Below are 71,665 nucleotides of genomic sequence, written 5' to 3'. Positions count from 1 at the left end.
CCTAGAGACTTCGACTCACACCTGCTGAGCAGCGACGGCGTGCTGCTGCGGTACATTACCCAGGTGGACGACGGGTCCAGCGGCCCGCCATTCCAGACGGTAATACCATGTAAACTGCGTAAGTCATTTATAAGATATATGCATGATCCTGCCTTGGCAGGCCACAGCAGTGAGAGCAAAAAGTTATCCCAAATTGCAACGTGACCAGGCTTGAGGCAGGATGTAATGAGGTACACGCGTAGCTGCGCGGTTTGTCAGAGGGTGTGGTTCTCCTTGGGGCCACTGCCTTTGGGAGTACCACGTTCGCGGCGAGACGCTCTACCGCGAAGCGGGTTCGTACTCGCGTGGCATGCTGCTCGTTGAGCGCAAACAGACACCAGTCACGTTGGTAACGGTGATAAACTGTTTATTTACAATGAAACAAAATAACAACAACACAGCGGCTATAAGCTGGTGAACGCCGTCGGTGTGGAGATCGCCCACGGCCGAACGGTCGTTCACAAAGGTACAAAGGACGGGATAAACGCTCACCGGTGCGCCGGAAGGGTCCCCGTTGTCGCCGCCGCCGAATCCCAGGAAGAAGAGAAGGCGGAGATACTGCTGCCCGCTGGTTTTAAGATAACGGCGGGGGCGAAGTGGCCAATCAAGGAGCGACACGTCGATCTCCTTTGTGCGGGGGTTCGTTACGGAAATCGCCCCAAGGGGGGAGAGGAGGAAGCCACTCACAGTGGTAAGCAGCGCCACCTCTCGCTACGCCAGCGCGGCCGCCACGGCGCGCCAAAACGCTGACACGACAGAATGTTGTGGGATCACAATCCCCACACTCCCCCCTCCTTAGCCAATAGTCACCCGCAAACGGGTGGACCAACACAAACACAAGACTAAAATAATAAAAAAAAAGAAAAAGGCCGCCAGCGGCTGCAACCACACGGGAAACAACAGCCCGGCTCATTGGTCCATGGTCCAAACGTTCGTACAGCGGTCCCTCACCAGCGGTACAGCTCCCAGCTGCAGTCGATCGGTTGCGTCATCCCGTGACCGCCGCGCACGTGGCGGGTCACCTCCTGAGCACCCAGGCCGGGGAAGGGCGTCGAGCCTAAAGTGACGAACGTCCCACAGCAGCATTCCGCCGAACGCTCAGACGTCTGACTTGAAGGGCGCCCTTGGACTTTTGGTGGTAGACGTCCGTCTCGGAGTCCATAGTGCTCCTGGAGAGGCCGAAGTCGGCGACCTTGTAGCAGCCGTGTTCATCGACGAGCACGTTCCGGGCGGCCGGGTCCCGGTGCATTATCCCTCGGCTGCCGATGTAGTGCATTGCCTGCGAGACCTGCTGGGCGAACTGTGCCAGGTCTCTGGGGCCCTTGGACTTGTCACGGGGCGAACGGGAACAGCTGGTCCCTGGTCGGCGAGCTTTCCGACCGCGGCGCGGGTCCCGAAGATGATGAGCGGGCAGTCCCTTGCCAAATGTCGAACTTGACGGCCCACGAAAACGACGGGTTGCTGGTTTGGCCCGCGGCCGGCTGGGGTAGCGGGGCCGCCTGACGAGTCACGCGCAGCTCTGGTCCCTGGACGCCGCTGAACTGCCGTAGCCAGGAGACAGCAGCTCCCGAACGACGCGAAGCAAAGGCTGGAGGTCCTCTTCGTAGGTGCGGAACGTACTGCGGTAGAATGACCACTTGGTCTCCGACCGCTTGTGACGACGCTCGCACCGCGCTCTTGCGTTGACATGTGGCCCACGTGAGCGTAGGTGGCAATAACTGACCAATGGCAGTTACGCGTACCCTTTCCCTCGGAAGCCGTGTTTGGGGGATTCCCCTACGGGTTCATCCGGGAGCGAACGCTGAGGTGACGTATCTAGGTCACTGCTTGCCAGTAAACAATGGTGTTTGGCGCGTTCGCGAAGGCAGCAGGTGCATTGTCTGTTGCACTCCCCTTAATGTGACATTTCGCCACTTACAGGGGCTGCCTCTACGAAAACTTCGGATAATAGTTCCTCCGTCTCCGCAGATTGTAGCGAGACGACTGTTGTTCGCTGCTGGCGTCGTCTCGCGCTGCGCGTGCATGTTTCTGCGGGGGCTGAGTTTGCTCGTTGGCCCCGTTTTCCCTCTCATGGTAGGGTTTCAGATCGCACACATGTACCGGCCCACCGACTTTTCTTGATTGCAAGTTTGTCAGCTTGTACACGAGTGGGGAGAGAAGTTCCTGCACTCGGTACGGGCCACACCACTTCGGAGCCAAAGCGGCCGAGAAGCCTTTGCTGGCATCACTCAGAACATGGTTGCGTCTGAGGACGAGATCGCCCACTTTGTAGCGGAGGTCTCGATGCGAGCGGTCGTACTGAGCTTTTTGTTTCGCTCGCGCTACCCCGAGATTGCGACGCGCCTCCGAGAAGGCTTCCGTCATCCGAGTTTGTAGCCGCCGCGCGTGGTCCGTTTGCGTCGGCTGCGCGTTGTCCACCCCGGCGCTCGTCCCTAGGACACGGTCCATGGGGTTCGGAAGCTCTCTCCCGAATGTGAGGAAAGCGGGGGTGAAGCCCGTCGAACGGTTGAGAGTGGTCCGAAGTGCGAACCCGATCTCGGGGATATATGCGTCCCAGTCACGGTGCCTTTCCGCGAAGGCGGCCAGCATTGGTTTGATGTTTCTGTTACATCGCTCCGTGATATTCGACTGCGGGTGGTACGGCGTGGTTGTTCTGTGCTTTATGCCAAGGGCCTTGCACGCGTCCACGAATACCTTCCCGACGAAGTAGCTCGCTCGATCAGTCAAAAGAGCTTCGGGGAATCCAAAACGGGTGAAAACCTCCATGAGCTTCTCCGTGATCGCTCGGGCTGTCAGCTTACGGAGTGGAAAAAGTTCCGTCCATTTGCTGAAGTGGTCAGTTACAACCAGCAAATACTGGTGTCCTTTAGGGCTCCTCGGTTGGGGGCCGACCACGTCGCAGGCTGCCAGAGACCATGATTGCTGGCTCGGAATCGGTTGCATTAGGCCCGGGGGTTTGCCGCCTCTTGGTTTGAAGCTTTGGCAAGAGTGGCAGGTGCGGGCATAACGGAAAACGTCCCGTTTCATGCCCGGCCAGGTGGCGATGCGACATAACTTTGAGTAAGTCTTGGAGCCGCTCGCGTGTCCGGCCAAGTGCGAGTCGTGATAGTAGCGCAAAACTGCGTTTCTCAGACTGCGGGGTACCACTACCTTGAACGCCTCGTCGGAGTCGTTCTCGGAGGGTATGTACCTCAGCAAGAGCCCGTCATTGCTCAGCAGATATGAATCCTCCGTGCCCGCACCAATACCAGATACGTCCCGGCACTCGGCGCCTACTACAATACCAGTAGTGTTGCGCCCGGCGGTTGCACCGCCCGCCTCCACGGCGTCCGACTCTTCCGCGAGTCCGTCGATCACCTTTCGACAAAACGGATCATTCTGCTGGGCTTTCAGAAGCTCTTCTTTGCTGAACACGATTCCCACGGCGCTCACTGCGTCTAGGTGGTTGATCGTCTCGTCCGGGGTGGTCAGATCTGCTGCCTCCCTTTGGGACTGAGTCACGGCTTCGCCTGACAATGTGGATGTCGTTGGCTCGGCCTGGGTCTTTGCGGAAATTTGTGTGCAGTCTGCGGGGGCTCGTGACAATGCGTCCGCCACCACGTTTGTGCTGCCTTTCCGGTACCGCACGACGTAGTCGTATTTTTGCAGCATCAAAGCCCATCTTGCCAAGCGACCAGCGGGTTCGCGAAGTCGGGAGAGCCATATTAGGCTTTGGTGATCTGTTTCGATCACGAAAGTGGTCCCGTCGACATAAATGTCGAAACGCCGGAGTGCAAAGACGATGGCCAAGCACTCTTGTTCGCATGTGCTGTAGTTCCTTTCAGCTGGCGTCAACGAGTGGCTGGCGAAGGCCACCGGTCGGAGTACACCTTCGTGCTGTTGGAGCAGGACCGCGCCCAAGCCAAGATTGCTGGCATCTGTTTGGATCAGAAAGGGCTTGTTCAAGTCGGGTAGCTTGAGTTCAGCTGTGTCCGCGAGCGCTCGGGAGGTGCGGCGAAAGGCCGCTTCCTGCTCGGGACCCCAGCTCCAACTCACGGACTTTCGCAATAGGCGTGTCAGTGGTGCTTGAAGCGTCGCGCAGTTTGGGATGAATTGGCGATAGAAGTTCACCATTCCCAGGTAGCGACGGAGGGAGCTCACGTCGGTTGGCGCGGGAAACTCCAGGATTGCCTGTAGTTTGTCGGGGTGTGGCGCAAGGCGCCCGCGATCCAGTTCGAACCCGAGCAAGGCGATGCGGGTTTCGGCTATTTGAGCCTTTTCGGGGTTCAGGGTCATTCCCGCGGCTTTTAGCCGGTCGAGTACGTCCTCGAGATGACGTAGGTGATCTTCTAAGGTGTTGGAGTAGACGACAATGTCGTCGAGATAGGCCATTGCGTGTTTCCATTTGGCTTCTCCCAGTACTCGGTCGATCAATCGCTGGAACGTCATAGGCGCTCCGCACAGACCGAAGGGCATTCGTGTGAATTCGAAAAGCCCGCGGTGACAACAGAAGGCTGTTTTTGCCTCGTCACCTGGCTCCATCCGAACCTGGAGGTAGCCTCGGCTAGCGTCCAGGGTGGTGAAGTACCGCGCACTGCCCAAGTTGGACAGAATCGAGTCGATGCTCGGTAGCGGGTAGGCGTCCTTTCGTGTGACGTCGTTCAGACGGCGGTAGTCCACGCAAAGACGTGAGCTGCCGTCTTTCTTCGGGACCAGCACCACGGGGAATGCCCAGGGGCTGTTAGATCGCCGGACAACTCCGGTGTCGATCATTTCGTCCAGGGCACGGTCGATGGCTTTTCGTTTAGCCAAGCTTACGGGTCGCGCGTTCTGCCTTCTTGGCAGTTCGTCGCCCGTGTCAATGCGATGTCGCACTTCGTTTGTGCAGCCCGGTCGGTCCGTGAACATTGCGTCATAGCGGCGCAACAACGACGACAGTCGGGCTTTTTCTCGCCCTGACACGCTGCATGATTGCGTGAGCAGTGGGTGCGTCATTTCCCCGATGGGGGCGGCGCTCGCTGCCATCGGCGCTGGACTCGGTGTCTTGGGGTCAATGACCCGGTTTAGGGAGTCCCTCGCTTCCTCTCGACGGCTCGTCGCGTGCGCCAATGGTGGCGTTGGCGGTACGGCCGGGGGTTCGCAGAAGGGTTTCAGGGGTGCAAACGTGCCCTCCCGATAGCCTGCGCTGCTGACGTCGATTACAATGCCTGTTTTGGCAAGGAAGTCTCTGCCCAAAATAATGGGCACCGATAGGCCAGGGAGATGAACGAAGCGTTGTCGTCTTACTCGATTCTCCCATCTCGCGACCAGCCGCGCGGTACCAGCCGAAAGGGCGGTTCCGCAGGCTAGGCGAAAGGCAGTGTTGCATTCTCGGAGTCGGACAGAATTCTGTCGGAGGTGAGTCAACGCTTCGTCGCCGAACATCGAAGCGCTTGCTCCGGTGTCGAGGAGTGCCTTGAATGGCTTGCCGGCGATCGTTACAGAAATGAACGGTGCCGGCGTGCCGGTCGGGAAGACTATTCTGTAGGCGGTCGGCAAAAGAGTGGCCATGGGACCCTCCGATTCTTTGTTAGCCACCGGTCCGTCCGTCCAAGGGCCGTTTACCGGTGGCTTTGCTCGTTTCCCGCACGGTGCGATTCCGTGTTCGGCCGCTCCGGGCACTGGCGAGCGAGATGACCGGGGCGATTGCACCGAAAACATCTTCTGTCGTCGCCTCGCTGGAGGTTCCGCCGTGCGTTTTGGTTTTCGCCGGCTCCGTCGTAGCGTGCATCGGATCGCTGACCTTGAGGGAGCCTCGTTTGCTCCTGCCTCGCTGCCTCGTTGGGGCGCGAGTCGGTGGTTCTGAACTGCGGCGTCGGCCGGCTTGTTCGTCTACCGTAGGAGTACGGGTCGAGCGCACGATCTGAGATTGCGTACGTGTCTCGGCCCCGATCTTCCGCATAGTTTGCGGAATCGTAGCGCCTCGGTGTTCGAGATGGCGTGTCCCCGCTCCACGCGCAGCGCGGTTCGAGGGCCGCTGACGCTGGAGGCGGAGGCCGGTACGCACGGGCAGCGAGAATGTCTCCCTGAAGGCGCCGGGCCTCGGAGGCGAGCTCGTTCAGGTCGCGGAAACGGCTGCCTCGAAGATACGCAGCGAAAGTCGGATGGCTTTGGCGTATGACGCGTTCCACTCGCTCTGCATTGGGAGCTGAGGGTTCCGCGAGCTCGAAGAGCTCTTGCATGGCTCGTACGAACTCCAGCAGGGACTCGTCCGGATGCTGGGTTCGTTGTTCGAGCTCCCGCCGCATCCTTCTCTCGTAGTCGGCGGGAAGGAATTCGCGGCGGAACGCCTCTCGGAACTGATCGAGCGTTCCGGGTTGGTCACCGACAAGTCGGAACCAGCGGGCGGCTTCGTCGACGAGCGCGATTGGCAGAATGCGCTCAAGTATTTCACGATCGGACATTCCCATCGCGCGTTGGTACTTCCGTAAATCGTCAAGGAAGTCCGTGGCGCTCGCTCTGTCTGCGTAACCCCGATAAGTCGGGACGGGAATTCGGACCGGAGGTCGTTGGGCCTGTGGTGCGAGTGTTGTCGTTCGCAACGCGCCTGTCAGACTCTCAATCACACGTGCCGCGTTTTCGAGCAAGGTGTGATGAGGCGCCGCAGCGGATTCTCCGTGGGGAGACCGGTAGGCTTCGCTTTGTGCCGGCGGCGGAACACGTGCGTTCAGGGAAGATCCGGGAGCGATGGCGCCCGTCCGCAATGGCGTCGGAACCACGCTCGGCTCCAGGGGTGCGCCGTAGGGCGCTTCTCGTTGGAGGGTTGGCATTTCGGCTTCCCGTTGAAGTGGGGGCCGCGCGAATGCGTCGGCCGCGGTCGCCAGCGTGAGCAAATCCGAGAAGTCGGTCTGCATTGCCACGGTAAGCGCTGTTTGCGCGAGGACTCGTCACTCGGCGGCAGTCGCCACACAGACGTACCAGGGTTCTGGTCGTCAGCCCTTTTGTTGGGCGCCAAATTGTGGTTCTCCTTGGGGCCACTGCCTTTGGGAGTACCACGTTCGCGGCGAGACGCTCTACCGCGAAGCGGGTTCGTACTCGCGTGGCATGCTGCTCGTTGAGCGCAAACAGACACCAGTCACGTTGGTAACGGTGATAAACTGTTTATTTACAATGAAACAAAATAACAACAACACAGCGGCTATAAGCTGGTGAACGCCGTCGGTGTGGAGATCGCCCACGGCCGAACGGTCGTTCACAAAGGTACAAAGGACGGGATAAACGCTCACCGGTGCGCCGGAAGGGTCCCCGTTGTCGCCGCCGCCGAATCCCAGGAAGAAGAGAGAAGCGAGACCGCTGTCCGCTGGTTTTAAGATAACGGCGGGGGCGAAGTGGCCAATCAAGGAGCGACACGTCGATCTCCTTTGTACGGGGGTTCGTTACGGAAATCGCCCCAAGGGGGGAGAGGAGGAAGCCACTCACAGTGGTAAGCAGCGCCGCCTCTCGCTACGCCAGCGCGGCCGCCACGGCGCGCCAAAACGCTGACGCGACAGAATGTTGAGGGATCACAATCCCCACAAGGGCGAAACCCCGAAGTGACCAACCACCAGGTTTAATGCAGTCGGTTGAAAGCAAGTACCCATGGGAGCACGTTGCCTGCGAAGTTGTCGGTCCCTTTCCCCGTAGTTCTCGTGCCAATCAATATTTGCTAGTAGTGACCGACCACTTCCCGAAGTGGGTCAAAATGTTCCCTTTGCTCAAACTGGACTCTAGGAAAATCTGGGACTGTCTTCTCGAGACGTTCGCGCACGTTGGCTTTGTCGCAACGCTTATTACAGAAAACGCTTCTTAATTTGTTAGCAAGGTGTTCGTGGATGCGTGTAAGGCGCTAGGGATACGGCACAAACGGACTTCGCCGTACCATCCACAGGCGAATATCACGGAGCGTGAACCGTAACCTGAGGTTGATGCTTGTAGCGCATATGGAGCGACATAAAGACAGGGATGCAAAATTGGCAAAAATTGTATTCGCTACCCGCACAACAATCAACCGGTCCACGGGTTTTACTCCGGCTCAACTTAACTTTGGGAAACAGATGGTGTTTCCCCTGGAAAACGGCCTTCTTTGCACAGATCCTTCAAGCATGTGGAGCACTACCACGCAGTTTGCTGAAGATCTCCGGAAGCGTTTCACAGAGAACCTGCGTGAAGCTCGAGAGAGCCTCGACGTCTCGAGACTGCTGCAGACAAACCAATACAACAAGGGGAGGAGAAATCGGCAGTTCAAGGTAGGAGATCTGGTACTGAGGCAAACCCATCCGCTGAGTGATGCTGCTAGAGGCTTCACAGCGTGAGCGCGGGTGCTTTCAGAATCGCGGCGCGGGCGATAACGGTCATTAAATGTTTACGTGTTGTTGAACCTGTGTGCTGTGTCATTCCGCCGAGACGGGTAGCAGCAAGAGAACTCTCACCATTAACACCCCTCACAACAAAGATGCGCTAAAGCCAAGTAGCAGTTGGGAGATTCACAGAAAGTACAATACAGAATCGCACACACAAATCTCCGCGCTCACCTGCAACGATATCGACACGACGTGTGTGGTAGTGCCAGGGCCGTAAATCCCGCAGTTGGTCTTGCAGTGCTTGGCTTTGCAGCTCCCGGGGAAGTTATCTGATCGCCTGGAACCCCAGCGCTGCGAGGGAAAAAGGAAAAGAAAGAGGGGGACACCCTAGCAACGATAGACACCCTAGCAACGGCGCTCACGCCGGGTAGGCTGCTCGGCAACGCGCGCGGGAACTTGAATTTCGGATCGGACGGCGCGTGCATCACGGGGGGCGTGTAGCCCCCGCCTTCGTTTACGCCTCTTCGCGGCGACAGTCTGCGGCTGCTCATTACAGATATATTAACCCACTTTGCACCCCGTACACGCCGCTTCGCAGCGTCCACCATGCTACTCAAGCCCCGCTGTCTGAAATGCACCTCCGGAAAGGCGGTCCCATACGATTTAGTTCAGCAAAACATTTTCAACAACATTCTTTTTTTTTAGTGTTAATTGTAAAAACGAAATGTCGTAAATATGTTCAAATGCCTCAACAAAATAAAATGTTAGAAAAAAAAAATAGCCCCACACTCGGTCAAATCGGGGTCCGCTGCTTATGAGGCGGACACCTTACCACTAAGCTACGCTACCGCTTCGGAAACTTGTTGTAACCGCTGCTTATGTTGACGGCGGAAGCGTCTATCTTTACGAGCCAGCCAATCCGGCGTGAGCTCCGTCGTTGCTAAGGTGCCCTCCCCTCTTCCTTTTTTTCCCTCACCTATATTCTTTCCCCTATAAGGGAAACCTCAAATGAGGTTTCCCTTATAATTGAACAGGTGCAGTGAAACCCCTCCAGAAAGTGGCGCCAGGCAGGCTTGCCCCTCTCTTTAACAAAGCAGTAATCTGTTCAAGAGTTCCAGATGGCATGTAAGCCAATAAGTATCAGTAGCTCAAAGCCTTGGCTACGTTCATACCTGCCTGCGTCAAGAAACTTCACGTTAAACCAAGTGGGGTACAGTTCAACTTTCAGCTCCGCCTGGAGCTCGGCCCAGAACAATTCGGCATTGGTACTGCACAGAAATTTTTACTGGAGAGTTTCCTCAAATAGGACAGAGGGCACAGTTGACGCCCCAAGGGAGAAAAAAAAACCTTCTGTCGCTCCCATGTTTTCACTGGGCTGGGAGTACCTCAGTGTGAAATCGCACAAAAAGGTCCTTCGTCCCCGGGCGAACTGGATGCATCATTAAACGCTTGAACACGTGAGAACTTTCAGACTTCGGAAACATTTGACGCTAAAGTGGTGGCTGTATTGTGAAGCCAAAGACGTCCCAATAGAGACGTTTTCGTTTCACCTTGTTTAAGTCTTCCCTCGAGTATCGTTGCTCGAAAAACTTCACTGTGCCCTTTATTTCCAAGTAGTACCGCAGCGTAGTTGTTCTTGTGGGAATCTCTTCAGCTTCCCCCAGCATGGGGAAAATTCCTGCCCACCTAGAGATTGCAATGTCGCCTCCATTGCAGGATGCTTTCCACAATCACAAAACACAAAAAAACATTGTACTTTGGGCTTTAACTCTAACTTGACTAACCCAAGCCCTCCTTTTTTTTAACAAATAAAAAGTTTTTTTTTATTCTTTCGAAACATGATTCCCATACATACGTTGCACAAAATTGGTGCATTTTCTGCACATCACTTGTTCTACAAGGCACTACTTGCGGAGAATACCAAACAGTAAAAAAAAAACACCGCGTTACAGATGTAGCTTCTACTTAGAAGAGGAACATTTCTTCCATGCCATTCAATAACCTTCGGTCTAAGAGTGTTCAGGTGAACTCCCCCCGCTCCTCTGCAGAGCTGCTCTGCTCTCATCCCTACTCCTAAATAATTTGCTATAAACTCAAACCATGCAATGTTCAGAAAAGATTCAGGCTTTAAGGACCATGGTCCCAGCCAAAACCCGGAAGATCTGTTTCGAATCATTTCGTCCCGGAGTCGACACAAAAGTTTTGGACGTGTTCCAGAGCAAGTATAATTTCTTTCCGTGCCGCACAAATCAGAGTGATGTCATCAGCGTATGCAAAAAGTTTTGTTGACGCTTTCCCCAGCTGTGCTCCACGAATATTTTTCGTCATTCAGGATGGCCTTTCACAGGGGTTCTAAATAAATAGCAAACAAAATAGGTGATAACGGAACCCCTGCCTTACCGAGGATCGCACGGGGATAGTTCTCAACTTGCTACCGTTGGTTAAAAGACGAGTAGCTATGTCCTTGTAACATATTTTCACAAAGTTTAACAAATAGTCCCTGTCCCACAATGTTCTGAAACTGAAAATAGAAAGGAATGGGAAACCTTATCATGACTTTTTTGAGGTCGATTTGTAGCACAGAGGACGTCTCAGTCCTTCCGCGGTTTTGGCAACAGTCCGCACCAGACGCAAATTCGTAGTTATCGATCTATGTTTGAAGCCATATACTTGGTGCTTGCCCAAAACTGTTCTAAAGGCAATTTCCAGACGCCTAGCTTATATTTTTGCGAGTATTTTATGGTCAGAGGTGAGTAGGCTGATAGGTCTGTTGTCTTTGTATCCTCGGTAAAATCTGTTGGTTTTCTTTTTTGGTATCAATACCGCAACGGCCTTCCTCATTCATGGAGGGAGTAGGTTTCTTCTATAAACGTCGCCGTAAACTTTAGTCAATATAGGCGCCAGTTGTCCGGCAAACTGCTTGTAGAACGCTCCCCAAGGTCGTCTATACACCGGGGGACTTACTAGGTGCTAACTCTATTACAGCTCTGCATACCTCGGCCTCAGTAATATTCTCGCTGATAACATCTCTTACATCTTCCGGCACCTTAGGCATTCCATTCAGAATTTTATCGGCGGGGCCATGGTTAGAGCTTGTAGGTTGATTAAACAGTTCATTGTAGAAAGAAGCAAACTTTTTCTCTATTTTATCAGCATCGGAAAGAATGCTACTGCCGCATTGCAGTTCATCGATATGGTTTCGACACGCTCGCTCCCGCTCTCGCGTTTTAAAAAGTTTAGTCGGGTCCTCTGCCCCGCCTATCGTGCATTGCTCCGTGATACTCTTCTTCTATAGATGTTCTAACAGCCGTGCCTTGCAGTCCCTTATGTCTGGTGCAAAACATCCCGGGCTCTTACTTTCCTCACGTACCAACGTAGCGGCTTGATCTGTTCCAGCTTTTTTGAGCGTCTCTTTAAACTTTCTTCTGACAAAACGAGATTACGCACATTTTCATATCTTCCTTCAATTAAGCTCCCAGTTAAAAGCGTTTGCTTCTCTACGACCCCTCATGTTTGCGATAAGGTCTTTCTCCGAACTTAGCAGATACTCTTCCTCGAGTACCTTATCATTCAGTTTCCACGCTTGCCATGATAACGAACTTTTTTTTTGTCTTTCTTATCTTGTTACTTATTACAACTGCGACGATTGCATGAGCCAAGAAGGCCACCGATTTCACATTGTAGCCCGTCGTTGTCATTGCTGCGCCACTAGACACGCATATCATGTCCAGTCGCGCATGACACTACCCTTGCCAGTGCGTGTATAAGTTTGGGCTGTCCGAAAAATCGGTGACATCCTGAAGATAAAAATCTCTTAGCGGCTTTTAAAGTTCGAACCGGTACGGCCCGGGGCGATCACCAAGGCCGTACCGTGGGGAAGGCGCAATTGGTGCGGCATCGTCTCCAGGCTGACGCCATCCTCGAGCTTTAGGCGCACTGACCGTGTGGTGGACTCTACGCCTTGGAAGTCGTGTTTATGCCAGCCTTCCCGGACGACGTCTTCTATTCTTCCGTACAGCTCAAGCGCCCTTCAGATAGCTTGGTCCTGCACGTCGCACAGCACCCAATGCGGCTTCTACCGCACCTCAGCCTTGTTGGGGTCGAGCACAAGACGGCGCTTGTCCTTGACCAGAAGTTCTGCTTCTAGAAGCTTCTGCTTGGACGCCAGCGAGTGGAAGGTGGACATCCATACGTGATTCATTTGGTACGAACCACAAGCTTTAAAGGTGTTTCAAGATCCCAGCGCTCTCCAGCCCTGTCTTAAAGGCACCAATCTTTTATGGCCGTCCAGTAACATCGCAGTACAAAAAGACGGTGGTGCAAACCACAGTACCCGTCGGCAGTTGAGGCAGAACAAGACGGTAGTCCTGGGGCACTTCGTTAGCAGAAAAACCGCCGCCCGATAGGGCCGTTAACATAGCTCCGGAGGAGCCAGCCATTCTTGCGTCTGCGCTCGGCGAGAGCCGGGAACATAATGGCGGTGTAACCACTCGGCCACGCATTTGCTCGCTCACCGACGCACGTGGCAATATAATGCTTTACATATATAAAATCTGCTGCTTTTATATATGTAAAGCATTGACGTCACCCGACTCGGGCGGAAGAAGGCCCATTGTTCTCGGACGTATCTCAATTATCAGACGTTTATATTCATTTCCATAGAATGGAGCGCTTTTACACGCAATTTCTGATTGTCTCTGCACACGTATGCCAAAAATGCATAGAACCCTAGCCAATACAGCTTCGGTGTAAAGACCAAAGCAGAGCGTGAATACGACCACCGCCCATCTGTTATCAGGTATTCTGAGCGGGTCGAACAACAAAATAAAATAATTTTACTACACACCACGACACCAAACATACCGCGAAAAACACACCACGACACCTTGGTGTGTTTACGCACAAGTACCGCTGCCGTCAAAGCGGTAGAATTGTAATTCACGTACGTGCGTCAGTAACCCATTGAAACCTTTGAGTAAAACGAGTGATCGTCGATCAACTCACATTCCGAGCCAACGATGTCGCCTTCTTTTTAATCACGTTTTCTTGTGATTTTAGCATGATTATTTTCCACATAGTACCGAGCCGCTACAAACACGTTTTTCTGTGTGACTTTATTTTGTTTGCTTGTCGTTTAGGCACAGGCGGTTTGGCCGCGCGAAGTGGCTTCCGTTCTGAACTGATCTTTACTCCGTGTGTGCTGTCGTTTATGGCCAATGAAGTGTCATGCCGAATTAGATGCCGAATCGACGACGACAACGCCACTGCATTGCTCCGGGGTGCCAGTCAGGCTATCAGCTGCAGAAACGTGAGCAGCCGTCGCTGTTCTCAGTGCCTAAGGAGGAAGAATAAAAAACGTTTGGGGAAAGAACTTCCATCGCAAGGATGAGCTACTGGACGAAATATGTTCGATATGATAGCTTCATTTTGAGCCATCGTTTGTAACGCGAGACTTCGTTCACATTATAAACGGAGAAGAGGTTCGTAGTTCCCCTATAGAAAGCCGGAGCTCTTTCCGGGCGCTGTGCCGGTCCTGGTTCCGAATGGTCCGAGCTACCTGTCAAGGAAAGCGTCGCAGCCAAGTCCCCCGAGCAAGCGAAAGAACGTTGATGCTTCCTCCGTTGACGCTAAAAGAAGGCCGAGCACTGCCTCTTCAACTCCCTGCAGCAGCACCACACCGGCTGCAGCCGATACCAAGACGTTTGATGGAACCTGTCTGCCCGAAGAATACTCCACGCTGTGTGTTACCTCCGAACACTGGAGCTGTCACAAAGTTCCGAGCCTCAGCGGAATGTTTCTCGAGACAGCATGCCTGCTGTTGTATACACTGTGCATATTTGTGGCAGCATGACTGAAGGAGGACGCGTCGGTAGCTGTGACAGCTTCGTCCTGTTTCTAGTGGCAGGCCCCTGGTAGGCACACCTGCCTTAAAATACTCCCGCAAAGTGCAAAAAAAAAAACTCGGGCATTGAGACGACGCCCAGGAAATTGGTCTAGCGGCCTTCGCCTTGCGCGTCGCGCATTTCTGATTCGTACCCCGCGGAAAGCGAACACAGCCAGACGAATTCCGTCGCTCGTCTCAGGCTCGCGTAATTCTTTTGTGGGGTTCGGAGGTTCGGACCTAGAACGGCAAACATTTCAAGCCAAAAAGGTTCAACAAAGAGCGTTCAGTCGCGCAGAAAGTGCAATGTGAGCCGCCCTGGCCGCCCGCTTTATCCAGCCTATCCAGCCCATGCTTTAGTGGCGCCCTCTCGAGCCGTCGACATGGAGTGCGGCAGCCGTGAGCGCTCGCTGAACTCACTATCCCTGCTCTTGGTCATGGCTACCCAAGCCAGGACCAAGCACATCATGAAGGATGCTATTTCTTGCTTGTTTTTGTATATTTAGGTTTGCCTATAACTTTTAAAATAAAGCTAAATTCAAGAAAAGAAAAGTTTCACTAATGTACTACGCTCAGGTTCGGTGCAAATTAAAAACCATTCAAAAAGTCGTTGCAGGGTCCTTTTAAGACACATTGCTATTATCTGTATGCTGTAATTTTCCTGCGCTTTGATTTGACGCTAGTCAGTGTTATTTGCTGTCACTCGTATAGAACCGATTCTGCAGCTTGTTCGACAAAGGTACAAGGAGGAGTTCACGTGCGAACTCCTCCAGATGATATTGCAACCACATGCATGTGGTTGCAATGTCATCTGGCTTTTCGTACAACCACAGGTCGTGGTCGCCTAAAACAAAACACGACAAATTTTCAATTCGTGCGGTAGAAAGGGCGACGCGTATTCCGCAGAATTCCCCGCAGGGGCACCTGTGAAAGCAGGTGTTTGGTGAGTGGCGTCACCACGGACCCCGAGCCATGCAGGTTCGCCCGCCCACCTTAGGTGTGTGTCGCCATCGCGAAAATTCGACCGGGAAGGTCGAGCGTGCGGGGGGGGGGGGGGGGGGGGGGTGAATGAACAGGCACTTTTGAAAAAAAGAAACTAGGGCAAAATGATAAAAGTGACGCCCCGAGTAAAAATAAATAAGGATCTCTTAGACTACCGTGACCGGGCGCTGCCTGCTAGGCCTGCGCGCGGCAATGTGAAAAAAGAAGAAAGCTCCTGGCCCCTCCGATACCGTGATAAAATGAAATCCTTTACGTAGGCGCACAAGTACGAATTTCAAAGAATTTTTTTTATTGCGTTCTTCATCAAGGTTTACAGGCATGAACAACATATACGTCGTGGTAGTAGTGTGGATTTCCGCCATCTTTCTCCGCCCAAAACGTACGCAGGACATTGGCGAGATCGTTCTTGAACTCTGTTCTCGATTCCTCCGGAAGCATCGGTAGAATCGGATTTATAGCTGTGCTCATTTCTGAAACAGAGACGCCCGTTCATTGTCCACATCGTTCGTGTCGAACGTTGCATGTCGAGAGCAACAGGCCGGCTCTATTGGTTGTAGTACGAGAACGGTCACTAGCCGTGGTGCCAATGTCCAACAGCGCGGAGAACCCGAGTTCGACAATTAACTTGAAGAGTTAACTGTTGGAATCAAAAACTTCGCCTACGTGGTACAAGTCGCCGCCAGATCAAAATGGTTCGACCGTATCCATCCAGCCATCCATTGGACATTGTTCTTGTGTTTTTTGGTACCACGTGGGGTCAAATAATTTCACACGTATCGGCATTTTATGAGCATGAGTTGTAACTTCCTTCGAATGCATAATTGGTGACAAGAAGCAACTTGCTAAAGTTTGAAACGTAATTTTCTTTTTGGTGTTACCATGACGCCACGTGACGTCATGATGTTACCTGTCCATGACGTCATGTGATGCTGTCACTTCGCGTGACACGTGGTTTGCACTCGACACCCATTCTGTGCTCACCGGTCTTTGTCACCGTGATCAAGATTGCGTTTTTATTCCTTATCCATAGAGCGAGCTGAATATCGCGATGGTCATATTCTGTACATCACACGTTTAGTTTCGGTTTCACCTCGGACGTCTGGCAACTAGAGCCTGCGGAGGTATGCCGCCGGAGGGCGCGGGCGTCTGAATAAATCGTTTCGTGTTACACTTTCGGAGCCGGAGGGACAGGCCCGCACCGGGGCTAACACGCTCATGCATTACTTTATCTTGTGTAGTCAAGTATAGTAAATAGATTTATGTAGCGGACATCTCCACAACAGTACCATATTGAAAATAAGTATAGATAGCCGCTCTGTCATAACCCGCCAGTACACTGCAATCGGTCCTAGGGAACTAAGAGTGATACTCACCAATGGTTTCGTCCATGTCCTCGGCTCTTATTTCTATTCTCAAAACTTCACACGTGTAGGGCACGAGATTGACCGTTTTGAGCACCTTCGTCATGTACGAAATCAGGCCAGAGTGGTCGGCGATGTTATGGCTCACTGGGGTGTAGAACTCGCAGATCTGAAACAAACAAATTAATTCCGTTAGTCGTTCTGTAACTACCTAAATACTGCGAAGAAGTTCCGGGGTCGTGTCTTAAACTCTCAGAGATAAACATATAAGCGGAAACAAACAGCTATTGCACGTACTGTTTAAACAAGAATATTAAGTTATTTTGGGGTTCTTTCTAACATATCTTGTAAAAGACTATGCAGAGAGTGCGGAGGTAAATAAAAAACAAATAATGGCCGACCTTCCGGTTGGCTATTGCTTTTGCTTGTTTTTAAGGATCCTCAGGGAATAGCATGAACTTTAGGAGCCTCACCGCCGAGTATTAGCTGCGGTACCTTTCGAAAAATATATGCACGAGATCGACATGGCCTTCCTGATCCCTTGAGTGAAAAGAAAGAGCACTTGTTTCTCGAAGTAATGACAAATCTGCCGAAGGTATCGCGGGCGCATCTTGACGACTACCTTTTCGACTAGCCTGGTCCATATACCCGAGAATAACTTCAAACCTTCAAGTCATTAAGCGTGTTCAACTGCTTCGTGAACGGCCAGGCATCGGCGGTAGGCACCTACCTCCCTTAGGCACCGAAGATAAGCGCCAAGCTTCCCTGCAGGGGTAGCCGAGCCGAGTCTCGGTTTTAGCAGACAATCTTCCGAAAGGTTTTATTCCGCCTGCTTCAGCGCAACGAGAGTCTGTATGAGGCACGAATTTCTAGTGTTTTGACTTTCCTGGTTTAGTATCCAAGGTTTCTTTCTCAGTGGACCGTGCACATTGATTGCATTTGTACGTGCCGTAATGGACCATCGTTGTACGAAGAGGGTCGGTCGAGGCGCAGCGTCGTCGGCGCCCGCATTTTTTGCGTTTGTCGCGTTGTGCCATCTGTCGCCAGCACATCGAAGTCTGCTAGCACCGTCTGCCAATGCCGTCGTCCTGCAATCACCCAGGCTAGGCGGCGTCGGTGGTGTCCCTCGTCTTGAGATGATCATAATAACGTCACTCGCGCCATTTTATTCGTGCCGGTAAGCATCCGCAACTTAAAAGCACTACACTGGGTCATTTCTAGAGCGTTCTTCTCACGGAATTGTTCGCTAGTGAACAAGAGTCGTAGCGAACTTACCCAAACACACGGTAAACGTTGGAGAAACCGGAAGAATACTGTCTCCCTGTCATGGCGGCCAGAAGTGACCAGAACACCCCGTCAATAACAAGGTGAAAATCACGGAGCATCTTTTTCCGAACGCCCTGCTTCCAGCACGTACTCGCTGCCTTCCGCCGTGCTTTGACTGCGCGTGCGTCTTCGAAGCTCGTAAGACGCGGAACCGCTATCGACGGTGGAAAGCCCGCGCTGGAGGCGGGACTACTGAACCTCGATCCTTCCTGCCGTTCCCCTCCTTTCCCTCAGCTTCTAATCGTGCAGCTCACAATAAAGGGCATACCTGTGCGTACGATTTCCATCGATCCATCCGAACGATTCTCCTCCATATTTCGAAGGTCGTCGAACGAGCCACGATGGTGAGTAGGCACTCGCCGCCAGAGGTCATCAAGTCGGATATATGTCCGAACGCCGTCACTTGGTCCTTGACCCATTGCAGAACGAAAAACGAGTAGACGCGGTCAAACTTTCCGTAATTCTTCACCAGACCCGAAGCGTCGTCCGCAATGTCGTACACCTCGTACTCGATCTGCGGATGCGGGTAATTCTCTCTGGCGTACCAGACCATGTCCTTGGCCACGTCTGTGGCGATGATCCTGCGGCAAGGCTGGCATCGTGGCAAGAGTTCCTGGAGCGTGAAGTCACCGGTCCCGCAGCCCAAGTCCATGAACTGCTGCTGGTCCGCGTTGGGTTTGTCCCTGAAGGAATACTGGAGGAGCTCGATTGCCCGGATGTTGACGGTTCGCTGCAGCGCGTTGGCCTTCACGTAGAGCTCGGGAAAGAGCCTCGGGAGTGGACGAGACTCCTCGGTCACCGCGGGATACGGGGGACCCGTTGTGTTCAGAACGTGACATCTAGGGCTACAATGCATGACCTCTGTTCCGGAGAAATCCTGAAAGTAAAAGTCCGAATGAAACGGTTGTGAACAGATTCTAGAGAAGAACCGAGTTCACATATAGCCGGTACTGCACAGCGGGTAAACTCACTGGGAGTATTAGAAACGAGGGCGTGGTTTATTGTATCTACGTTTTGAACTTCGCCATTCGTTCTTCAGGCTACGCGCCACGCGCTTCGTTTCAGAGATTGCTAGAAAACAATTCAAAAACAAATTAATATTTTTAAAAAAATTTTTATTCGCAAAATTAATTTGGGCATTGCCGTACGCTCCTTCTCAGCCCAAAACTCTGCCATCTGCTTCGGACCGCTGTCTCTGCATTTGGGCGGCGAATGAGCGTTCGGTGGTGCGCACTTTATTTTTACGGTGAGAGGAACACTTTGAAATTTGGGAAGGAGTTCATGGTGATGATTTTAAAATGCACAGAAAGATTTAAAAAATGTTTTGAACAGAATAATCGATTACCGTGAAATCTATTGCCTGTTTGTACACACTCGTAGATGTTCACCTAAACTAAAAGGATCCACATTGTTTGAAATTTAACACACAAAACAAAGTTAACAAAAAATTTGCAGCTATTTTTTTACCTTTCTCTTTTTTTACCTTTCCGTTTCCCTTCGTTCAGTTTTATTGCTATTTAACTCAATCATGTTGAGTCCACAATGCGCTCCGATTTTTACGCAAAACCTCGGCACAAATTGGATTTACTTTTTTTTTCGGTCGACGAGTGTTTTTCAGAAATGTGTTTCTTTTGTGTGATATAGTGCCACTAAATAAGCTACGCTTCAGAGTAACGACACTTGACCATATAGTGTTTAAAATCATGGTTGCCAGTTATCTGAAGCTTTATCTGAAATCGCAGGAAACGCTCTTCCGTCCTCCACAAATGTTTAAACAGTTCGCGGCAGGGCAAGGCAGTTTTGCATGAGCTTCCTAATATCGAATATGATGCTGAGGAAGTCGCACTTTTGAATCATGACCATCTGCAGTTGCGTCTGCTCTGCACAAGCCCCAAAATGGCGGCGCCTGCAACTATATCGGGGAACAAAGTGCCTCTAAGCGCAGGTCATTTAGTGGCTCTATAGTGTGATATATAAAGCAATGCCTCGCATCGAACATTGAGGTGTCTGCATGTTTTCTTGTTTTGCTTTTATTTCAGCACTACAGAGACATCGCCTGTTTTATGAACTCATTATGCGTAGCGATTTTTCTAAATCGCCCTGTCACATTGCTTTTTTGCTTGATTCACGACACAATTGCGTTTCAAGTTACGAAAACAGCAATATCGACACAAAGCAACAAGCCAAAGAGTTATTACAATAAACGCTAGAGGGTGAGGTGGCGCTAGTGTGCTGTTGCATCTTGAAGCAAACAGCAACCCGTCTGAACCTTACTTTCGGTAATGCATTACTATGGGAAAACGCAGACGCGTTTTCTCTTCGCACTTGATTATGACAGCATATATTGCTTAGTACAGGTTTGGAACGTTTTACAAGCGGATTTACAAAAATATGTCTGAGCGTTTTTCTTTAGAATTCATGGCGTCGAACACTGCGCTAAAATAGCCCAACACGCACGTATAATACGTGTTGACGTTGCAGACCACTATTATAGGGCACGCATTTACGCATATTCAATGCTATGAAGCACACAGATTGAGTCAGCTTGACAAAACACCAAAATGATGATAATAGATGCCAAATCAAACTATCAAAACAGACAAGAACGATCCATGGAGTTATGGAGCGAAGAACATGTACTGGATTAGTACGTGCTCTAGTACAGTTTGAATACTATTACAGCTTGAATAAACCATACGCACTTTGTGATTGTTCGTTTTGCTTGAATTGATAGCCTGTTTTTACATATCATGCTATACAACATAGACCTGCATGGGCCTCAATGTTTGCCAACCTAAACATAGCTGAGTAATGAAAAAAACATTAACTAAATAAATTACACCTTTATATAACGTGAATAAAGCTACATAGTACTCGTTACGAGTAAAAAAACTACGCTGATTTCTATTATTCCCTGACGAAGAGAAAAATGTTACGTACGTTTTCCCATAGGAATACACAGGAAGACTGGACAAGTAGACTGGTTGCTGTCTGCTTCAATTTGCAATCGGAAGTCCCGTAGACACTAGCGCCAGCTGTGCCTGTAGTGTTTATTGTAATAACTCTATGCAACGGGTTACACGAGCATCTCTTTTTGTGCACGTGTCGGTCACTGCCTTGTTTGTTTAATTTGTCTTTCTGCATGCACAGACCGTTAACAACAGTTGTTCCACGATAGATTATTCCGGAAATATGTTGCACCCCTCCCCCCCCCCCCCCCCCCCCATGCTTCAAGCTTCTTGACGTTTTAATCTATAGACGATTGCAAGCAAGGCAACTGGCCGTCGCCATGTCTCCGTTTGTGGGGAGAAGCCCGTGCAATTGCAAGCTTGCCAAAGCTATGTTCATGAGCAAGTTGCATGCGCTTGCCCGGAGCGGGCACCAGTCGGATCGACATGCTTGCAATTGTCTATATGGCACATGAGATCATCGGGGATTGGAAGACGAAGTTAACGCCGGTTTCACATCTGGTTTTAGAAGTAATGCAAAAAAAAGTGTGTGATGACATCCTTTTGTGTTCGCTTTATTTTTTGTGCGTTTGGGGCTTCTGATGATCAGACGGAATGAATCGTGCCGCTTCCAGAATACACTAAGCGTTTGAACCGGCACGGGCGTACATCGAAACAGCCCCAATGATGGACTTGATGGACTTTTGAAAAGGGTCTGTTAGACCCCTTTCAAAAGTCCACCGGGAAACGTTGACGGTCGCCATTGCGTGGACACCAACGTTACTAAAGCACTCAGTTGGGAAACTCGCCCTTGAAACACGGACCCGTCGCTTCCACCGAAAACGAACTAAATACGATAACACCACCACCCTTAACAACGAGCCAAAAGCATGAAAGTAAACAGAAAGCCAAAAGCATGAAAATGAAAGTCGCGTCGCACGGAGTGTATAACACTCCTTGCGACGCGACCGGCGCGCCGCCGCGCGCCCGTTACCGAAGGTAGGCAGGCAGTGAGAGTCCCAGCGAAACGAAACCACGCCGCGTACACTGGTACGCATTGAAGTCGGAGCGGTGCGGTTGCATTGGGTTGACAGCATGAACTGCTGTGTCGTTAAGTGCTCCAATAGTTATGCGTCGTATCTTGTGGGGACGCAATTTCACAGTTTTTCACCTCGCTGATGTTTTGTGGGACAGCGACAACGATGGACCGGCCGCGTAAGACGCGAGAAATTCGGTCTCCGGATCATGTCTGCCACTGTGTCGGCACGGCTGACATATTCTACACTGCCGCTTTGCGCTCTGCGTTTGTTTTCGTACCAGTAATGCCATCCCACATTCATGGGTATGCAGTGCGAATTTCGTTGAATGAATGCCCTCCAAGGAAGTTTCGTCCTCCTCGGACGTGTCGAGGATATTTCCGGACCAGTATGGCACGCAGTCTGTACTTCATGAAGAAAGATTCGGACGGTACAAAAAGCGACCAATATGAATCTAAGGAAAACTACAATGAAACTTGGAATGAATGGACAATCGATGTTTGAGTATGGAAGTTTATGTGGTGTGCTTTCTTTTTTGATCGGCCTCCTTTTGGATGTGAAAACACTGACACCCCGAGTCTTGTAGACAAATTTTTTTTTTCTCGGCTTTAGAGCTACCTATCGCAAAGTTGTTCGAACTCGAAGTACCGTCCACCGGTACCTTCCTACCTGTAAAGTGGGCACCTCCAGGCCATGATGAGTGGTATTCTCTTGACAGCCTTTGACGGTCAAAACCGGTTCCCATTTAGTTACGCCGCTCAAAAATATTTCCACCTGGTTAAACTATGCCATCTTTTCTAGGTTTAATAAGTGTTTTGTCAAGTTACGGTTGTCCAAGTACCTGTGTGCCGAAAATCAGACCCTCGCACAACCAGATTACTACACAACAGCTGACCGCAAAAGCCTTTGACGGCTAAACCGTGTGTTAATTGGCCGGCAGACTTGGTTTTCTCAGCTTTGAAGCCACCTTTCGTAAAGTTGCTTCAATTGGAAGTACAGTGCACTAGTCTCTTCCTAAATGTAAAGTCTCCATCTCCCACGACCAGTGGTATTCTCTTCACAGCCCTTTCACGGTCAAAACCGTTTCCCATTCAGTTACGCCGCCCAAACCTAATTTCCACCTGGTTTCCCTATGCCACCTATTTTTGATATTATAACTGTTGTGTCAAGTTACGGTCATGTCCAAGAAACTCTGTGCCCAAATCTGCACTTCGCACAGCCCGGTTATAACACAAGATTTTGGATCCAATATTGGATATTCCTGACAGCTTTATTCCTTTATTCGTTAGAACCACGACTTTCACACCTGCTGTCTTAATAAAACTTGGCCCACTTAGTGAACATCTCACTCACCTCCAAATATCATCGTCCCAGCAGTCCTACGTTTACAGCGACGAGCGAAACAAATTTCCCACTGAGAGCTGGTGGCGGCCGTCTTGCTTTTCGGAAAATTTCTCAAACCCCTTTTTCGACCACAACTAAAGAGATTACCCCTAATAACAACTCAAACTCAATATATAAGGAGGGGAGAACAGCCTAAATGCCTTTCTCAAATCTCTCCCAGCACTCATGCAACGTCACCCTCAACTTATCGGCTCAAAAAGCAAAAGTTCCGTCCGTGCGCGCTTCCGCCGCCACAGCTTCGCACGCGAAAAGGCGCCGCAGGCTGCTGAGCGCGCCTCACTGTCGAACGCCAGCTCCTCCGCTAGCGGCGCTACGCGCGTTTTTGAAAGCGCCCCCTATAGTTCCCGCACGGAGCGTATAGCTACTGCGAGATGGCGCCTTCAAAACCCGGACCACAAGCGTCCATCGAAACCAAACTAAATACGACTACAGCGCCATCTTTTAGCAACGAGTCAAAACATGAAAGTTGCTACTGTGAAATGATACTGCGAGATGGCGCCACCGGCCCTTGCGCGACTCGACGGGAACCATTACCTGCAGCGGCCACTCCGTTATGGTGTACTAGAACTGGGCAGTGTGTCGTCCGCGCCGAGAAGCAACGGAGGGGGGAGGTCGGCGCAGCGATGACGGCGCGCGAGGAGGCCAGGGGGCGCTGCGGGTAACAGGCGTGCTCCTTCCCGCTCGGATTGCCGTGTGGTCGTACTGCTTGTGATCGCGTGGTTCGCGTCGTCGCCTTGTTTTGCTGCAGTTTTTTTTTTTTTTTTTTAATGGTTGAGTGAAATGGATTGTGATCGGTGCCGTTCAGTAGGGTGTAGACAACGCGTGCAATGACAGAAAAACGGCGGGACAAGAGAGGCGGGACGTGTTTTGTGTCGGGGCAGTGATTTCCCTACACCCCTCAGCGGGGGTGTACTCCCCCCTTGTTTTTCCGAAAGCACCCCTTTAATTCGCAACGACTCTTATATTCTCAATGCCCCCCCGAACACCCTCCCTAACCTCAATTCTTGGGGCCCGTGCCGAGTTGCAACAGTGGCTACCGGTCCTGCAAAGAAGCCCGTTCCCTTTTTCGTGCCCCTCTCGAGTTCAATCGGGAATCGGCGTCAGTCGTCGTCCCGAAACATTAAAAGGAGTGACAGGGAGACTCTGCTTCATGCAATGCAGGCTGTCATGACAGTCGTCCTCTACATTTTTTTTTCCGGAATTTTTGCACTCTAAAGTATCTGCTAAATTAGTTTTATAGACACTGGTTTGGGCACACCGAAGGGTCCTGTGCACGCTGACTGCATTAGAAAGAAGTGACTGTGAAAATATGACGTTAAAGGTTATGGCCTCACATGAGCAAATTATTTTTTTTTCCTAACGGCTTTAAAAATATGAGGGTTGGCCCAGCACTCCGTCTCTTCAATAAGGAGGTGCTAAGAGGCCTCTTTTTTTTTACCGCAAGAAAATTGAAGGGTTTATGGCCCAGCGGAAGATACTGAGTCATTTATCCTGAAGATATCGAAGCTCATCAAGATCATGACCTCACGTTGGAGAATGCAGAGGTACAAAACGCCATAGGCGCCGACTACGGGGGAGCTCGGGAGCCCCTCTCCCGAGCTCTTGGGAAAAGCAAGTACCATCGCCTCCGGAATCCTTGGGTGCACCTCATTAATCTCATCTGTGCGCTGGCGCCCAGTGTATAATTAAAATTTTATCTGTGTGCCCTGGTGCCCACACATATCAATATAGCTAGGTGCTCAGTGGATAAATAAGATTATATACACTGTGGTTACTACCAGAGCTGGTGAGTGGATACATTTTTCTAACTATTCGCACAATCCTGTTGGAAGACCCACGTAGTAAGAGCAAATACGATAAAGGCTAGTACTGGAAATTCCTTCGAAAGCCCGTGGAAGTAGTTGCGTGAGTCGGCAGTGGCACCTCCATGCAGCCTACGGAAGTAGACGATATAGCCCGTTTTGTAAGCCCCATTTTGTTTTCCCAAACATTGAAACAATTCATTACGTTAGTGCGCTTCAACCACGGAACTCATTGGTCACAACTACAGTGACAGCGAAATTATAGGGTCACAAAAGCACACATTTGTTTAGGTATCACGCCATCAGCATGCTTATCCTACGTTATCCAGGGGATTACACACGTTTGGGACGTCTCTTTCAAGAGACTTCCCCAACGTTTCCCTGGGGGATGGATTTCCCGCAGCTATTCAGAACGCAACATTGTCAGCGCGAACAAGCGATCGCCGGTTTTTCTATGAGAAACCAAAGGATCTCAGCAAAGTTCGAATCGCTGAGGAAAAAGCTCATTCGGGTCTATAATGCAGGTGATAAAAGTTCGTCCTCACTAATACTCTTTCGAAGTAAATCCGAGAAAGCGCCAATGTCTTGTTCGCGCTAGCAGTGTCGCGATGTGTACTGTGGCGTCCTGCCCGAAGATGCACGTCTCGGGCAAAGCATTTGGCAACGAATTAGTGTGATAAACAATATGTGAAACAGCAGAAATAAATAATACCGTAAAGAGTTGGCCAAACAATACGAAACAATCGAACCCGTGCGGAACGCCAAGCCAGCCAAGCGCTACCGCTGCCTGCGCTTTGCACTCCGGCAGCACGCCTACTACACGTTGCGCCCTCTCGCGGCCACCGATCCGGTCATCGCTGAAAGAGCCCCCCCTCCGCCGGCGCTCGCTACACTGCCCAGTCTTCTAGTACACCATAACTCCGTGAGGTTCCCGGAGTGGCCGCTACTGGAGAAATGGCGGCGTTGCGATCGCCTTTAGTTCGGTTTTCGAGTACGGATAGGAGCCACGTTTTCAAAGCACGCTTTGCGGCAGTTTCCCAGCCGAGTTGTTCTAATAACGTTGGGGGGGGGGGGGGGGGGGGGGGCACGAAGCGCGTAGTTTGAACCGAGTCACACAGGCCAGGTGTACAAGAATACATGCTCAGAGTACGTGAGCAAGCGATGACGGGCAGGCGTTGGCGCAGAGTTTTGAAAGGAGTCTATTGTGTTGTTTGTACCTTTAGACATTCGGAAATTTGTCCGCCTCAAATGGCGTCTGGTGTCTCAGCTGTGAATGAGAAATTTTGCCAGTGCAGTACCACCGCTCGCCTCGGGGTCTTTAGCGTGTATCACCCAGTAGAGATACACAGCCGGACGCCGGTACGATGCTCATCGTGATCAAACCGGAAAGGGGATCTAACCCAGAATCGGGACAGCCCCAAATTTCCCCTTGCTGCGCGGTGGATTTTGCAGGAAGGTCTATTGTGTTGTAACAGCTAACTGCTTTTGCAGAAAACGTGCCTGCATACTGAATCTTTTCCAAATGCACAGGCGCGTCACTCCTGTTGACGATTGTCAATATGGGTAAGACGCCATTACGTCATGGTGCTAACGATTAGCTGCCCGCACTGCACGAGCACTGGCATAAAGACAGTGCGTGCATCAACGGGCTTGTTTTCATCTGAACACGAGGGCTCAAAGAAGTAGATGGCGCGTGCGTAAGAGTACGCTAAATTGTATGGTTACTCGTTACAAAGGAAAGAATGTACTCTGTGTTTGCTAACCGATGTGGTGAGTGTTACCGAAAGATATTCCCCGCTAAATTTAGTGGAAAACGTTCCCTGCTGAACTTAGCGGAAAAATTTCCCCGCTAAATTTAGCGGAAAATTTTCCCCACGGTTACGCTGATGCCGACGGCGCTTAAGCCAGAAACGGGCGCCTCAGAGCTGCGCTCTAAAATTACTGTAAAACACTTAAGACTGCTTATGCGTGGGAAAACGAAAGCATTCCTACACGCAGTGCATTCCTACAAGCAGCGCGCCCGCTCCTCCGCGGCGCGACATGGCTGAAAGCAGAGCGTAGACCACGTGATATAGTAGTGCAGAGAAAGAGAGGTGGAATTTCCCGCTCGCCCCCCTCTCCGTGCCTCCGGCTACGCCTGACACGTGACCCGAGAGGCTGCAGAGAGCGGCGGCCGCACCAGTGCCACCCTCTTCCTTTTACCGGCGCGCGGGCCGCAGCGTCAGGCGAGGGCTGCTCTGTGGGGTGGCGTTCTTTGGAACTATGACACCTCGCAATCAATGGGAATTTATCTGCCGTTTCGCGGAGCCAGTGGAAAAATGTGTCGCTTGGGACGCAAGCGGCAGTTCATGTTTTTAAGTAGGAAAAGGGTCTATACCAAAGGATTGACGAAAGAAAAGTAAATGCACTGGCCCGGTGACTCAGGGAGAAAACAACTTCGCCTAGGGCGCTCCACACGACGTATGCCTTTCGTTCCCATTATCAGACATCCCAACGTTCAAGGAGGATGCGAAAATTTTATGCGAAAATTTTAATCGTAAAATCGTTCATTAGTATAATGAGTAAAGTTCGCAGGAACTCTCTCGCTAAATGCTGTGATTATGCAGTGACCCAGGGCTGGAACAACTTCGCCCAGGCACCGCACTCGATGCATTTCTTTCGCTTCGATTATCAGACATCCCAACGTTCAAACAAAACTTGGAAAATGCGAAAATTTTATGCTAAAAGTTTAATCGTTAAATCGTTTACTAATACAAAAGGTAAAGTTCGCAGAAACTTCCTCGCTAAAAGTTGTTGTAATTATGCGGTGACTCAGGGCTGAAACAACTGCCCCTAGGCGCTACACACGACGCAAATCTTTCGTTTTGTTTTCAGGCATTTTAACGTTCAGCAAAGCTAGGAGAATGCGAAAATTGTATGCTAAAAGTTCTATCGTAAAATCGTTCATTAGTACAAAAGGTAAAGATCGCAGTAAATTCCTTTCTAAATTGATGATTATGCGGTGACCTAGCGGTGAAACAGATTCCCCTAGGCACCACACCCGAAGCGTACCTTCCGCTTCGATTATCAGACATCCCAACGTTCACACAAAACTAGAAGAATGCAAAAATGTCATGCTAAAAGTTCCATCGATCCTCAAGCACATCTGGGAATCCGAGTACCGCTACGGAGATACGACTGATGCTGTCTCACAGGTGCAAATGTCAAGAGCGATTTTGCGAAAAAAGCGTATAAAGTCCCATCCCTTCAGATCTTCACGTTATACCTGCGTCAGAGAGCACGAAGTCCGAAATCGACGGAAAACAGGGGCGCATCTCGACTACCACGCTCTGAACGAACTCGCATCCACCAGCTCTGGGCGCTGCCATCTTACCGGTGACGTCACGGCTCTTGTGAGGTCACGTGACGAGTAGTCACTTTTACGTACAACATGGCGGCAAGCCAGGGAAGGGGCAGCATTTTTGAACTTCCGAATTATCACTCTAACCCCCGCTACCTTGTTGGGATTAATTTTACTTTCATCAACAGAAATAAGAGAAATGTTACGACTAGCTTAGTTCAATTTACCTGCACGTGTGCAGAAATTCGGTTTGTATCTCAATACTGTGGGATCTTGCTAGCTACCAACACAGGTACCGATAGAGTAACCTAACGGTTATCTCAACAGCGGCGGCGATCTCAAAGGAGCCGTCAAACCTAGTAGCGCGGTCCCCACATCTCCGCGGCAATATAGACGACGTTTAGGGCTACATTACCGCGGGTCGGTTCGATAAATTACCTCCATCGGTGCCAGTGATTGTTTACCTTGTATCGCTCTCCCGAATACAGCAGAAGAGAAGACGCACGTACCAGAATAAGTACCAGAGTAAGCATTTATTAGAACACTCTTACAGTGAACTACGATGTCCCCATCTAAAATGCCCCCCGCGCCGGCAAGGTAAGAAAAGGTCCTTACCTGCCAGACGCGGAGTTCCGGACAGCCAAGACCGGAAGCATCGGAGAAGTCGCCGACACACGTCCTATCACTTTTGCGGTCACCGGTCGAGTCCTTTTCCCGCAGGAGGTGCAAAGAAATCTAACGAAGCTCCTGTCAACTTTCACGGTGTTGGTTTAAGAATGCGATGACTCGAAGCTTCCATAACGATTTTTATTTACACTGACTATCGAACTGGAACTTAGAAACTGATAAGTAGCCAGGATTACAACTCGTGATGTCACGGCGAGGAAAATTCTGGTTGTGACGACGACACGAACGAAAGCTAAAAGAGGGCGCCATCAGAACATCTCGGTGCTAATGGAGGCAGCAAACATATACAACTATAATGCAATTAAATGCAAAGGTGCAAGCGAGTCACAACGTGTCACGGAAAAAAAAAAGTATAGTGTTTTTTCGTTTACTGTTTCCGCATAAGTGAGTTTCTGAGAATTTCAATGAGAAAATCGGTCGCGTTTTCGCCCGTTTTCGGTAGCTGGCGTCATTCAGCTTCATGCATTTTGGAGCACCGTCGGCCGCCATTTTCCAATTGAAAGATTCAGAAAGTAATGCCTTCTGAACAAGGTAACGGTTAGTTCTGGAACTTTGGCGTCAGACTCGGTCCGCTAGCGCTACACTCGGGCGGAGAATAAGCGTTCAGCAATGCGTAGTTTTTTTTTTTTTTTGTGTTTCTTTTTTTACACATTGCTTGTAAACGTACATTGTTTGGGGGGACACCCTGCTTTAAAACAGGTATAATACTGTACGGAGGTTCCACTCAATTCAGTTCGTTCAGATATGGGCATTGTAGTTTCAGTTTGTTGTGATCGCCATGCCTGCTTCTCATAACGAAAGTTCCGAGTGAATGCGCTTGCAACAAACCTGAAAAATGCGCGCACTTTTACCTTTTGTAAAATTGTGAGCTGTTGTGATTAAGGCTGCGAATACTTTTATGAAGGATCAAAAAATCTGAAAAATGGCACCACGCGGCGTTGTTTTCGCGTATATGGTTCTGAAAACAATCATAGAGGTGAACCTTCAACGCAAATAGTATTCGCTATGCCGACTTCGGGAAACGAAGGTAGTGAGGTTATTTTTTCTGAGTACAGTGAAAATGAGAACATAAAAAGAACCTAATAAAAAGTGGGGTAGAATCATCGGCTAAATCTCAATGTTCTATCGTTGCTAGCTGTAACCCTTTAGTAGGAGGCATCACGCCGCATTGGTACGTCACCATCTTGTTTAGGAACCCTCGCCATGAACAGTTCGCGTCGCGGGCCTTTGTGCTGCTGCACCGCCGGAGCCTCCAAAGTTGTCCTTTCTCTTCATTGTAGCCATCTTGGTGGCTCCAAGTCTAATTTTTGACTCACGAATTCTTATTTGGTTTGTTTTGAAAAGTGGCCAGGGCGCCAGCCGCATTTTTTTTGAAAGTTTAGGAAACCTAGCCCATTAGGTGTCCTTACCGTTTTATTGTTATCTGTTTTAAGGGGAACGCTTATCTGTTGTGTTAGGCATAAAAATAAACCAACTGCAATGTCAATGTATTTAAATATTTTGACCCCAAAAGGTGGGAACGCATACTTCCGCATTTAGTTTTTATTTGAATATAACTCACAGGGGTATATCGTAAATATTTTAAAACACCTGAAACAGTTGTGTACAAAAATTATAACGAAACCGGTAGAGGCATATCTACCTGTCCAGACTGACTGTTGGTGAATGAAAATTATGTAGCAGCCGAAAAATCTGGCGGGGTATTTGATTACGAACTGAAGCTTTATACTCAAAGTGATGAAAATTAGAACATCATATAAAGAATAGGTTACATCAACTCAGGGTATCAACAGACTATACAAAAGCATGTGAGAAATCGTACTGTATTAACTAATCGCGTTTCGTTTTTTCCTTGAAGTATATTATTGTCATATTTGTACAGTCAGAAGCTTAGAAGCCTGGTGTTTCGTTTACATGGCAATCCAGGAGTGGGGAAAAAACAGAACAGACAACACAAAATTCCAATGCTTGTAGCTTTGTGAAGTGTGTCCCGTTTTTGCCCCGCTCCTGGGTTACCTTGTCACTATTAAACCAGCTCGCCTGCACACTTGTTTTAGCCTCGGTCATTACTGTTTCTCACTCTTCATACCGCATCAGCGCCATTTCATGCTACCTGTGGAATAACCATTGAAATTAACGGCTCTAAACTGCTTTATTTACTTACGATTGTCTAGCGAAAAACCCAGTATAACCTTTTGGTGCCTGGATTATGGAACTGAAAATCTACCTGGATTCTACCTAGACTTCAAGTTTTCAGTTTTTTTTTTTTTTGTTTTTTTTTGTCTGCAATGTGGATTTTAAGTTTCCAGAAACAGTTCCAGGTGGATTTCCAGTTCCATAATCCAGAGAGTGAAAAGTTATATTAGGTTTTTCGGTAGGGTTATTTCTACGTTTTTCGGGCAACATATTATTTCCACACTTTCGTGCACGGCTACAATTTTTATATGCGTTAAACTAAGTAATATTTTATTGTCTATTAATAAAGATTAGTCTTACAGAAATCTTAAATAGTTTATTTTGCGATCCTTATATTATCGCTGAAATAAAGGGAAAAAACTAAATTAGTGTCTTTATGATAAAGAAAAAAAAACATTCTGTGGATTCGGGAATTATTTATTTTTAATTAGGAAAACGCTTCTATACTGCTAAAAGAAACAGCTTCAGGTAACATAAATTCAAAGTGAAAAAAAAAATATATAATTCACTTTTTTATGCGCTGGGAAAAAATGCCTCTTAAAGACTTTTGTAATTTTTATTTTTTTATTTTGTGTCTGTGCAGTCCTTTGTGTAGTATACATGCGTTGATTTGTCCCACAGGAGCGCAAGGAGGAGTTCGCAAGGGGTAGCAACTTCATCTGGCTTGTGGTACAACCAGAGCTCGTAGTCACCTGAAACAAAACGCATCACTCGTCACCTATTATGGGAAAAAAGAAGGCCGCTGGCGTTACACGGGGAACTTGAAAATCAGGGGTAAAAGTTTCGAAACGAGGTTGACACAAACCATATTCATTTCGACGGCTGGCACGCTTTTCAGCCGTTACTTAACACTTAAAAAAAAAAAAGGATTTCGATTGAAAGATGTGTGCGTGCTCGCAAATTATTTGTCTAGGTCTAGTATAGCATATAGCATCATTCATACGGTTCAAGCTTTGTACCGGTCGCACTCCTTTTTTTCTTTATATAGCGCTTGTGTTGGACTGGTCGGGAGCATTCGGTGCATTCGTTGAGCGCACAACTACTAGAAACAAATCGTTGCTCACGCTAACTATTGTGCTAGCAATTTATGCTGCTAATAGAGTAATTGCGAATTTCATTAATTCTTTGACTATCTTAGAGCTACGGATGTCGAACAAGGATGTAGATTGACAAAAGCAGACGAGGCATGATGCAACACCTTGCACTCTAACAGCGTGATTCTACAATTTTCAATCACAACGACAAAGTTTTAGGACGGAATAATTTCCAAACAAAGACCATACAATCAAGATTAGAAAAAAAATATCCAGATTAAGAAAAATCAGACTTATTTGATTTAAATCAGATTTAATTTAAATCAGATCTATATGATTTAGAACAGATTACTTTGATTTAAAACACTAACTAAAAATGAGTGATTCTTTATTATGTCTTTTTGAACACGCAGATTTATTGATCAATTCTTTCGATCACTGATAACAAAGCCGATAAAATAATTAGTGTGTTTTTAAAGTACAGTTAAATTAACAACGTGTAATTGGTGTAATTCCTGCAAGAACAAGAACAGGTTGCTTTTTCTGGTTAATTATTAAACCTTATTGATTTTTCTTTCGAGGTCTGATTTCATTGAAGTGGGACATTGTATCTCTAGCTTTTCTTCTCTTTCTTTTTTTGCGTTTTGTTTTTGTGGCAATATGACGTTATGTAGCTGACGATCGAAGTGTAAAGTAAAAGTCAAGCTCAAAGCTTCCATTTCTTTTTCTTTTTTTCTCTTTTCAGAAGATCAATTTTGTTGTTTATATTCAGTCATATATAAATCTTTCTTGCTTGATATTTTTTTTATTTAAATACAAAACAGATGCACATAGAAGGCATCAAGCGAGAGACAAACGTATAATTTACACAAAAATATGTGAGGGGTTATTCTTGCTGGAAAGGTTTGATTTAAATCACCATAGTAAAACTGATTCGATCTAAATTACGATTTAAATCATATTAAAGTTTATTCTCCACCCTGCATGCGACGCACTTATGAACCCTCTCCGGGTTCGTTCGAACTACCATGACAAGTTAAGATTTATTGCGTAGCAGAGTGCGTGAAACGTATGCTTTAATGAGTAGTTTCCATGGGTTCTGCTTCCGACTTTGAATGTGTCGCTGGCAATGGCAAGCCGCAGCGGCTGTGCCTAATACGGGTGAATGCGCCCTCTCAAGGTGCTTCGCCCGCTTCACCATATACAAGAGGTGATCACACTTGTGCGTAACGAGTTACAAGCAATGGATTTCTTGTAATCAATTACATTTTACTGTAATTTTGTAACGCTTCAATTACTTTCTTTAAGGAGGAACGATCCTTGTAATTGAATTACTTTTTTTTTTTGGCTGTCATCGATTCCAAAATTACCCATTACAATTTTTCTCAATTTCTTTTTTTTTTGGGGGGAGCTAGGGAAAGGGGGGGGGGGGGGGGGGGTAGATGTGCTGGAGTCACTCAGCTCTGGGCAGCGGTAATTTTTTTTTTTTTTTTTTCGAATTCATAATGTTTAGAATTTTGAGGATTAGTAGGCCACCTCACTATGCTCAGTTTCCTGGGTACATTTTTTTTTTTGTACACTGGAGACTACGTCCGGGTATGAAAAATGACCTTATCTAGCCTCTTGTGAGTAATGTATTGAAACAACGCTCTTTTTATTTCGTTTTATTTTTTTCACTGGCGGGATTGGGTGTGTTGGCGTCGCTCACTCAGTTCTCAGCAAAAACGGTCAAGACTTTTTTTTTTTCGGAACTGAGCGCGAAAGTTTAGGGATTATGCTACCCTAGTAAAAAAAAAAAGTTGAATGAAAAGTAACGTGGGAAGTAATCTATTACTTTAAAGTAATTTCTCGATTACTTTTTTGAGACTGTAATTGTAATTGTAATGGGTTACTTTTTACTGTGAAGTAATTGTAATTTTAATCGGTTACTTTTTTCACTAACGTGTACAAGTCTGGAGGTGATCTCACACTTGGGCTGACATGGGCGAAAACGTTAAATGGCACGACGCTTCGCCGGATGGGGGAAGTGTCTCAAGCTGCGGGAGTCGAGTTAGCTACGTCACGTGAAGCCTCGTCGCTATCTGAGGTATTATCGAGAGTAACTCTACGGGGCGCAGCGCACACAGTCACTCTGATTTTATCGCGCCCGATCCGCCATCTATTGCTTGCTGTGCAAAGTTGGGACGTCATACGCCCACGGCGCTATCCTGCGGCGCTGTGAGATGAGGTGGTAAGCTACACTTCGGTCATTCGTGAGCCAGCAGCGCGCGCCGACGGTTTCCTGCTGCCACTATATAGGCTCCCATGAGTCATATATGTATAGTCCAATGGCTTGCGCTGCAGTTCGCCTCCTCCTCGATGCGTTGAACAAAGACGTCGGCCTGTGAATCCCGTAGTCTGGGGATCCATTCCCGCTCCATCGATTGGTATAAGTCTCGTTAACTATGATTGCCTAAGTATTATTAAGATGGATCAACCACCACTAAAAGTTTGATTCACACGATGCATCTTTTCAACGCGCAACGGTTTACCGAAACCGAGATTTCGCGAAATCGGCCTCTTCACACGTACAGAGATTGACGCACAAATCCTGTGACGCATGGACTCACGAGAATTTCGCCAAACCTTGCCATTTGCACCGGGAACATCGAGCGTTACGCATCGAGATTATATGAAGTACGCAGAGTGTGAAGAGACGAACTGGTCGGATTCGGCTCAATCGGTCCATTAGGTCTGCCAAACCGGGAAAATACCGCGGACGTCAAAAAAGAGGCGGATGATCTCAAACTATTTCGGACATATTTTGCTCCGCTAAAAGATTAGTTATACCCGTTCATCATGTTTACATGCGTGCTTGCACTCGTCGCGACCGTTGAGGAATCTGCACCGCACCAACAACTGCACCAACCCGTACTGCCCATATCGTCCGTACGCTCCGCTTCTCTGCCTGTCGCTCGCCGCCATGTTTTTGTGTTTTTTTGTTTTTTTTTTTTCCTTTCGAATTTGGTCATATTAATCAGGGTCCTCCAAAAAGCTCTCTCCGCCTCGAGGGTCAGACGTCAAACCGATGTCGAGCGGCCATTGGCAGCGTTCGCGTTTCTTTTTCGGGTGATTGACAGGCCTCGGTGAGATTTCAGCAAAATCTCGGAAGCGAGGAGATCGCGCAACTTTTTTCGGTGGCGCACCACTTTTTCGGTTGCGTTCACACGGGGTTTGTGTTGTCTCAGACTGCATGTGACGGTTTCTCGTTACGCTGAAGCGTAACGCTTTTTGCATAAAACCTATCCCTTAAACAAATTTTGTACTAATATATCTGCAATAAAAAAAAAAGAAACAGTAATTACGCTGCCCCCATTTCTTTTAGATGTTGCCCGCGAACTTTTAGATAACAAAAATCATCAAGATAATAACTACTCACCCGTTTCGTCATAGTAAAACAAAGAACATACAGTATAATCGGTATATACAAGGTGCATTGCTCCAAGATCTTAAGGAAAGAAAACATTACAGAAATTGTCATATTGACCAACACTGCAGACATGCGTTAACATAGGCCAAAACTTAACCAAAAGTGATATCTACCCTCAGCCTTATCTGCGTCTTCAAGATTCATATAATTGTACACGCCATATCCAGGGTCTTTCTCCAGCATGAGGTATAAATCCATTGTCTCTCTGAAAGTTCACAATAAGTTTTTTTTTTTTTTCTTTTCATGTCACAGGTGCTCTTGTTTCAGCGAAGTCTTTAAAAATATGTCTGCCAATAGAACGGTATTAAAAAAATAAAACTTTTCGAGAACGAACCGCCAATCATAGCAAACGTCACTGACCGCAAAAAAAAAAAAAAAAAAAAGGAAGAAAAACCGGAGAAGGGGCTATGACTCGGCGACGTCTTCTTGCCAATTTATTGCGATACTTTTTAATTTGTTAAATCAACCTATGGTTCCAAGTAAAAAAAAAACTTGCTGAACGTCATCGCAAACCCGCAATTCAGCCAATTTTAGGAATACATAAGGCACATGTGAATCGTGGCGGTGGACTAAAGTCTCCACTCGTGAAATAGACACAAGGCTGGAGATGCGAAAACGAGGATGATAGTCTCGCCATCGGCATTTTTGCTTTGTCAGCCTTGTGCCTGCCGCACGAGTGGTAACTTTAGCCTACCGCCACGCTCCACGTGCGCTTTAAAGGGACACTGACACCGCCCAAAAATGTTTTTTTTTTTTACTTTTTGCCAGGCGGTGCAATTTGGTGTGAGAAGAGTACCCAATCAATATTTTGCTACAGCGTCATATATATTTTTAATAAACTAAGAAAACACAACCACTCAAAACCGAAATCGAAACATGAGCCGCGATATGCGGGCTGGAGACCAGGGAGGAATGTAAAGGAGGAGTTGCCAAAAGTCACGTTACTTCACCCCACAGCGTTTTTTTCTTGTTTCTTTTTTTTTTTTTTTGTGTGTGTGTTGTGCGAAACAAGCAGAAAATGTACACGTGGCACGTTGGACGAAAAACGCAAACGACAAGCGCTTCGTGTTGAGGATTGCGCGTTTTTCAAACTCTTACCAATTCGTCTCCGTATAAGACAAGCAACGTCTTCAGCTATAAGAAGCGGCGTTGACTCGGCGACTTCCTCGCGCGAATCAGCTTGCTGGTCGGGCGTGTCGTACGGTATAAATCCTAATTGTTTTGATCGGTAAAACATGTGTTTCTCTCTAAGCTAGACAGATTTAACGATAACGCAACGGCAGTTCTGAAGTACAAATCCCACGCCCGTCGTCCGCCGCCATTGCTTAGTCTGCTCCAATGATACGACGCCATGTTGATAATTACGCAGTACATGTACTTCCGGTACTCTGTGCAATTTGTTTTTATTATTCAACGGATTCGCAGTTTTTTTTAGGAGCCACGAAAAATGGGTTTGATATTTAAATTTTTGTTCATATTCTTAATATTGAGTGCTTGCCTTCGATAATTCACTGCTTTGAATATATTTGGTATGTCTGTGTGAACGGCACATGACGACGGAGAAGAGATTGAGCGGGACTCAAACCGGCCGATTCTCGATCGGCTGTTTTCGGGAGGAAACAAAAGCGAACTTTGAGCCGCAAATTGCGTTTTGGGCCTGGATTCTCATATATGTCTTGTACAAAAAAAAAAAAAAATCATTGGCGAGCATAAATATTCTGTTAGAGTCCCTTTAAGCCTTCCTAAGATTGACGGATTTACGGGTCTTCGATGACGCTCAATAAGTTTCTAATAAAAATCATATGTCTATTTTCACCACTAAAGACGTTAGTAGATTTTAGTTAATTATTTACCTAATTAGTAATACGTTTTTGTAACCCCTCACGTCCGCCGTGGTTGGCAATTTGTTCTCGAAAAGTGTTTCTTGCTTTATCGTCAACCACTCTTTTGATAGGATGTGATAGCGCTGAGGTAATCGATCTTTGATCTGAAACATTAAACACTTCTTAAAGGGGCCCTGCAATCATATTTAAGTGTCTGCCTTTTTTGTGGTTTCCACGTCCCTTGGGGTTCAGGCAAGCCAGCGGGCACGGAGAGAGTAACTAAATATCAGTGCTTCATATTTTAACCGGACGACGCGGAAACCTCCTCCACCGACGAGGGCGACCCGCGGTACCGAAAGCGCGCAAAATGTGACGAATTTGGTCCTGGGTTTACTACTGGTCAGGGCCGCTAAAAGCTTCTTTTTAGTCGAAATACAAAATATAAGTGGCGCGAACCGTTTCATTTATTTATAAAAGTAGTTTTTGTTTAATATTTTAGATCAAAAAAGAAACGAATGCAGTTCATAAAGTACGGAAACAAGATACGACCCGTCGACTTTACCGCCACCAAGCGGTGGAAAAGGCGGCGCATACTAGAAAGAAGTAGTGGGATCAGGCATCGACACGGAAAGGTCCCGGATGTACGCGGCGGTGCTGCGGTCGTATGAGCAGGAGGATCCGACCGGCTCCGAGCGTTCCGAAGGCCTTCGGCGAGAAGCTTTGTCTTGCGGTTTGGTTGTTTCGCGGTATGGCAGCGCAAAGTAGCTCCCATTCTGAACTGATCTTTACCCTGTATTTGCTGTCGTTCGTTGCCAATGAAGTGTCATGCCGAATTAGTGTTTAATCGCGCAGCAAATGCATTGAGAGCCGCTCTGGCTGCCCGCTGCATAGAGCCTATCCAGAACACGCATTAATGGCGCCCTCTCGCGCCGTCGGCACGGAGTGCGGCAGCCGTGAGCGCTCGATGAGCTCACTACTTCTCCTCTATAGTCAGTTACAGGTTAAAGCGGCAAATACCCCTCAAAGGGAATCGGATATCCCTCCGCCACCTCCGCATCCAATAGCGTCCCACCGTTTCCGTGACGTCGCGGCCAACGCGCGAGGAGGGTCTTGCCTTTCTGTACATATTTGCTTTATCTTTCGACTTTGACTTAGCATTGTGGAAGCCACGAGAGGGAGATTAGAGTTTTCCCCCACCGACGGAAACAAATACGACTTTCGGGGATTAGCTTCCCCCCCGATGGATACAAAGGCTGCTTTCAGGGGCTCGGTTCCAACTCCGATGAATACAAAGGTCGCTTTCTTAAAAAGTGGGATTGGAGACAAGTGGGAATCCATTGAAGCGGAATCAGGAGCGTTTCCAGTGAACTCTTCTTTCGACTGCGGAGAGATTTGAAACGGGCGCATCACACTTGTGGGAGGAGCTTCTCCTACCTTCTTGACTTGTAACCGACTATACACTCCGTGCGACGCGACTGGCGCGCCGCCGCGCGGCCGGTGCCGAAGGTAGGCAGTGAGAACCCCAGAGAAAACGAAACCGAAACCACGCCGCGTACGTTGGTACGCATTGAAGTCGGAGCGGTGCAGCTGCGCTGGGTTCACAGCATGAAGTGCTGCCTGTGCTGCGTCATTAAGTGCTTCAATAGTTATGCGTCGTATCTCGTGGAGACAAAGTTTCACAGTCTTTTACCTCGCCGATGTTTTGCGGGACAGCGACAACGGTGGATCCGTGCCGTACGACGCGAGAAATTTGGTGTCCCGATCATGTCTGCCACTGTGTCGGCACGGCTGACATATTCTACACTGCCGCTTTGCGCTCTGCGTTTGTTTTCGTACCAGTAACGCCTACATGTGTCAGCGCCGATGGGACGAACTGAAATGCCATCCCAAACTCGCGGGTATGCAGTGCCAATTTCGTTGGAGGAATGCCCTCCAAAGAAGTTTCTTCCCCATTGTACGTGTCGATGATATTTCCGGACAAGTATGGCACGCAATCTGTACTTCATGAAGAAAAATTGGAACGGTAAAAAAAGTGACAAATATAAATCTAAAGAAAACAACATTGAAACTTGGAGTCACTGGAGAATCGGCGTTTGAGTAAAGAAGTTTATGTGGTGTGCTTTCTTTCTTGATCAGCCTCCTTCTGGATGTGGAAACGCACCCCGAGTTCTGTAGACAACAATTTTTTTTTTCTCGGCTTTAGAGCCACCTATCGCAAAGTGGTTCGAACTGGAAGTACCGTCCACTGGTCCCTTCCTACCGGTAAAGTATGCACCTCCCACGATGAGTGGTATTATCTGACAGCCTTTGACGGTCGATGCCAGTTCCCCATTTAGTTACGCCGCCCAAACTAATTTTCCACCTGGTTTCGCTATGCCAACTATTTTTGTTATAATAAGTGTTGTGCCACGTGACGGTCATGTCAAAGTACCTGTGCGCCGAAAATCAGCACCTCACACAACAGGTTATTACACAACAGCTGACCGCAGAAGCCCTTGGCGGCCAAACCGTGTGGTGGCCGACAGCTTTGTTTTCTCGGCTTTGGAACCACCTTTCGTAAAGTTGTTTCAATTGGAAGTACAGTCCACTAGTCCCTTTCTACCTCTAAAGTCTCCACCTCCCCCGACAAGTGGTATTCTCCTGACAGCCTTTTCATGGCCAAAACCGGTGCCCATTGAGTTACGCCGCCCAAATCAAATTTTCACCTGGTTTCCATATGGCACCTTTTTTTTTTGTATAATAAGCGCTGTGTCATGTTACTGTCAAGTCCAAGCACCCGTGTGCCCAAATCTGCACTTTGCACAGCCCGCTATAACATTAAAGGGACACTGACAGGGTATTTATGCTCGCCGAGGTTTTAAGTTGTACGTGACATATGAGAGCTCAACTACCCAGAACAGAATTTGCAGCTCGAAATTCGGTTTCTTTCCGCCCGAAAACCGCCGATCAAGAACTGGCCGGTTCGAGTCTCGCTCACTCTCTTTCTCGCGGTCACGGGCCGTTTTCTAAGGTATCGATGCGACCACCAAATTTAATCAAAGTCGTGGGTCACTGAAAGCACACACTCAATATTAAAAATAGAAAAAAATATGAAACCCATTTTTTGTGGCTTCTAAAAAGCTGCAAATACGTTGATTGAAAAAAAAAAGTTCCACAGACAACCGGAAGCATTCTGTGCGTGCGTCGTTTCGCGTATCGTGGGACTCGCAGGGACGGCGATGGCAGCGGACGACTATTTCAGAACTGTCGTTCGCGGTACCGGCGAATTTTGTCTGCCTTTAAAAGAGAAATTTGGGACTGGTCAAAAGAATTAGTATTCATCCCGTACGACACGCCCGACCACCAAGCCGATTTGCACGAAGACGTCGCCGAGCCGTCGCTCCCTTCTTGTGGCTGAAGACATCGCTCGCGCAAACGTCAAGCGCGACGTGTCTACTTCGACTTGAATATGCACGCGTACGATTTCTTTACTAGGTGAGAATGTCGCCAATGCGTGGTGCATCCAGACTTCGACCCGGGAGTGCTTTTGCTAGAGAAAAATCGACAGCAAACTTTCCAACTTACAGTTTACCGGCTGAATTATTACTAAGAAAAGAGATCCACCAGTAGAGAGATCCCCTAGTAGCTCAGTGGGAAAGACGTCCAGTTCGCACGCGGTAGGACCGGGTTCGATCCCCCGTGAAACCTTATTTTTTTTTTTTTTCAAACATTTTTTGATGTTTACATATCTTTTTCTCTTTTTTTTTACAATCATCACTGAAGAAACAAAAAACAATATAAGAAACAAATGTTGTGGACGACACGTCGCTGAATTAAATGGTATGAGATTGCCTTTTTGACACCTGCGAACTCAATGTAATCACTTTCCACAAAATGCAAGGATCATATAAATCAGGTAGCGTCCGCTTTCCGAGGTGCCCGTAAATGGTCTACAGGAATTGCAGCCAGCCATTGGTCCCGATCCCGTTGATCTTTCGGAAACTCTGTCGCACAGTGCCACTTCTGTTTCGGACGCAGGACATGTGAGCCAGCTCTTCACGCAACATCTTGGGTGTATTCTTTTCGGAGCCGATCAAAATCCACCACGGGCACTCACTACTCATCTCCAACTCCTCAATGTACAAAACAACTCATCTTGGAGTACAGAACAACGAGCGGAACATACATAACTGCAAAAGAATCCCACGGCGACCAGTTCCCATACGCCGCATGTCGTCTGCTACCGAGAAGGAGAACAAAAAAAAAAAAAAAAAAAAAAACACGGTCGGGTGTAGCCACGTGACTTCCGCCACACACTCTCTTCTCTCCACTTCTCCGACCTCCGTCGGGTTTCGGTTTCGATTTCGAGCAGTTGCGTCTTTTGGCTTTATTAAAAAAATACGCTACTCTGTTGCAAAATATTGATTGGGTAGTCCTCCGACACCATAATGAAGCGCCTGGCAAAAAATTAAAAAAAAATTTTGGGGGGTGTCAGTGTCCCTTTAACATTTTGGGTCCAATATTGGATATACCGTACAGCTTTATTTCTTTATTCGTTAGAAACATAACTTTCACACCTGCTGTCTAAATGAAACTTGGCACACTTCATGCACAAACTTAGCGAACATCTCACTCGCCTCCAATATCATCGTTCCAGCAGTCCTACGTTTACAGGGACGAACGAAATAAATTTCCCACTCAGAGCAGTTATCGTGGCGGCCGTCTTGCTTTTCTGAAAATCGCTCCAACTCCTTTTTTGGCCGCAACTAGAGAAATTACCCCTAATAACGACTCAAACTCAATATATAAGAAGTGGAGAACAGCTAGATGCCCTTCTTAGGTCTGCCCCAGCACTCATGCAACGTCATCCTCAACGTATCGGCTCAAAAAGCAAAAGTTCCGTCCGTGCGCGCTTCCGCCGCCACAGCTTTGCATGCGAAAAGGCGCCGCAGGCTGCTGAACGCGCCTCACGGTCGAACGCCAGCTCCTCCGCCAGCGGCGCTGCGCGCGTTTTTCAAAGCGCCCCCTATAGTTCCCGCACGGAGTGTATAGTTTACGGCCACTCTCAAGCAACCAAGGACGTCATGAGGGAGGTTATTTTTTGCTTGTTTTTGTAATCTTAATTTGCCTATAACTTTTAAAATAAAGGGAATTTCGAGAAAAAAAAAGTTTCACTAAGTTACTACGTTCAGTGCGCTCAGCTTCGGTGCAAATTAAAAATTAGTAAAAACGTCATTGCAGGGCCGCTTTAATCCTACGGATAAAGTTAGAAGAAAAAAAAATGTGCAGCGAAGGACAGGTAATTTTCTTTTTTTTCTAATATATGTATTATAACTATCAATAATATCAATGACTATTCTGGCTAATTATGACGTGCGATGCATCGCCTGCCTAAGTTAGCGGGACGTAAGCCCACTAACTTTTCGGTCAGGTGACCGGTTTTTGTGACTTCATAACTTTATGCTCATCTGGTAACAGAACAGATCCTGTATCCATTTTGAATTCCAATGTTACGTTTTTTCCCAGGCTTATTTTATTAACCTGACAACAGTTTAATGACAATGTTTAACCTGCAGAAGACGCTACAATGCAGGATAGATTATCCGCATCCCTGCCCGTTTCGATGTGGATGAACAACGTACGGGCATGCGGTCGTGTACTACTACTGCGTGGTGCACGTTTAACCCCAGGCTGGTTAATTGTTTTAGTACTGTGGCTAAATTTCTCACCTACAGCTCAGACACCTGAAGTCCATTGGGGCTGAGTATTGCGGGTGTATAAACATACACACTATACAATTACTTTAGATAAATCTAGCGAAATGGACTGAACGGAGGTGTTGAAAGAAGAAAAAGAGATGGAGTGAGGGAGGCGCGCAAAACAAAGAAGGGTAGAGGACAAAAAATACTTTTACCAAACAACAACATCGATATCACAGAGGCAGGGTCGGATCTTCCTAGAGCCGTCAATATACAGGGGAAACTCGGCGGAACTTCGAGGCGCTATACGAAGATGCTTCATGATCGACGTGACCATGGAACCTCGGGGACGCCCCTGAAGACGGCTTCCCAGATACTTGGAAGAAAGCTGAGACCTCCCCGACGGTTACCGACAGCACAGCGCCGACACCGTTGTCTAGTCCAAGAACCGAACTGGTGACGTGCCATACTACTCTGCCTTATTCCGCTCTTGCACGATGTCTAACCTTAATTTAAAGTTCCGTTCGTGTTGCGCAATAATGCCATGAGCGACTATTTGTCTATGTACACAGGGCACCTAAAAGAAATTTTCAGGTTCTTTTCACCGCAAAAATAAACCGTTTATCGCCGAACACTCATTCTCCGCCTAGCGCTATAGAGGTTCGAAGATGCCAAAGTTTCAGAAGTGGCCGCTATTTCTTTGATAAGTTAAATGATATTCATGAGGATATTCATCGACTTCCCAAAAGCATCTGATGGGGTACCTCGTCAGCATCTAATTAAAAAGTTATATGCCCTTAAACTTCCTCTAAACATAATAGACTGGATCAGAAAGTTTGTAACAAATCGCACACATTATACAGTCATCAATAAAAAAATGTCATGCGGGTCCTCTGTCACCTCAGGCGTCCCGCAGGGAACCGTACTAAACCAATTATTATTCTTAACATAGATCAATGACCTAACAAAGCTTCAATCATCCCCGTGCGTCTTTTCGCAGCTGACGCGTCATTTACAGAGCCATGAGAACATGCGATGACCATAGAACACTTCTATATGACTTATATAGAATTGAACAGTGATGTAACAATTGGCAGATCACCCTAAACATGAAAAAGTGCAGGTTACTAACATTTACTCGTTGTACCACCTCGTCTAATTTTTCTTACCGACTAGGTATCAATAATATTGTCACTGCACATCATATAAGTACCCAGGACTTCACCTCACCAGCGATCTCACATGAAATAACCACGTAACCGAAGTTGTTCTCAAAGCTGTCCGCACCCTTAGAAACTTAAAACGTAACCTCAGACTCTGTTCACCCGAAATCAAAAAGTTAGCCTACACAACCCTAGTTCGTTCCCAACTGGAATACGCATCATCGATTTGGTCGCCATTTCAAAATTATCTCTCTAACGAACTAGAAAAAAATTTAAAACAGAGCAATAAGGTATGTTAACTCCGACTACTCTTCCTACACCACTATCGCTTCACTTCTTAATCGGGCTGGTCTCTAAACACTTTCTTTTTGTCGAAGGCTCTCCCGACTTGGCCTCCTTCATAAAATATATTATCACAATAAGCAGATAAAAATGGCCCTTCTCAGAGCCCCACATCGAGTTTCCGCAAGGGTTGACAATATGTGTAAAATCAAATTAACGCACACTTCATCCTTGTTTTTTTTTTTTTTTTTTTTTTTGAAAATTTCATGCTATCTCTAGCAATCTAGCAATTGGCGATTGGGATTCAATAGCCAATGACATATTAATGGAAATTGACACCTCTAAGTTTTGCGAACTTCTCAGTGTTTTCTTGAGTTCAATGAACGAGTTGTAAAATTGTATAGTGATTCGTTAACGTGTTGTCATCGCCATTTAACATTTGTACCATATTTTTCTTTTTCTTTTCCTGTGTTTATTTTTGTGTTTAAACAGTGTCTTTTATCTTCCCTTGCGTAATACCCGGAAACGGGTCCTCAATGTAAATAAATGAACTGAAATAAGTTAAAATAATTTTGTTAACTTTTCAATGGGAAAATGGCCGACCCGCTTTCCTATTAAAATCTACAAAAAGAAATCGCTTATAACTTTTGAATGAGATGACCGGTAGTTTTGAAACCATAGCATGTGGTTCGTACCACTATCGCTGTATTTGGGCGGAGAATAAACGTTCGGCAATGCATAGTTAAATTTTTTGGTTAAAATACTTTTTTTTTTTGGGGGGGGGGGGGGGTACACGATGTATTTACATATTTTGACATTGTGTGTCATTGAAAGACCGATTAGGTACTGTATTTTTCTATTTCTTTTATCTTTCAAACTTGATTACTAATTTTCTTTCTTTTTTTTGTGTGTGTTTGTGTGTGTGTGTGGGGGGGGGGGGGGACAGCCCTTGTCTCGTGTTTCATGTGAATATAAAATGCTCTTCCGCACGAACCTTTTCACAGCGACAATGTTATTGATCGGGGCGGGCAATGAAAAATGAGTGCGACGAAAAAAGTCGAAAGTAAATTGCCTAAAATTACTTAATTTCGTGTTCGTCATCTATTTTATATTAATTGTTTTCACGATGTTTATCCAACAGTCAAATTTGATTTTCAGAACTAAAGTTTGGAAAACTTGACTTAGCCTTCACATTTCAATAGACCATTTCATAAATAAGTAACCACTTCCAGCTCCCCCCTTTCTTGCTGCGTTAGAGAAACCTGATGTCCCGCACTTTGAAGAGCGCTCGTGTACAAAAGAACGTCGCTTCAACATTTGGCATCTTAAAAAGCAAAGGAAAAGAAAGGAGAGCAAATCATGTATTAACTTTGTTTCCTGTTCGGTTTATTTCCATTGTGTTTTGTACTCAGGAGGGTAAGAGAGGATGAATTGCGCCGCTTTCGCTATCTACCAAACACAGATGTCATCCCAAACGTCATCAGAAAAGTCCCACTAAAAATGGCGAGAAATGATATATTAAACGTTAACCAAAACAACCAAACGCTTTAAACATTATTAGTGTCTATGCTGCAGTGTTGCGGAATGGGCACCCCCATTATTAGAGTTTTCGATAATTCCATTCCTTTCAATTCCTAGGAATAAGGACACTGAGCCCATTCCCACTCCTGGAATGGCTGAATCGTTCCATTCCATTCCTTTAATTCCTAAACGTAAAAAATTGGCACTTGACAGCTACATTTTGTTGCCGGCATAAGCAGCATAAAGCTGACATTATCAAACGCAAAGACAATTGGAAAAAAAAAAAGCTAAATTCCTTAAAAAAGCACTGATTTTTACTAAGCGGACCGCTGGTGGCAGAAAGTGTTTATTTACAATGTACTGCAAACATCGAGAAAGCCCCTTGATATGTCGATGCTTGTTTAAGACATCGGTCTCGCGACCACGTGGCTCGCAACAAACAGCAAAACTTAAATCCACTCATTTTCTTTTCTTTTTTTAACTTTTTTGCATTTGATTTTTAAGACATACGCGGCCAGCGTGTTTGTTTGATAGGACCATAAAAATATCCAGTTCATACATGGCGCGGGAATAAGCTATATTACTGTATTCTTCAAATACAGCAACACTGCTGGAAGCGACTCCATGCGCAGTGGCAAGAACACATCCTCTGAAAAATGCAACCTCTGCGGCGCAGCACGAGGGACCGTATAGACCATGTCACGAAACCTGTTTTAAAGCGCATAAGTTCACGCTTGCTTTACGAATCTAGATATTTCTTATCATATTCAATTCAATTTTTGGCTGATTCGTCTGCCCTTTTCCACCCTTCGCATACTCATTCTCGTGTTTCCTCTTCAGATGGCGAATAAAGTACAATGATATACGCCGACTGCACCATGTATAGTTTCGTTGCTCAACTTTCAGCTTGCAGCTTGTTTATTTTCTTGGCGACTAATGTAGAAAAATGTCTTCTACGATGCCATGACTCGATCTGTATTTATCTTGTCTTCTCGTCCCAATTGCGATGTTCCTCTTCGCGCTGATCGAGTGGCGGGTTCAGGCAGCAGACGGTACCAACCGATTCATCCTTCTACCTCGGTGTCGGTTGTTCGCGTTGTGGCGACGGGTCGGGAGTCAGCGTTGACAAAGCTCTTCACATCAAGATACAATTAACGGGGTAATACCGCACCGTTTGAATTGACATTCCCCGTGTTTCCTCAACAACACCGTCCAACTGTCTTCCCACTGCCTCAAATAGGGTCCAGGACAAGGAGCACGAATGCAGACCGGACAGCCGAGACGCGCGGAAGCCAAAACCTCAGTGGCAGCTAGCACCCAGCTCTCCTTCTCAGTTGCCCTCACAGCAACGGTCGCGCCTCGTCTGGCGCGGGACGATCTTTCTGCAGGTCTAGTCAGTTCGGTCACACCAAGAGCGGTGACGATTGTCTACTTCACCTTAAGATAAACCTCAACAGACAGCACGAAAGCCATCGAAACCAATCCAGAGTTTTCTGCGTGTCGCGTGACCCTGCAGTCCCGCTCACGGTGCTGGATTGTCTAGGGTGACTCGCAGCGTCCGCAGCGGTCCATCGCAAGGTGAAACAAAGTATGCAGAGACTAAGGTCAAAGGAAATGAGCGGGAATCCGCTAGCTTGCTTGTAACCCCAACCCACTAAAGCATGTAACACAGAAAACAAGCATCGGAACAAAGACCAAGTAATAGGTGGACTTAATAAGCGCAAGTGGAGAAGAGGGAAGTGAATCTCGCTTTGGTTTTAATACCGAAGCAAACCCACATTTCGCACTTCAAAGGAGTGCGCACGAATGCACGTGGAAGGCAGCAGGGTTGGCTGCCTGCCAAACAACGCGCCTCGAACTATAAGAAAACAATACCGATCATCTTTCGACGGCGCCCGAGTCAACGAGTTATCAGAGCTCTGCGAGTTATGAGTCGCAACAACAAAAAAAGCATGACAAGAAGGACGATGAGGAGTTGTGCATGGCGGTTTCTTTCTTTGCCGCTCCCTTTTCTCTTGCTTGGTGCTTGGTTTCTTCTTTCGCTCTCGTGTAACGCCATCGAAGCCCGACGCCTGCGCGTCCGTGAAAGGCGCCACGTTACCCCCCCCCCCCCCCCCCCTTTCCCCCTTTGCTCTTTGCTTTGACGCTTGTTTTTTGTATTGCATTTTTTTGGCGGATATGTCTGTTAGGGCTCCACGCGGGCTAGCAGTTTCCCGCTCATTTTATTTCTGAGCAACTGACTCACTGACTGGCTCGGTTTAACTGACCGTAAACACTAAAAAAAAAAAAAAAGAAAAGAACCGTGCCTCATTTTATTCCCATTCCATTCCGGGCAAAATGCACCTAATTCCATTCCCATTCCATTCCCCTCAACGTTGCCGCCATTCCATTCCCATTCCATTCCGGGGTCGTGAAAATGCGGAATGATTCCGGAATCATTCCAACTCCTGAGTGGCAACTCCGCAACACTGCTATGCAGCTAAAACTGCACCTTCTTAACAAAAATATTTAAAAAGAGGAGCAGTAATGCACAAAATTTGCTTATATCTCTTTGGAAGCACATGAAGCAGATTGTAAAATAGCAATGCATTTTTGCTTTTTGTAACATAAGACATTTCTTAAAGGGGCACTGAAGTCATTTTTGGAAAAGGCCGTCTTTGATCTGCCACATATACCAAGTCCTTTAATACAAAACCGCTTATATATCTCAGGGCACTAGAAATACATCTGCACTCTTTCTTTCTCGCGGACTACGTTGTGTGGGCCAATGAAGTTCCTACAATACACGTTTGATGGTCCGGCTTCAGGGCGCTGCCATCTTGCTCGCTGGGGTGCGCTTGGACGCGTCCTAATCCGATTACAAAGCCTTGCTAAGGCGTCATAATCGGATTATGGCCGCGCCCAAGCGCACCCCACTGGGCAACATTGCGGCGCCCGGAAACCGCATTTGCAGACGTGTGTACGCGCAGATTTTGAATGATTTTATTATAACTTGTTTCGTAGAGACTCTGATCGGTACACATTCGGATGAGAATCACCTTTTTCTCCGCAGGCGAAGCCATTGCATGCAACTCGCCGACAAGCACCCTTCGTCGACCACTTCACTCGGAAGAAACTTCTTCCCAAAGAGGGCGTGTCGCGATCTTTGAACACGCTTTTAACGAGGAAATAAGCTACGAACGATTGTGATTTCGGGTTTGTTGGGATGCTTAGAGCATCTATAGATTGAGTTGTCACCACAGAAGGACGATCTCAGAATCAACTTCAGTGAGCCTTTAAGCTTTGTCAAATCAAACTCGCGTCTTCCATATCTGTTGTCGCGTATGCTTTTTTAATCATGCATATTTTAATTAAATGATAAATTGATCGTTTAAAATTTTAAGTGTTTTGCTGATTACATTTGAAATATGAGACTATCGACATGTGCTTACTGTCGCCAGTGCAGATCCTGAATAATACCCTAATATTTGGATTTGAAATTTTCGGCAGAACACTGAAGTGCTAAATATACTGATGCATTTTTCTTTAAACATAAACGAGGCGGTATTTCTTGTCAAGACTACAGCTAGTCTGGTCTTCCTCGCCGTGTTTGTTTGTGTTGTAAAACATCACAAATACTGATTTAGCAACAAAACAATGCCTGCTTCGTGAACGACGACATAATGCACACTTCAATTTGAATTTGTGAAGCCTAGTAAACGTTTACAGCTGAGGTATATTCAATACGTAAAGTAATAGAGGCTGTATGAGGTAAAACAATATAATAAAAACATACTGTGTTTCCTTCACTTGCTTCCGGTATTTCCTATACGCAATTCCAAACGCACCGGTGAGATCAGCTATTCGCATTATCAGGCAAACAACAGGCTCTTTAATCAAAACATCATAATTAAATGTCCCTTCATAGACAAAGTAGGTCGTGTACGCATACCCTACAACCTGTAACGATTAAACAAGAATGACTTATATTGACTACGAAGTTAACCGTCATAAGCAACCCGTAGTATTTTTCGCCTATTCCGTATCCCCAGAATGCAAGAGAACATAGCGGACGATTGTGAAGAAATATTGTCAGGTATGGTCAACAACTATCGAGCTTTAAATAACACTGTTCGCTCTGAAGAATAAGTAGAATAAAAAAATAGATACCCTGTATTATTGTGCATGGTCTTAGTAATGTGGGCGAGTAGGTTTCAAGCAGGGTGGGAGAAAAACCAAAATTATTTCAATCGTGATTTCAATCATGATTTTGATCACATGCACGTGTTTCTATAGTTTAAATCAAATATTTCATGTAATTTAATCAAATCAAAATTTAATCAAAATCAAATATTTCATGTAAGTTAATGTGGGCGAGTAGGTTTCAAGCAGGGTGGGAGAAAAACCAAAATTATTTCAATCGTGATTTCAATCATGATTTTGATCACATGCACGTGTTTCTATAGTTTAAATCAAATATTTCATGTAATACAAAACTTGATTGGGCCTTCGGCCTTCCCCAAGGACTTGAAAATGCATAAAATGTAAGAGTTAAGGCCTTTTCACACTTTTACTTTTGCGGGCACGAAGGGGAGTCAACTGAAGGGCACATTGTAAAATATTTGTGATTTGTACGGGGTATTTCTGCGTAGACTCTCAAACATCCCTTAAAAGGGCATCATAAAAAAATATTGACCGTATTTTAAACAGCCTGGCCGCCACGGCAGCCCTCGGGGACTGCAAAAGATATGATAGTTAGCGGATTATTTACCAAAGATCTAATAAGTAAATTTGAATGAGTGAAAATAAACATTCAAATACCCCTAAACTAGCCAATTTTAACGGGAAGCGCCAGTGTGCTCTAAAGTTACCACTCGAGCAGCAGGCGCAAGGCCGGCGATGGGAAACGCGAATGATAAGTTTGGGGTCTTTTAGCAAATCGTTTCAGTGTTCCGCGCACCGCACTGCCGGAGCCTTTGAAGCATGCTTTTAAGCGCGCGGCCCGCGGTCACGGTATCACTCGGGCGCGCGCTCAAAAGCATAGTTTAAAGGCTCCGGTAGTGCTGCACGCAAAACACGGTGACGGTTTCCCAAAAGCCTTCGGGCGCGTGTTTAGAAGTAGGCTTCAAAAGCTCCGGTAGTGCGGTATGCGGAACACGGTAACAGTTTGCTAAAAGTTCCTAATATTAAGGACTTTTGGCAAACCGTCACTGTGTTCCGCGTGCCGCACTACCCGAGCCTTTGAAATACGCTTTTAAGAGCCCGTCCGAGTGATACCGTGACCGCGGTGTGCGCACGCTCAAAAGTAAGCTTCAAAGGAAGCGCACTCCAAACCGACACGTATTCCGGATTCGTATGCCGGAACCCGTAAAAAAAGCACGAAACGCATGTATGACCAAACCTTCCGATCCGACGTGCGGACTGCCGTAATGACCTTGGGGGGATACTGTTTTCGTATTATTGGAGAGCGTCGAAAACCCTCGCCTTCGACCGTCGTATTGCGTGGTTGGATGTCGGGTCGGACGGTTTCGTCGTACATGTGTTTCGCGCTAAAATGCATGTTCCGGCGCACGAAATACGAAGAGGGATTGTACGCCTTGGTTTGGAGGGCCACAAGAAAAACACGGGCGTATTCCTAATGAGCGATGCTATATGCACTACGTAGTGCACTTTGGGCGGAAATTGCTATATGCTCTACGCTGAGAGCTCATGCCGCTCGGGCCACCCTTTTTCGAACTGCGCGTGTATCATTGGGGAGCTCGTTAACCCAGCCCCCCCCCCCCCCCCCCCCCCCCCCGCAGGGGGCACCTGTGAAAGCAGGTGTTTGGAGAGTGGCGTCTCCACGGACCCCGAGCCCCGCAGGGGGCGCCTGCACCTTAGGTGCTAGGTGCTTGGTGAGTAGCGTCACCACGGACCCCAGCCACGTGGGCCACCATACCCGCACGCAGGGGGCACCTACTTTGGTAGGTGCTTGGTGAGTGGCGTCACTACGAACCCCGAGCCATGTGGGTTCGCCCACCCACGTCTGGCTGTGCGTGGCGTACCCGTGTCCGGGGAAAAGGGGACCCTGGTGGTTGAGCTGAGCCCGGGGTATGTTTGGACCCTTCGGGGCCCCCCGGGCAAGGCAATACACCGCTTCGACCCCTGCTTCTCGTAGACGGGTGTCCTGGCTTGGCCCGACCAGGATGATTCAGTCAGTCGCCTCTTCTACCCTCTTCTTCCTTCTTTTACTTTTCCTTCCACCTCTTTCTCTTTTCTTCTACACTCTCTTCCTTCCTTTTTTCACCTTCTTAGGCGGCAAGGGCTAACCTTGAGTGGAAACAGGTCCTGTCCCTGCATCCACACTCGGTTATAGTGCCCGGGCAGCACTGGTAGAGTAATTGTGTTAGCCAAGCCTTTCTTGCTATGGCACATTACCCACCCCCTTGTTGGGCTCCGTGGTGGGCAGTGCACCCGGGCACTGAATCTCCTCCCATCTCTCATGGGTTCCAAAGCAAAACCTCCCTCTGATCGGGCCCTGAAAAGGGTCCGCACCGAAGTCCCTCTGAAAGACACGACCTCATCTCCCCCTACATTCCCCAAATTTTTAGTTATTCACTCTGAAGACGATACACCACTCTCCAAGATGTCCCCCTTTCTAGTTGCTAAAGTGCTAGAAAGTGTGGTCGGAAAGAACTTCAAAGCCAAAAAGATGCCCTTAGGTGACCTTCTCGTAGAACTTGAATCCAGACAGCAGAGTACTGCACTCCTTGCTTTGAATTCTGTGTCTGATCACAAAGTGACTGTTTCACCCCATCGTACACTTAATACTATTCAGGGCGTTATCTCCGAAGATGACCTGATTGAGGCCTCTGACACTGAGATACTTGAAGGGCTCTCTGACCAAGGAGTTGTAGCTGCGAGGCGCATCTCCCTGCGTCGGGACGGTCAAGAGCGGAAAACTAAACACATAGTGTTAACCTTTGAATTTACCACACTTCCCGAGGCTGTTAGGGCTGGCTATCTCCACTGCAGGGTTAGGCCCTATGTGCCTAATCCTCGAAGATGTTTTAAATGCCAGAGGTTTGGCCACGGCTCTCAGAGCTGCCGTGGTAAGGCCACTTGTGCCAAGTGTGGGAAAAATGACCATTCTGCTGACTCCTGCTCCAACGAAGCCCATTGTGTCAACTGTAATGATCCACACCCAGCGTATTCGCGCTCATGCAAGACATGGAAAGAAGAGAAAGAAGTGCTTCACTTGAAAGTCAAAGAAAACCTCTCTTACCCGGAAGCGCGCCGTCGCTTTGCGTTCTTGCGCAAGGGTGGCTATGCGCAGGTGGTGCAGCGGGGACCTGCACCACTGAAGGTTGCAGTGGCAACCCAGACGTCCTTTCTAGACTATGGGAAGCCACGGCAGTCCCCCACGCCCCAGCTGAAGATTCAGCTTCCGGGGCATGCAATCTCGGCTAGACGGTCTACGGACCCTCCCAGCCAGAGTGCGAACCCTCGCACTCCGGCAACAGCATGTATCTTCTCAGGCAGCCACCGACCCAGGATGGGTCGGTGGCTGCCGCAACCGTCTCTCCTCTGCGATCTCCTTCCAGGGAGAAGGGTCGACACTCTCGCCCACACTCCCTGGAGAGAGCATCATCGAGGGAGCGGCATGGCTCTCGTGCCGCACCTGCAGCGCCTAAGGGACAGGAACGGGTGGACTTGGGCGACGCTTCGCCCAGCACCTCCTCTGCCCCTTTGGCTGGGTCTGGTCGCGGGCGGCGCATGGCGCCCCGTTCCCCGAACCCGAAGAAACCTGCAGAAAAAGCCTTGCCTCAGGAAACTGAGGCCATGGATAAGTGTGAAGTCTCCACTCCTGCGTCTGAGCAAGACGACATGGAGTGGCAGACTACTAAGAGTAAGCACAAGAGCAAAAAACCGGTGATCCCACCAACGTGATGTTGTACATTCTTTATTGCCCTGCGCGGCAGGGTTGACGTTTTTACTTTTACTTGTACCTTACTACTTTTACTGATTTACTAATTTTTAACTTAGTTTTAGAATAATGGCTAAATTTACTTGTATGCAGTGGAATTGCCGCGGCCTTTTAAGGAATATTGACGATGTTAACTTTTTTATGGACAACCTCCGTCCTATAGCTCTCTCTTTACAAGAGACACACCTTAATGATCATCATGTGTCTATTTTACGTCGTCACCAAGTTTTTAGAAAAGATCGTTCCACATCAAACTCATCTGGTGGAGTAGCAGTAATCGTCCAAAGTGGAGTTGCTTGTTCTCAGATTCCTCTTTCTACACCCCTAGAGGCTGTAGCTGTGCGTCTCCTCTTGGACCGCTTCATCACCATTGTTTCCATCTATATTCCACCAAATGTTCCACTGCATATTCATGATCTTCATGATTTAATTACTCAGCTCCCTCACCCCTTTTTACTTTTAGGAGATTTTAATGCCCACCATCCTTTGTGGGGTGGCACACGCCAGGACTCGCGTGGTGGGATCATTGAACGGTTTTTACTGTCATCTAATCTCTGTCTTTTGAACAGCAGAGAGCCTACCTTTTTTAGCGCAGCTCACAACTCATTTACATCCATTGATCTTTCCATTTCATCTCCATCCTTGGTGTCTTGTTTCACATGGAGCATTTTAAATAATCCTTTTGGAAGCGACCACTTTCCGGTTGCTCTGAAGAGCGTGAAATCTATTCCCAGTCTTATGAAACGGACTCCACGTTGGAAGCTAGAAAAAGCAGACTGGGCGCTTTTTAGCCAAAAATCCAAGCTTGTTCCCTCAATGTTCTCTTCATTAACTCATGACGATGCCACAGCCTACATCACAGAGCATATAATTGGTGCTGCTCTTTGCTCCATCCCTCAAACTTCTTCGAACATCCCCAAGAAATGTAAGCCATGGTGGAATGAGGAATGTTCCACCACAAAGAATAACCAAGATAAGGCTTGGGGTGTCTTTCGTAGATACCCGACATCTGTGAACTTAATGGAATTCAAGAGACGCAGAGCTTGTGCCCGCTGGACTCGGAAGCAGGCTAAAGGAAAATCTTGGCGAGGTTACTTGTCCTCCATCAGCAGCTATGTTCCAGCAAAGGAAGTGTGGGACCGACTTCACAAGGTCGAGGGGAAATACCGCTGTTTTACAATCCCCCTTTTTCCGTCTTCTGGAGCCTCATTGCTAGACCAGGCTAACGTGTTGGGCACTCACCTCGCTGCTGTTTCAAGCTCCGCACATTACTCTCCAGCATTCCTGAAGCGTAAGGCAAACATGGAAAAGACGAGGCTCTGCTTCACAGGGGGAGCGTCTGCACCTTACAATCAGCCATTTACAATGGTTGAGCTCGAAGTGGCTCTCAACTCCCGCAAGAATTCTGCCCCTGGTCCCGATAGAATTCACTACGACATGATCCGACACTTATCTAGAGAGTCACTTAGTGCTCTTCTCACATACTTCAATGGCCTTGAGGTGTGATGCCTACTTCCCTGTTGAATGGAAGCGGGCTGAAGTTATACCGCTGTTGAAACCTGGCAAGGACCCCTCCCTTCCTGCAAGTTACAGACCAATAGCATTGTCAAGTTGTCTGGGGAAAACCTTTGAAAGATTAATTAACAGACGTCTTATTTATTTTCTTGAGCAACATAATATCTTGGATATTAATCAGTGTGGCTGTCGTCCTGAGCGCTCTACAACAGACCACTTGGTGCGGCTGGAGACCTTTGTGCGCGAGGCATTCGTCAACAGGCAGCATTGTGTATCTGTTTTCTTTGATTTAGACAAGGCCTATGACACCACTTGGAAGTATGGCATCTTGCACGACCTTTTTATGTACGGAGTACGCGGTAGAATGCTTCAGTGTATAAAGAGCTTTTTGTGTAAACGCACTTTTCGAGTTAGGTTGGGAACAACCTTATCAGACTGGTTTGTTCAAGAGAATGGTGTTCCTCAGGGTGGAGTCCTTAGTGCCACACTCTTTGCAATAAAAATTAACTCTCTTAGCAAAGTCATTCCTCCTTCAGTATCTTACTCGCTATATGTCGATGACATTCAGATATCTGTAGCGTCATGTAATATGTCTAGCTGTGAGCGGCAGATACAACTGGCCATTAATAAAATGACTACATGGGCTGATGAGAATGGTTTTAGGTTCTCTCCGGATAAAACTGTTTGTGTTCCTTTTTCTTTAAGGCGTGGCCTCTGTTTAGATCCTACACTTCTGTTAAATAGAAACAACATTGCTGTCAAAACGGAGCACAAGTTTCTAGGAGTTACTTTCGACCGTAAACTTACCTTTGTTTCGCACCTCAAACAACTCAAGCAAAAAACTCTGCAGGCATCGAACATACTCAAAGTTCTTTCGCACAAGTCGTGGGGCTCGGATAGGAAATGTCTCCTTCGTCTATATTCTTCGCTCATTCGATCCCGCCTTGACTATGGCTCAATTGTCTATGCCTCTGCGAGACCGTCTGCTTTAAAAATGCTCGATCCAGTACATCACCTTGGGCTGCGTTTGGCATCTGGTGCTTTTTGCACCTCCCCTGTGCTTAGCTTGTATGTTGACTGTCATGAAATGTCGCTTGAAAAAAGGCGACAGCTACTTAGCCTCAACTATGTTTACAAAATTTTGTCGGACCCCAGCTCCCCCACTTAGAGTTGTATTCAAAACTCTAGGTTTTCTCGCCTCTTCAACCATAAGCCAACTGTTGTGCGGCCCTTGAGCTTTCGTGTCGAGAGTCTTCGCTCCTCCCTCAATCTGACTCTTGATTTTAACCTCTTGAATAGTTCATACCATACTGCCCCATGGAATGTCAAACCCATTTTTTTGTGACTGGTGCTTCACAAAATTCAGGAAGCAAAGAGTCTCACCTTTAATTTTACAACAGGAATTCTTTGCATTGGAGGAAAAATACAAAGATTATAATCATTATTACACTGATGGTGCAAAGTCGTCAATGTATGTTGGTGCGGCTGTATACTCTTCTCGTTTTTCCAAAGTCGCTCGTCTAAATACTCTTGCCAGTATTTTTACTGCCGAGCTGTATGGGGTCATGATGGCACTTGACCATATAGTTCAGAGTAAAATAAAGAAAGCCATCATCTTTGTAGATTCGCAGAGTGTTGTTCGGGCTGTATGTTCTGTTTTATCAACAAAGAATCGGCTGACCTGGACTGTGCGTGTTAAGGTACAGCAGGGCCTACAGGATGGTCACGACATTAGGTTTTGCTGGATTCCTAGCCATGTGGGCATTGCAGGCAACGAGGCTGCAGATAAACTGGCCGTCTCTTCGCAAAATCTTTCCGTGTCACATGTCCGCATCCCCCACCAAGACTTAAAAGTGCCTATAAGACTTGCAGTCTTGCAATCGTGGCAGTCTGAGTGGGATGTAGAGGTTAACAATAAGCTTCACACCATCAAGCCAGACCTTGGTACCTGGGAAACATCTTACAATAAAAATAGATCCCACGAGGTCCTCATATGCCGCCTGAGAATCGGCCACACCTACCTCACCCATAGCCACCTGCTTACTAGTGAAGAACCTGCAGCCTGTGAGCGCTGCGGTGAACCTCTGACTGTTGTTCATATTTTATTTCTTTGTCCTGGTCTTCGGCAGCAGCACAAATTCTTTTTTCCTGATCTTTTCAAGTATCGGATTCCATTCCACCCTGCCTTGCTGCTTGGTGAGCGGCCACTAATCTCATTCAAACGTCTTTTCGATTTCCTTGAAAATACCGGATTTTTAAACAAACTTTAGAACTATTCTGCTCCCCATAGTTTAATTCTACTCACCCTTTTTACTAACTCACCTTGTTTGGCGCAGTATGGCCATTGATGCTCTTGCGCCATTAAAACCGCAAACAACAACAACCCAGCCCCCCGCCTGCGTTCACGCCGCTTCGCGGCGACAGTATGCGGCTGCTAATTTGAAAAGTTAACCAGTACACGCCGCTTCGCGGCGTCCAGCCGGCAACCCAAGCCCCGCTGTCCCCGATCTGCGAAGTCTGCCAAGTTTCGTCGACAACATTCGGTGTTTTTTTTTTTTTTTTTAGTGTTCATCGCAAAAAAGAAATATAAATATCGCCAAATGCCTCGTCAAAACAACGTTCAAGAAAAAAAGAAAAAAAAAAAAAAAGATAGGATCACCGCGATTCGAACCTGCGTCCACTTGCGTACGAAGCGGACACGCTATCCCCTACGCTATGCCACCTTTTTTTTTTTTTTTTTTTCCAAGCAGTTGTTTATTTACATGTTAAAAACATAAGTAGCAAGAATGAAGGAAATGAGGTATATACATATGTTGGAGCAGAAAAAGAACGTTACATAAGTTAGACATTGCATTAAATGACCCAGGTGCAAAGTAAATCAGTTAAAGGTTACAACATTGTTAAAGAGTGTAGTAGACTCGCCTCTGGATGTATATTACACTCAAATATGTTAAAAGTGTATTAGAGTGAGGCACGTGCGAAGGCGACGGATAGTCTTCCTGAGGCATGAAAATTTAGTGCTACCTTCTGACCTTTCACCAGAGTGTCTCTCAGATCTTTTTCTATTTCTACTGGTTCTAAAATTCTAATAGTCCACTCCAATTTGCTAGCAAAGTGTCGCCACGCAGGTTTAGGGTTCAGTGTGCACTCTGTCATGTCTACTCTTGACCGCCATAGCGAATGTAGGCCTAAAACCATGATTATCTCAGTCAGGTCAGTCAGCGTCCTTTGGTCGTGCCGCCGTAGGAATTTCAAGGTACACCAACTAATCTGCAAGTCCAGATCAAAGAAAGACTGTGGTTCGGCCCAAAATATTTCTGCATTGGAACAAAAAATAAACACATGCTCGAGTGTTTCTTCTTTACCACATAAATCACAATTGTGTGACCATGGCACGAAGAAACCCTTGGCCTGCTGCCACACTTTGACGGGAAGCACTTCCGTGTGGAACTTGAAAAAGAAGTCTTTCGATGATGTGGCGACGGGCAAACGTTTTAGACGATTAAATACGTCATTTTCGGTTGGCTGGTTTTTCAAGGGTCTGTAAAGCGGAGGAGGAATCAGCGCGGAGACTGTAGCCCAATACAGTTGCTTACGGTTGGTTTTCAGAAGAAAGTCCCACGAAAAAGTGTTTTGCAGCAGGCGGATTGACTGGGCGATCTCTTTGTAAAAGAAAAGCACTCGAGAAAAGGGTGTAGGGGTAGCAGTGGTGACTTGCCATGCCATAAGTTGCGACGCACCGAGGTGGTGAAATGCAGACAGTATGAAGGGGTCCTGCTGATCTCGGAAGAAGAGGAAACGATGAATGACGAGCTTTAGGCCGACATTGATGAGACCTAAGCCTCCATTTGCAAGACTTAGAAAGAGGTTTTGACGTCGCATTCGTTCCATGGACGATTTCCATATAAAAACAGCCCAGGAACGCTGAACTTTGTCTGCCGTGGCAGTAGAGAAGGGCATCACTTGCGCAGAATAGAGGATGGCTGGATATGATATGGCGTTGCACAGGTAGCTTCTTGTAAAAAAAGAAATGTGCCGGGATTTCCATGGAAATAGCTTCGCTCCTTGTGCTCCGATGCGTTTCTTCCATAAGGACGCCGCACCTCCACGAAGGTCTAAGTTGGTCCCCAAGTAGGTCGTCACTGATTCTTACCACTGAATACCCATAAACTTAGAAGGTTTGGTTCCCCAGTCTCCGAGCCAGGCACCGCAAGACTTTTTTTCGATTCAAAGAAGAACCGGAGTATTTGCTATAGCTCTCTACAAGCTCAAGAGCAATCTGCACTTCTTTCTTGGATGAACATACAAAGGTAATGTCATCGGCATATGCCAGAAACTTCAGGACGTGTTCGGAAAATTGGAATCCAGCGATCGAAGTATTGTGAAGTACAGTGCGGCAGAGTGGTTCTAAATATAACGAAAACAGAAGGGGCGAAAGCGGGCAGCCCTGCCGTACTGATCTGCGCACTAAAATAGAGGTTCCTACATTCCCATTGATGACGAGTTTCATTGTGATGTCCGTGTAAATTATCGAAATCCATTTCTCAATGTAATCTCCCAGTTCACAGTGTCGTATAAGGGAAAATAGAAACTTCCGGTCGACTCTGTCGAATGCTTTACTTAGGTCTAGCTGATGCGCAGCTAGGTGTGCATAACCTTGTTCAGCAGCTTCGCACATGATGCGCATCCGGTGAAGGTTGTGTGATGGAACGACCTTTGAAGCCGTAGCTCTGGTGGTCTCCAACGATATGACGAAGTCCTATCTCGAGTCGTCGTGCCAGTATTCTTGTAAGAATTTTATAATCCGTACAAAGTAAGCTGATGGGACGAAAATCGGATACTTCTGGTGCTCCCTCATTAGGGGCTTTCTTGGGTATTAATACTACGTGACTTTTCCTCATTGACGGTGGCAGGAGCTCTCGTTTCCTGATGTCTTCAAATACGTGCACGAGAGAAGCGCCAACAATATCCGCAAATGTTTTATAAAATTCAGCACCAATGCCATCAGGACCAGGACTCTTGTTTGTAGGGAGCTCTTTTATCACTCGCTGTATCTCTCTCGGTGTTATGGGAGAGTTTATTATTTCTCTCGCTTCTTCTGGAACCTTAGGGAGTAAGGAGAGCACCTTCTCTGGAATATCCGACAAGGTTTCCGCCCTTGCAAATAGGTCTCCATAAAAGCTTTCAAACGCAGCGCATATATCTGATTGTGTAGAGGCTATTGAGTCTTTATGATGAACCACGGTGATAGCATTACGCTTGCGTCGTAGTCTTTCGAATGTGTGAAAAACTTTAGATGGCTGTTCCTCGTGTTCTAGTGTCAGCTCTCGACTTCGAATGAGCGCTCCCCAGTGTCGCTGTTCAATAAGCTGTTGCAATTGTTTTTTTATGTTCTTAATATCTTCAATAAATACGCCTGGGCGTCGTTCTTCTTCAGTGACGAGGGATCGTAAAGCATTTACGAGAGCTAGTTCTTTGGCCTTTTTTCGTGCACTCTCTACAGAGCTTCGGATAACCGCTTGCACTTTCACATAAAATTTGAACGCTTCCCATTTGCAAGCGTCGATCGGCTCACTTTCGGCTAGAACGGTTAGCTCCTTACGAATTTGTTCGCGAAATACTTCATCTTCCAAAATTGTGTTGTTCATCTTTCAAGATTCAATTCCTAAACTACGTGTGGAGCGATCTGTCTGTTTTTTAAACGAGATGGACACTAACGCATGGTCTGAGAGGTGAGTGGGATTCGCAGTATATTGAATCTTGTCACTGGGGATTTCACCCGAGATGTAAATTCTATCAAGCCGCGCATGAGAAGCACCTTGCCAATGGGTGAATTTGGGATCAAAACATTTTATGTCTTCTGTCGCGTCCTTGAGCTCGAAGTCATGAAGAATGTTTTTCAACTCCACTATGCTTCCATCACTTTTCCATCCAGAAGTTGTGCAATCGTTCCGCGACAGTACGCAATTGAAGTCACCCGCTAAGATAACTTTACTTGGGGTGTCTAAAGTTAAACGTAAGCTTTTGAAAAACGTTAAACGATCCGAATAGTTGTTTGGTGCGTAGATGGAAACTATTCTGACTAATTCTTCGCCAACCAAAACGTCTATGGCAGCTGTGCGACCATCTGCTGCTAGCTCACAGTCAACGAAACTGCAGTGGCGTGAGACTTTTCGCAGAAAGATAGCGGTCCCAGCACTTAGGCCAGAGGATGGAGCGTGATAACAATAATATGTATCCTGGAAGTAGGTGACAAGATCAATTTCTTGCTCTCTAGTTGAGATTTTGGTTTCCTGTAGACATATTATATCAATTTTGTGTTGATAAAGAATCTCTTTTAGCCATACCTTACGGCGTTGACTTATAAGGCTGGCTACGTTAAAAGTCCCGATTGTAAAAGCACCATAAGGATCGTCGTTCATTGAACGTATTAGGTGATGGAGCAAAGTGAAGCGTCTCTTACTGACTCTTCGGGTCCTTGTGGCCGGACAGGATGGAATCCTGATCGGTGATGGGAGATTCGGGAGATAGAGATTTTGTTCTCCTCTTCCTTCTCCTCTTTGACTCTGTTGAGGCAGGATCTATGGTGCACAGGATTTTGTCTCCCTTTCTTTTCCCGAGCATTTCTTTGTCGCTGGTTTCGTCCATTTCGGATGCCTCTTCCTCTGGTTGCATTGACTCTTCAGCTTGGTCTTCAGGAACGAGAGCACTGAAAGAGTTGGTGATGACAATATTGCTCACTGTCTCCTTCGTTGCAGAGCATGACGACGCCGACCTGTCTACGCACTTCTCAGTCCGGGAGGCTGCCTCGACGTAGGCTGTCCTGTGAGCGGTGCTGACTTCTACCGAAACCTCTGTTTGTGCTGTTTCTTCTGCGTCCATCAAGTATAGTCTGCAGGAATCTGGAGAGATGCAGTCGTTCGGTTGGCGTACGTTGGGACACAGTCTTCGAGATCATGGCCGAATTTTCGACATGCGCTACACCAGGGAGCACGGCACTGGCCTCGGACGTGTCCGACTTGCCTGCATCGCAGACATTGCGGTGCTCTGCCCGGCACGGAGACAAGCACGGTTGTTCCTAAAATCCTGAGCTGATGCGGCAAGCTGTCCACAGTCACACCTTCGTTCAATTCAATTGATAGTATTCTTGTGGTCGTCTCCACATCCTCGAAGCCGGAGTAGTGCCACTTGTCTCGAACGATGCTTTTTATTTTTCCAAACGTAGAGAAAGCGCTGGCCACGTTTGCATCTGGGACGGTTGTTGGAACCCAGTGCACCTTCATGGACAGCGCAGTCTTGCTCCCGTCTATTATCAAACATGTCTTGTTCTTTACATGGATCTCTCGGAGCTGCAGCAGTCTTTCTTTTTCCTTGGCAGAACGCACTGTGAGTAGCCACACATGATTGTATTGGAAGGCCCCAAGCGAAGCTAGCTCATTTGGGTGGATGATTTTCTTCAAAGCAGGACCGAAATCATCGATGCGGTATGGCCGGGCTGATGGGTCCCCATGAAGAATCAGTGAATTTTCAAGCAGCTTATCGTTGGGAAGGGGTGGCAGTAAAATCTTGTATTCCGTTGTACTTGGTGCAGAGGGGGCAGAAGCAGAAATAGTTTCAGAATATTCCCGGCTAGGCTTAGCCGTTGAGATTTCCTTTACGGAGCCCATTTCCAACGCGGCCATTCAGCTCGTCGTCTTCTTCGAACTCCCCTACGCTATGCCACCGGTTGGAAAACTCGTTGTGATCATTCATTTTATACGAGACAAACGTAGTGCATATAGCAATTTCCGGCCGAGCTGCACTCCGGAGTGCATATAGCATTACTCATTCCTAATACGGTCGAAGGCGAGAGAGAGATAAAGAGGAAACGTAGCGGCGGCGGAGGATGGCGGAGGAACTTCGCGGCCAGGGGTGTAATGTGGCCGCTACAAGTGTCTCAGCTATCGAGAAAATAGCGCGGCGTCTGCTGCCCGACGTGGCGGTGGCGAAAATAGGGAGTTGAGGTAGGTCGTTTTTTTCTTCCGCTACGGTATCCATAACGAAAACGCCGCAGGTGCGAATGCGCGCCGCCAGCCTTGTCTGCATAGTTCAAGGTCTTGTGGCGGATTACGGAGCGCCATGCGGGTGCTTAGCGGGCTGTGGAAACGGTCCACTAAAAGTCCACGTCGATCGGTTTCAGGTGCACAGCTCGGCGCCGATCGAGCGGAATGACATCATCGCGAGGCGGCAAAAGTTTCTTCACAACTTGGCACAAAATTGAGAAGGGAGACGAAACCGTTTCTTCTTCCTGACGTCTTAACTAAAAGGGGGACGGCAGGGCACGATTGTAACTTTGTCCCACAAAGCCTTGATGTGCGACAATGGTAGGACGAAGCAATCATATTGCTTACCTTATTTACCATGCGACCGATCGCAAACTGCCATACTTTGCATGAGCCCCACATTTTACAGACGAATAAAAACTTATTTCAAGGCGACGTTTAAATAGGCATCCTTCCTTTAATAACACCAGCAGAGAAGTAGGCGGAGTCCGGCGAAGCAGCACGGTGGTATAGCATAACCCGAGCACGGGGTGATCACAGCTAGAGTAACTGCATAAATGCTTCAGAGCCTATACAGTTACTCTAAGCACAATATGTTCACAGCGCCCCAATGAAACCATCGCGAGGGAAGTTCGCACCTCCGGTCTCGACGGGCAATTCGTCTACACGGTCGGCTCGACCAAGCGCGGAAACCTTGAGCAATCGTCGGTGGACATGGCGATTTCTCACGTCATCACACAGAAACCACCTAGAATAGAAGGGGATACCGACATAAATACCCAGAGAAACCACCGCGAGGAAAGCTCACAGCACCACGCGTTTGTGACGCAACTTGACGAACAGAGAAGTGGCGCCGACAAACCTACCTCCGGTATCAACACGTTCGGCTCGCGGGTACGTTGAACAGTTGTCGGCGGAGCAGGCGAATTCTCACGTCATCATACCGAAACCACTGCGCACAAAAGCGAATACCGACACAAGTCGGCGACGGGAGAGACGTGACTCGGCGAAGAAAAATCACTGCAAGAAGCCTAGCAGCAACGCACCCGGCCGACCCCGCGCGCCCAAGCTCGGCGATACCGCCCGGCGCCGCCGCCCCCAGCGTCCCGGCGTCAGAGACGGCGCGGACGGCGTTCGTTGGTTCCTTCGTCAAGCACGCAAAGAGCACGTGCTCAGCGGAGGGAAGGAAACGCGCTCGTGATTGGACACTCACTCAATGCGAAAGCGTACGTCATAATACGGGACACGTAAAAGTTGAGATAGTTGAACTCTAACCTTTACGGGTGCCGGAACTCGTGAAAACGGAGCGGTGACGTGAGAACCGGAAGCCGGCTTCCATACAGGTTCCGGCATACGAATCCGGAATACGTGCCGGTTTGGACCGTGCTGTAGTGCGGTACGCGGAACACGGTGACGGTTCGCTAAAAGTCCCTGTTAAAGAGTGTTAGGGAATCGTTTTTGCACATCCGATACGGTGAGCCCTCCAGTACGAACTGCGCGTGCGCTGCCGCAGAACACTCGCGCATGCGCAGTTCGAACCGAATAACCCATCGTAGCGTATCAAGTGTGCAAAAACGGTTCCCTAAAACTCTCTATTACCCGCGTTTTCGCATCGCTTGTCTTGCGCCTCCTGCACGAATGGTAACTTTAGTGCATCCCCGCGCTTCCCACGTGCTTCAGTCAGTTGTAGAATTGACTGATCTAAGGGTTTTCGATGACGCTCTGCAAGATTGATTAGAAACATTTGTTTATTTCCGATAATTAAAAATTTAAATAGTAAATTTCAGTTAATTAGTATGCTCATTAGTATGTAGTTTTACAATCCTTGACGTCCGTCGTGGCTGGCAGTTTGTTCCTGAAAAAAGTTTCTTTCTCAGCCACCCTAGTTGTAAGAATTGCTGAAGTCTTCGCAAAAGCAACAGGTGTAAAGCCGTCACGTTGTCACGTGCCGCTGTGACATCACGTAACGTCATGGTGTCCCGTAATATCGCTGTGTGGCGTGAATATCATGATGTCACGCCACGTCACTGTCACGAGACGCTAAAGGCTCTGTTATATTCCGAACGCACATGTGATGTTCTGTGTCTCGTGTTGACTTTATTTGGGAGACTAACACGGCATTCCAGCTGGCCTCGCCCACCTCGTCGAGTTGGGAGGGGTCACACCACCAGCGACCGAGTGCTGCCCGACGGGTGTCGAACGGCCCGTTGCTTCTCGCAGCCGATAACGGCTTGCAGGTGCAGTTCCAGACTCACTGGCAAGCTGATCAACTCTGGTGCTGGCTCTATTCTGGAGGCTCCTGTTGCACAAGTTACCGCTTGTGCAAGAGGAGTAAAGCTGACGATGCGAAAATGCGGGTGACAAGAGAAGAAAAAGAAAAAAAAAAAAAACGACGGACGTGCGCGTTTTTGAAAATTTAGGCTTGCGCTTGTTGTGACGAACGATAACTTTAGCTCGCCACATGGGCTTCCCATGCGCTTCAATTTGTTTTCCAGATTTAACTAATGTTAAGGTCTTCAGTGACGCTCAGCAATTTCGTATTTTTGTAACCATGTGTATATTCATTAACTAAAATGATAATTATCAAGTAATTGTTAATTATCCGACTTATCTTGACAATGAGCCCCTTGTAATATGTGCCCCTGGAATACACCATATATTTTAATGCATTTTTCTTTGTAGTTAAAAGGTCGGAATCACACATTAATTATTTTCCAGACTTGTTATAATCTAAAATTACTTTCCCTTTATTTAAACATCTATTTCAATTTATGTTTAACATCTCAAGGTGATCTTACGTTTGTGAGGTTTTGCATTGTCTCGTATTCTGGTTTGTTCCATGGACGGTTTGTCGTCGCAGCAACAGTCGTACATAAAAAGAAGAAGAATAGCCACACTGTCATCTTGTTAACAAAGGCAGTTGCTTTGAGGGCGCTGTTTTCCTGGAGAATTTAGATACTGCAATAAACAAAAATATTATACGACTAAAAAACTCGTGTACGGCGATTTCAGAGAGATGTGATACACAATCGTCCATAGAATTGAGGACATGTATTGATTTCAAATTATGTAATTATAAAAACTTCGTATTTATGTTCTAGCAGAATGTGTTCCTGATGACAGAATGCATTTTCCAGCAGGCTTCTCCACTATAAATGTATTTTAATCACTTGAGATGTACAGTACATAAGGAATACAATTATTACATGTCTGAAATTTCGTCTTGTTTCAAAATGTATACGTCTTGTAAGTAAAGTAGGAAGTTTGCCAAGACTTAGGAATCTCCTTCCTCGAAAAGTTGTTCAGTATAATTAAGCACATTATTGATAATTTTTATATCAGCCTCCTGCAAAAGTTTGCTCTGTTGAATTGAAATATCAGAGATCAAGGTTGATTACACATAGCACATGGAGGTCGCAGATCGGTCTCGTACTCCTGAACTTTTTTTTTTTTTTTTTTGTATATAACTTTTAGCAGAATGTTTTAAAATACCGAGAGCGAGAAGAAACAAAAAATATGGACTGGTGGATGCGCAGTGCAGATAATGTAAACTTTTGAGCATAGTATGATATTTTCGAGCTGTCCCAAAGTTCCCAAGCCAACCTCCCACAGTTTTTAAATAAGTGTTGAGGAATCGTTAAAATTCTTGCAGTAGCGTTCTTGGTATGACTTAGGATGTTTATTTGTTATTCTTGCAATCATCAACATAACTAATTTTGTATTTTATTTTTTTTTAATGGGAACTTAATGGTTTTTGTATTGTTGTTGCTTTTGGTTCATTTTTCTGACTCTTTGTTATAGTGAATAAAGACATGGCTTATGGTCCCATATATGCGAACCGTTATTGCTAAAAGCGCTCAAAAAGTAAGTGGGTGTTTGCAATAAAAGGATTGCTAAATGAAAATGCGGAGAGCAACTGCATCTTGCGCAGGAGTGGCGGTGACGTCAGAACGACGTTGAGCTGTTATTGGTTGATTTAAAAAAAATAGTGGGTAGACCTTAAGGCATCTAACGTTGAGGTCTACCCACTATTTTTTTTAATCAGCCAATAAGAGCTCGGCGTCGTTTTGACGTCACCGCCACTCCTGCGCAAGATGCAGACTACTTGCTTTTCGCATAGACTGTTGCAAAGCATAAGATCCAAAACAGATTCTCATAAAATAATGCTGATCCAAAACAAATGTTCATAAAATAGTGCTGGTGCGCGTCATCCCTAGAGGGATGACAGCGCACCAGCATCATGCAATAGGGACAAACTGAACCACCAGAGGCACGCTGTCATCCCTAGAAGAAACCAATACGAATAGAATTAGAAAAGCCTATAGGGCAAACAACTGGACAAAAACGCGTCTCTCCGCTCATGAGAAAAGAAAGTTTTAGAGAGATTGATCACGTGTGCGTCCAAGCTCCGCCCCCAGCACACACGGGTATGGTCCAAGTCATGCTCGAATGCATTCGAGTTACTCCGATAGGTCATGCCACACGACCACACAGAGAGCAACGCCGAACGCGGGTAGGTTTTTGAACGTCAAGGTACAAACACTTCACCCTAGAATGAAATCGAGTAAATATTGGAACAGGGCCTCCGTTCTCTTCGTGGTAATCAGTGAACTCGGCTGTGAGTTCTTCGTTCGTGGTAGTTTGTCTGTTAGTTGTTAGTCGACAAAACAAAGTACAGTCCGTGCAGTCGCGGTTCATGTGAAGGTGACCTGCGATTGTCTACTACTCCGTACAGCAGCGCCATTAAGCGACGGCCGTCCTGGCGTGTGGGCGTTTTGCGAAATCAGTGCGGTAAGGCACGGAAGCCGCGACAGCTGGCGTTTTATGACGCTACCCGAAGCAGTCGACAATCGCGTGTTCATCTTCATATGGATCGCGCCTGTGCTCACTGTTACAAGTCTCAGACGACACCGGAACTGGGTCTCAATGTTGGACACTCGGCAAAAATGTCGACGAGATTTTGACCACCCGATTGTCAGTGCCGCGCTTCGCGCCGGCCAATCGCAGCGGTCAGAAACCTCACCGCCCTTCTTGCCCAGTGTCCAACCTAGAGCCCCTGGGCGGCTTGTCGTCCACTCCACAGTAACTCCTGCCCAAGTAGCAGACGAACTTCACCTAATTTTGCGTTCTAGAGTTTGGCGCTGGGAAGTTCGGCCCTTGTGCTCATCCACGATATCCTTTAAATCAGAGGGCAGCTCTATGACGCTATAAGCCTCTGCGAAGCAAGCGAATAAGCTTGCTCGCCGTACCTCTGTTTCATACTTAGCGTGCAATGCTGTCAAAGCTCCTGGCGCGAACGCGTGGCTTCACCTAGCTTCTGATTTGTTCAACCGCGTGCAAATGAAACGTAAAATCAAAAGTAAAATTAGGGGTTTTCTTACGTGCCAAACCAACGACGGGCATCTGGCACGCCCCAGCGGAGTACTAAGGGTTAATTTGGACCACCTGGGGATCTTTTGACGTGCAACCGAAAGCTCGGTCACACGGCGCCTTCTCCGCAATAAGCCTCGGTCAGATTGCAAGCACCTCGACCGCTATTCGAACCCGCCATCTGGGGATCCGTAGGCCGGCTCTTTGCCTCGGCCCCACCGAGGCGGTTTGAACCGCAAAATCAAGACGAGCTCGCGCTAGCTACTTCGACAATATTGCACACTAAGTATGGAAGAAAGTAGTCGCCTGAAGATCACACCGAGTGTTCAATAAGAATTAGCAACGTTTTTCAGTTTCTTAGAAAAGCGTCGATTGCTGCCACCTATGCCAGCGTCGCAAGTATGGCTAAGGCTGCCGACACGCTCGAGACGCAGCTGCAGGGCGCCGGCGCATAAGGTGAAAATGTCCCAACAAGTCCTAAACCAGAACAATTAACGGTGTCAGAAACACATTTCTTTAGAATCATAAAAATGTCTGTCTGTCTCAAAATTCATCTTTATCAGTCTCAAAAAGACTGCTTCCCTTTGCGTGCATCGGTTTCTCAAAACCTTCACTGGGTGTATCTAGCCGTACCGGTAATGATGGTCAGTGCCACCTATTGTAAGAAATTTAGCATAGAGTTATTATAATGTACGCTAGAGGTTCAACTGGCGCTAGTGTGCTGCTGCAAATTGAAGCAGACAGCAACCAGTCGGAAATTGACTTCCGGTAATGCTTTTCTGTGGGAAAAAGCGAGTGCATTTTCTCGCTGCGCTTGATTACAAGAGCAAATATCACAAATATTTCGTACGTACTAGGCACATTGGAACATTTCTCAGTCACGCAGACGAAATAATTGGTCAGTTAGGACATTTTTATTTGGAATTCGTGGCATGAAAAACGGTGCTAAAACCGTTTCGTACATGTATTTGTGTGCACTGCCGGACACTGTTAAGCGCGAACACGGCGTCGGCGCTTTCCGCCATGGGGGATATACGTGTCAAACGAACGAAGGACATGTAGAAAACCAAGAGAGACGGCAAAAACTACGCAGTAACACTGGATAAGTAACTCCTTGCGCATGCAGGCGATCAAAATAAATTGAAAGCCACGTAATATAGTCCGGTTTGCAATAAATAAGTACTGCTTTATTTTTTCCGCCCGTGAATATGTGCGAAAGTGCATGTTCTGGGTTCAAATCATCAACAACACGCTCCAAATCTTTACAAATAGGGAAAGGTCAGAGAACAGGTGCCCGATAAAAACTGCCTGACATAGGAAATAATAAAAAGACAAACCTTTCGTAGCCCACGTGCTTTATATTTTTACATTCGAATGTTCTTTAACCGATCGTAAAGATGCACGACAGAGTCATACTCATAGAGTGACAGGACGAACATATTAGCAATATATAACCGGCACCGGAATGCTAGCGAACATTGAACACACTCTACATTCCTTTCGATCGTTAGTTAGCTCAGCATCGTCGCTCGTTTTTACATACCTGCCATGGAACAGAGGTTTGGGCTTGGAATATAGCGAAGTTAAGCCTCGTTTATCGATGAAGGAAAATGCGCTAACTAAACCAATTACACTTTTACAATGTTCATAAAGATACATACTATTCGGTACGACTTAAATAACAAAACTGTTCCATATTATTTTCCGGCTAAGATACAAAATGCACGCGCATTTTCCCATAGGAATGCACAGCAGCACGGTAAAAGTAGACTGGTTGCTGTCTGCTTCAATTTGCCTCCCGGAAGTCGCATAGACACTAGCGCCATTTCAACCTCTAGCGTACATTATAATAACTTTATGAAATTTACGAAGGTGGAAATCAGAATATTTACGGACCAGAGATGTCTTCGGACTGTGCTCAGGGGTACTTGTTTACGCAGTTTTTGAGTTTACTTCTTTTAACGCGAGCATTAGTGCTCGGTACATGCGCTGACCTTGGGCTGGTCTGGACTCACCACAGCCGCACTGACTGTGGAAACTGACTAGGAAACGCCTTCTGCAAGCGCCGACGGATGGCGGGCGGGGTGCGCGTGAACAGGGGCCTTTAGCGTGCGCCGCGTGCGCCAGAGAATAAACGGCTCTGGTGTGCGCGCTTTGGACGCACTTGGAAACTCCTGCCGCCGGCTTTGGAGATGCCAAAGTCTTGGAAATTACCGTTTTCTGTTTTAAAAGTTATCGATAAAATTGAAAATACGCAGGCGAGATGGTGAATTAACTTCATAATAAAAATGAAAAAAAAAAAAATCCGAGACCGGGAAAAGATAAAATAACGGACAAGCACACGCACCGTCTCAAAGTTATGTGATTTTCGGAAACTATCAATAATAAAATAATGCCTGTTTTCGGTGGCCAACGCCATTTACCAGTTTGGCGCTCATTTCCTATTTCATATTTTAAAAATTGCTTCGTCAATTAGTAGATCGCGTTCGTCAATGAGAAGTTT

At 47.4% G+C, this 71,665-nt stretch overlaps 2 protein-coding genes across 2 annotated transcripts; both read right to left on the bottom strand.

Annotated features, from left to right (window-relative positions):
- Positions 1-14,906: 14,906 nt before the first annotated feature.
- LOC115327821 (juvenile hormone acid O-methyltransferase-like) lies at positions 14,907-18,762 on the bottom strand. The gene is made up of 4 exons (XM_029988870.2): positions 18,175-18,762; positions 16,593-16,749; positions 15,534-15,689; positions 14,907-15,061 (listed from the first exon to the last, which is right to left on the bottom strand). The coding sequence occupies exons 1-4, from the start codon at positions 18,760-18,762 to the stop codon at positions 14,907-14,909; spliced, it is 1,056 nt and encodes a 351-aa protein (XP_029844730.2).
- A 13,122-nt stretch (positions 18,763-31,884) lies between these two features.
- LOC120836382 lies at positions 31,885-66,695 on the bottom strand. The gene is made up of 5 exons (XM_040205226.1): positions 66,591-66,695; positions 50,066-50,229; positions 35,937-36,028; positions 35,773-35,841; positions 31,885-32,012 (listed from the first exon to the last, which is right to left on the bottom strand). The coding sequence occupies exons 1-5, from the start codon at positions 66,693-66,695 to the stop codon at positions 31,885-31,887; spliced, it is 558 nt and encodes a 185-aa protein (XP_040061160.1).
- Between the last annotated feature and the right edge of the window lie 4,970 nt (positions 66,696-71,665).

This window comes from Ixodes scapularis, unplaced genomic scaffold (assembly GCF_016920785.2).
Source record: "Ixodes scapularis isolate PalLabHiFi unplaced genomic scaffold, ASM1692078v2 PGA_scaffold11__112_contigs__length_91849675, whole genome shotgun sequence".
Taxonomy (NCBI): domain Eukaryota; kingdom Metazoa; phylum Arthropoda; class Arachnida; order Ixodida; family Ixodidae; genus Ixodes; species Ixodes scapularis.
This window is presented reverse-complemented; position numbering and strand designations above follow the sequence as displayed.

Bases quoted from the DNA above. Each gene is read 5' to 3' on its own strand.
- LOC115327821 (XM_029988870.2), bottom strand. From the start codon at position 18,762: ATGCATTGTAGCCCTAGATGTCACGTTCTGAACACAACGGGTCCCCCG. The intron at 15,690-16,592 runs GTGAGTATCACT...TCTCTGTTTCAG, and splicing joins GGACATGGACGAAACCATTG to AAATGAGCACAGCTATAAAT. The intron at 15,062-15,533 runs GTAAACCTTGAT...GTTTTGTTTTAG, and splicing joins CGTATATGTTGTTCATGCCT to GCGACCACGACCTGTGGTTG.
- LOC120836382 (XM_040205226.1), bottom strand. From the start codon at position 66,695: ATGACAGTGTGGCTATTCTTCTTCTTTTTATGTACGACTGTTGCTGCG. The intron at 36,029-50,065 runs GTATGTTTTTAT...GTGAACTTTCAG, and splicing joins AAGCAAGTGAAGGAAACACA to AGAGACAATGGATTTATACC. The intron at 35,842-35,936 runs GTAGATATCACT...TCTTTCCTTAAG, and splicing joins AGACGCAGATAAGGCTGAGG to ATCTTGGAGCAATGCACCTT.